This window comes from Clytia hemisphaerica, unplaced genomic scaffold (genome assembly GCF_902728285.1).
Source record: "Clytia hemisphaerica strain Z4C2 unplaced genomic scaffold, Clytia hemisphaerica genome assembly, whole genome shotgun sequence".
Lineage (NCBI taxonomy): Eukaryota > Metazoa > Cnidaria > Hydrozoa > Leptothecata > Clytiidae > Clytia > Clytia hemisphaerica.
Window position 1 is genome coordinate 574836 of NW_027104274.1, and position 69818 is coordinate 644653.

At 35.2% G+C, this 69818-nt stretch overlaps 8 protein-coding genes across 9 annotated transcripts in view; 4 read left to right on the forward strand and 4 right to left on the reverse strand.

The window, feature by feature from the left end:
- Nucleotides 1-2514: 2514 nt before the first annotated feature.
- On the reverse strand, nt 2515-21759 carry LOC136816753 (protein GPR107-like). Its single transcript, XM_067073069.1, has 20 exons — nt 21587-21759; nt 16951-17085; nt 16167-16217; nt 15891-16015; nt 14668-14890; nt 14373-14477; nt 13990-14037; nt 13714-13799; nt 13403-13478; nt 13172-13245; nt 11085-11202; nt 10742-10810; nt 10360-10421; nt 9989-10032; nt 9808-9857; nt 9589-9636; nt 8994-9029; nt 4375-4418; nt 3783-3872; nt 2515-3343 (listed from the first exon to the last, which is right to left on the reverse strand). The coding sequence occupies exons 1-20, from the start codon at nt 21665-21667 to the stop codon at nt 3280-3282; spliced, it is 1629 nt and encodes a 542-aa protein (XP_066929170.1). The 5' UTR covers nt 21668-21759; the 3' UTR covers nt 2515-3279.
- Nucleotides 21760-28707: 6948 nt separating this feature from the next.
- Nucleotides 28708-36432, forward strand: LOC136816756 (uncharacterized). The gene is made up of 4 exons (XM_067073073.1): nt 28708-29549; nt 30110-30341; nt 32374-32690; nt 35165-36432. The coding sequence occupies exons 2-4, from the start codon at nt 30139-30141 to the stop codon at nt 36430-36432; spliced, it is 1788 nt and encodes a 595-aa protein (XP_066929174.1). The 5' UTR covers nt 28708-29549; nt 30110-30138.
- Nucleotides 36430-40466, forward strand: LOC136816757 (dual specificity protein kinase TTK-like). The gene is made up of 6 exons (XM_067073074.1): nt 36430-36808; nt 37200-37354; nt 38106-38352; nt 38772-38877; nt 39218-39391; nt 39835-40466. The coding sequence occupies exons 1-4, from the start codon at nt 36650-36652 to the stop codon at nt 38796-38798; spliced, it is 588 nt and encodes a 195-aa protein (XP_066929175.1). The 5' UTR covers nt 36430-36649; the 3' UTR covers nt 38799-38877; nt 39218-39391; nt 39835-40466.
- Nucleotides 38806-39906, forward strand: LOC136816798 (dual specificity protein kinase Ttk-like). The gene is made up of 3 exons (XM_067073124.1): nt 38806-38877; nt 39218-39391; nt 39835-39906. Exons 1-3 carry the CDS (start codon nt 38806-38808, stop codon nt 39904-39906), a joined length of 318 nt encoding a protein of 105 aa, XP_066929225.1.
- A 2724-nt stretch (nt 40467-43190) lies between the features above and the next one.
- LOC136816755 (endoplasmic reticulum chaperone BiP-like) lies at nt 43191-46762 on the reverse strand. Its single transcript, XM_067073072.1, has 4 exons — nt 46554-46762; nt 45431-45770; nt 44531-45227; nt 43191-44120 (listed from the first exon to the last, which is right to left on the reverse strand). The coding sequence occupies exons 1-4, from the start codon at nt 46679-46681 to the stop codon at nt 43294-43296; spliced, it is 1992 nt and encodes a 663-aa protein (XP_066929173.1). The 5' UTR covers nt 46682-46762; the 3' UTR covers nt 43191-43293.
- Nucleotides 46763-53355: 6593 nt separating this feature from the next.
- LOC136816759 (endoplasmic reticulum chaperone BiP-like) lies at nt 53356-56649 on the reverse strand. Its single transcript, XM_067073075.1, has 4 exons — nt 56393-56649; nt 55565-55904; nt 54695-55391; nt 53356-54482 (listed from the first exon to the last, which is right to left on the reverse strand). The coding sequence occupies exons 1-4, from the start codon at nt 56527-56529 to the stop codon at nt 53653-53655; spliced, it is 2004 nt and encodes a 667-aa protein (XP_066929176.1). The 5' UTR covers nt 56530-56649; the 3' UTR covers nt 53356-53652.
- A 2449-nt stretch (nt 56650-59098) lies between these two features.
- LOC136816760 (methylmalonic aciduria type A homolog, mitochondrial-like) lies at nt 59099-60784 on the forward strand. The gene has a single exon (XM_067073076.1). It carries the CDS (start codon nt 59130-59132, stop codon nt 60231-60233), a length of 1104 nt encoding a protein of 367 aa, XP_066929177.1. The 5' UTR covers nt 59099-59129; the 3' UTR covers nt 60234-60784.
- A 2260-nt stretch (nt 60785-63044) lies between these two features.
- The window catches only part of LOC136816766 (dynamin-1-like), a 14742-nt gene continuing 7968 nt past the window's right edge, over nt 63045-69818 (reverse strand). Inside the window, exons 11-20 of one of the 2 annotated variants that reach the window (XM_067073081.1) lie at nt 69596-69666; nt 69084-69229; nt 68720-68751; nt 68193-68302; nt 67117-67249; nt 66532-66675; nt 66205-66261; nt 64828-64997; nt 64391-64507; nt 63045-64148 (exon numbers count right to left, since the gene is read on the reverse strand). In XM_067073081.1, the coding sequence (XP_066929182.1) occupies nt 64079-64148; nt 64391-64507; nt 64828-64997; nt 66205-66261; nt 66532-66675; nt 67117-67249; nt 68193-68302; nt 68720-68751; nt 69084-69229; nt 69596-69666 (1050 nt within the window). In that variant the 3' untranslated portion in view covers nt 63045-64078. Of the gene's footprint in view, nt 64149-64390; nt 64508-64827; nt 64998-66204; nt 66262-66531; nt 66676-67116; nt 67250-67746; nt 67857-68192; nt 68303-68719; nt 68752-69083; nt 69230-69595; nt 69667-69818 lie in introns of both variants that reach the window. The other variant, XM_067073082.1, reaches the window with a different exon arrangement.

Consider the following 69818-nt stretch of genomic DNA (forward strand, 5'->3'; position numbering starts at 1 on the left):
ACATATGAAGTATAAGTACTATTTTCAGTAAAATGTGAATGATGGGTCCAGAAAAATTTTAAGAACTTAGAATGTAAGACTGTTTAAATGAGTTTTTGACTTTTTGAACAAATTTTGTTTAATTTATATCAGAATTTGTTAAACGTCAAGAGAAAAAAAAACAGACTTAAAAAAAACCTTTAATTATTGAAAAAGATGCTCCGTGGGATATTCTTTTACATGAGATAGAAAGACTAACAAGATAATACTGTTTAAGTTCCAAAAAACCTAGAAAAAGACCCAACCAATTTCAGACGTTCTCCGCGCACCTTTACTGCGCAGGAGGCCTTTAATTTTACAAAGCAACTGATTTTTCCAATATTGAAAACTCTCCCCTTCAAAAAATTAATCTTTAGTCATTCAAATCAGGTTTTGTTAAAAAATCTTCTATAGAACGAATGAATCTACCATATACGGAATAACTGACCATTAAGCAGTCATTGTAAAGTTTTGGATGGTATACTTAAGCTTCTGACAGTAATTGGAAATTGAGAATATGGAGCAAGCATATTCCTTGCCTCTCAGCTGGGGAGTTTTCGATTATTTAAGTTTAATTCTTAGCGTACCTGTAATCATAATTCACCTCATTGGTATCTACCTCGTCAAGCGGATTCTTGATGAAACAGGCGTCAAATACTTTTTATACGCCAACTGTTCTGTGTGGTGTATTTTGTGGGCGTTGAGTAACATCATCCGATATCCGTTACAGAAATATTGCAATGAGAAAATGTTCATGTATTGGACACTACTGGTGGAACCAATGAGAATTCCATACGCTTTTAGCATCATATACATCTCTGTCAATCCAGTGTTAGCTCTCACACTTCGTTCCAAGCACCAAATATCTTTCTTCAGTAGATATCAATTCGCGCTTTGTATGTTACCGTGTTGCGTATATTCTTTATGGTTGATCTTTGCCTTACCGTGCTACGTCATGGATCTAGTAACGTACGCCGTCCTGTTGCGAGCTACGTCTTTTTACATGGCTATCTTTTTCAATGGTGTCATCGTTGCTATTTTCTTTCTAGTTTATCTCTACATAGGATTTAAATTTTGGAAAGATAGTGGAAAAGTTCGTAAAAATAGTCAGACTTGGACATGGAAACTTGGCGTACCTTGCATTGTAGTGTTAACATTCCTGGCATTTGAGACGTTGCCCGATTTTTTCATGTTGATGGGATGGGCAAAGTATGGGGATGGACAATCTTCTTGTTCCGTCTCGATACCATGTGCAATGCTTTCGCGTATTGGTTCTTGAAACCTAAAAAATATTTGTGTGGTCAAAATATGAAAAATAACCGGCGAGACTCGATTGATACTGGGTATCAGAGAGTCATTTTCAAAATGTAGGAAATTCAAGTCAAAAATCCTTTTTCTCGATTGAGGATCAAAGCCATGTACGAGCCTCAAAACTCTTCAAAAAGAAAATGCTGGCAAAACATTCAATACTGACCTTCGTGATTTCTTCTTATACGCACGTGACTTAAGTTGAGCAAACACAATATTTTTTAACAATTTCTTTCGAGCACTACCTTAATTCTTAACCCTATTAGCCCCAAGCTTTTTTGACTTTTGTATCCCCCGCAGGGGGGGGTAGAATCTACCACCCTCGATTATTTTCGATCTAGAAGAGCTATGGCCATGAAATTTGGTACAGATGTTCTCCATCACAATACAATTTTCCAGGAAGAAAAAAAAAATTGATGACGTCATGCAAAAACTGATGACGTCATCACAAAATTTCGACCTTTCGGAAAAAAGCCCAAATATGTGGTTTACAAAAATGTCTATTACAGTTGAACCAATAAAGATATTTCAATTCTGTTTGAACATTCTGAAAGGTAACAGACTGTTCTTTAACATAATTGCCGGTTTTGCAATTTCCATGAAGAGTTTTTCCTAAAATCTATGCTGAAGATGAGTAAATATTTCAAAATTTGATGACGTCATAAATGATGACGTCATCGTTTTCAAAAATTTTCTTTAGATTTTTTAAATTTGTATTATCAATGCCTATCACGTGTCAAAATTTGAAAATGATTGAATAAATAGTTTAGAAGTTATCAGCACTTTAAAATTTTGAGTTTTAAGTGATTTTAGCTGGGTTTTATGTCATGTTTCACAATAAAGTCATAAAACCTGATCTGGACAACCTATGACCCTAAAATTTTGCACAAGTACTCTTAATAAGATTTTATTAAAAGTCAGAAAGTTTCAAGTCGTTTGAAAAATTTTTCTTTGAGATATAAACAAAAGAACTCCAGCGTGGTAGATTCTACCCCCCCCTGGGGCTAATAGGGTTAATGTTTTTATAATCATTGTTAATGTTTTTATAATTTTTCTGAAAGAAAGGTAACAGAGAGATAAAATTATAAGTATCAAACTATACATTGAAAATAATAATGTACCTTGACTGTGTGGCGATTTAAAGTATGCATTCACAGATTTCTTGAAATCATAGAAGAACAATTAAGATCAATTGAAGTTAATTATTTTCTTAAATCACATTAATGCAAAATCTTTTTGTCTCTATATGACAACTAAATATTTATAACAAACTATAATAAAATATAAAATATTATTTAGAATACCTGAAACTGCTTTTATAGACTTTTAAATGAGTCAGTAAACGTGCTGATCCCAAGCCTTGATCTTTTAAAATTTTCAGGTTTTAGAGTTTCCATTGTTAATACGTATACTTTTTACCTATAGTGCCTAAAATGGACATTTTTTGAGTTGTTAACCTGTTATTAGTTTTGGCCTAATCTCGTACAGGTCTAATAAAATTGACGTTATGAAAGATAAAGAATATGAAAATACTGGATGTTCAATTTTATTTTCACAAATAGTACATCTGACCCGTCATGAACACATCTCAAAAGGTCTTGTAATTTTGTAAGTATTGTTGATTATGAAACATTAATAAATAGAATACCTCAAAATCAAAATCCGAACAACAAAAATAAAATATCAACAAAACTAATAGTCTGTATTAATAAAAATTTCTAACATCATTTATTTATTATTTGTATACTATTACAGTACCATAATGGCTTGTCTTGGCACAACAAACAATGATCTCTCCATTTAAAACCTTCCAATGTTAGGTTATTGTAAGTACCTTCTACTATTCCAAAGAACTGAACCACTCGGAACGCCGAGCTCTCCTTTGCATCTAATAACAAATGAAGAGGGATTTCAAATTGTATTTCTTGACCACAATGTTAATTATACAAGCGGTCACGTTTTGACATCAGCCCTGTTGACTCGCGTTAGACCTTCATTGAATCCAGAATAAGTTGATCTGGAAAAATAAAAACAAGAGTCACATGTGTCTTTTGATTAAAAGAAATAAGTTGAATTTTTTAACTTCAAAAATTGACTTTCCGAGGGTCACTAGGCCAAATTTACCTTACCCCCTTCAATGCTTTATAGAAAATTTTCTCAGCTTTGCAAGCTTGGCAAAAACTTTTAAAGTCCAGAGGGACCATATAATAAGAAAATAAAATAAAAACCCATACATTTTACTTTTTAGGGTCAACAAAAGCCACCTCCGGACTAAGAGGATTCATAGATAGACTACAGTAGGAGATGACGATCTGAACAACCCCTTTTATGTTGTACACCTTACCAATATAATTCGTGGAAAGACTGTTGGGAGAGACAATCTGAACTTTTGGAAAGAGTTCAACGTAAAAGCACCAAGCGAAATTCTTGCTAAATTAAGTTTTTAACATTCTTACATTTGGTTCATTTCAATATCTTCTTCTCCGTCGTCTTCTGCTTGTGGAAGATGAAGATATGGGTTGTCGTTCACTGGACGAAATTTCAACCTGTTAAGAGCAAACAACAAAAATTATCTATATCAAATTAGTATCCGGTGGTACATAGTTAATATGCCATTAAATGTTCGTGTGGAAAATGCACGAAATTTCAACCATTTAACGAACAAAGCATCATGTTCTGAAATCATTGTTCTCAGTACGTACGACGTAAGAAATGTAGCTCTTTTTGAAATTCTACACATTTTCGACGGCTTTCATATTTCTTAAATCGTATTCACGTTTATAGAATATTCATGATATGCACCACTGCAATGTCTTCTGACATTACGTCATGGAACCAATAGCTCATTGGTTGGAAGTGACGTAAAAGCAGTCAATACGTCACTTTCAACCAATCAGCTATTGGGTGGAACGGAAGACATTGCAATGGTGCATATCATGAATAGCTTCAATATTTCAAGTTGGCAAATAAAGTTGGTACAAAAAAGTAATGAAATAGTTAAAATAGCTTTTATATGGTCTCTGATGTCACTATTACATACATACTCACCCTGTCCACACGTAGAAGAAGTATGTAGCCAACTCTGTGAACAGCTAATGAAGTAAGAGGAACTTTATTAAGAAGAAGAAAGAAAAAAAACAGTCACGTTCAAAATCTTGAAGGGTTTATAGAATTAAAATATTAGATTGTCAATCAAATTATCGAACCATTTGAACCACACTAAATACTAAGCGGCCGTAACATGAAGATAGAGCATCCAGCTACGGTGCGCAAGGTTGTGGGTTCGATCCCCAGCCGGGTCATACCAAAGTTTCTAAAAATGGTACTTGATGATTCTCTGCTTGATGCTCAGTAATTAAAGAGACGGATCAGGGGTAAGTGGAGAAATCCAAAGGAGTGGCGCCCTCCCCTACCTTCGGATAGACAGCTAGAGAAAAGGGAGCCTTTGGGTCACCCTCGACTGCGGTAGCAAACTTACTTACTGCTAAATACTTAATTACTGTACATTAGAATCATTAAATTAGAAACAACAAGCTAGATGCTGAATGGACCTACCTGATGATGAAAGTTAGATAGCAATGCAAGGAGAAAAATGAAAAAAATCAGTCAGAAAACATAGCGTTTAGCGAAAATGCATAACGCAAGAAATTCATCATTGATTGATGGTAGGGGGAGAGGGAAGGGTTGTAGGGAAAAAATAAATAGAAAGTTCTGGTCGCAAAAATCAGTTTTATTGACAATTGAATCATGCTTGATGGTGAGCATTGTTATCAATAATGTTTTTGTGTGAAAAACATAGAAATATAAGGAAAAAATCCAATGAAAATCTGCAAAAACGGCGATGTTTCCGGAATTTTCAACCGGAAAAAATTTTTTCTCAAAAATCGGACTCGGCCATGTTTGGAGCATTTTCGGCCGGAAAAAAATGTATTTCGAAAATCGGGCTCCGTCACATTTTAGGTATTGTCATATTGCGTCAGTGTGCAAAATTTCATAAAAAAATATCAAGTACAGCTCGAGAAATTCAAGAAATACTGTCTTTCCGGCGAAAATAGGTTGTTCCGGCGACTTTTAAAATAGTTCCGGCTTCAAAAATCAATTTTATTGAAAATTGAAACATGCTTGATCGTGGACATTGCTATTAATAATGTTTTTGTGTGAAAAAACAACGAAATATAAGGAAAAAGTCCGATGAAAATCTGCAAAAATGGCGATTTCTGGCATATTAAAGGCATTTTCCGGAAAATTTTCTCAAAAAATCGGACTCGGCCAAGTTTTGGGCATTGCTAATACGCATCTTTGTGCAAAAAAATCAGAAAAAACTAATGATGAAATCTTGAGAAAATGCCAAAAAACCAGTTTTTCCGGCATATTTCCGGCATTTTCGGCCGGAAATGATTTTTTTTCGAAAATCGGGTTCCGTCACATTTTGGCCATTGCCATTTTGCATCTTTGTGCAAAAAATCAGAAAAAACTAATGAGCCAATCTCGAGAAAAGCTGGTAACAGACGAACGGACGAACAGACGAACGGACGAACAGACGAACAGACAGAGGTTAATTTATAGGATCTCCACCGGGGCACCCGGAGGTAGGTCCAAAAAATTATCGATATCAGAAAGGTTAACAAAGGTAACCTTATTCTTATCATAGACTTCGCAGAAAGAAAGATAATTGAGGAAATAAACATTTCTAAAATCGCAAAATTATGTTAAACACAATCTTCCAACTGGAAAGATAATCGCAAATTTATTGATGATAAAATGACGGATTTGTATGATATAGATTTAATTACTAGACGTGAATTAACGGCTGTCCCTGGAATCTTACCAGGTGGATCCAAAGGGAACTTGAAAAATCAGGATGGTACGAGAAAGGACACTCGCGCTATCGATTCAAATGAATGCTTCGTACAGCAATCAACACCATACGTTTACCCTTTGCTGAAAGCTCATAAATTGAACATTGACGATTTACGTAAGATTAAACCTGATGAGGTCAGTCTCAAAATTCCAGCTCGTCTTGTTGTTGGTATGTCGTCGTGCCAAATGTCCCGTGTTCAATCCTGGTTGGAAGCTTTCCTAACTCCACTTTCAAAACTTTATGGTAAATTTGAATATACAAAGGACTCGACTGATATCCTTATTGATTTTGATAAACTGAATGAACTAGCGACTAATGAATCATGGGATTTTTCAGATCTCATCTTGTTCGATATCGATGTTCAAGCCCTGTATCCTTCTGTAAAATTCGAGCATCTCCGAAAAGCTTTAATGAACTGTTTTGATAAATGCACTGATTGGTCTATTCAAATCAAATCTACTCTTCTAGACCTGATCATTTACACACTGTAAAATCAGCAAATAACTTGGGACAATAAGTTTTATATGCTGGACAAAGGTATCCCTACAGGAGGTAAACACTGTGTACCATTAGCGAATATCTTCCTGAGTTTTATTATGAGGGACTTATTGGAAAATAACCCAGGATTTCGTCGTATATTTGAAACTAATTTGAAACTTTGGAAGAGATTTATAGATGACTGTGGAGGGGTCTTTCGCGACAAAAGCAAATTCAATGACTTTTTCGAGACATTAAATACACAGTTCAATAAATTCGACCTTCTTCTTACAAACGAAATTTCAGAAGAAAAACTCCACTTGCTTGACATTGAAATTTTCATCGTAGATGGTCAATTCCACACTAGGGAATACCGCAAGCAAACTGCTTCTACCTCATATGTTAAGTTTGGATCAGCCCATCCCCGTCATTCCTTCAAGGGAGTAGTTAAAAGTCAACTCGTTAGACTTCGTCGTCTTTGCTCTAGAGATTCGGACTTCCTTGACGCTGTAGCTCTTCTGCGACAACGCTGTATCAATTCTGGTTATCCTATCGAAATGGTAGATAATATTCTCTCACAAGCTCATTCTCTTCAACGCAATCTTGTTCAAGTCCCGAAAACAAATGAATCTGAAATCAACTCTGTCCGGTGGGTAGTCCTCTCAGGCACCTCATATGAAAAGGATATTGATCATTTTGCCACCCAAATCAACAGAACTCTAAACCATCATAAAGTAAAATTAGACATTGTTAAATCAACAGGGTCTTCAATTGGTAATCTTCTTTTTCACAACAATGTACAAAGTCATTTTCCTAAGCCATGTTCTCGTCGTTGTGATATCTGTTCTAATGAAATTCGAAATGAAAACACTCACGTTGAGTCCCCAACTAATGGCAGGAGCTACCCCATTAACGCACGTCTAACTTGTACTGATTGTGGTATCTACTGTATCTCATGTTCGTGTTTATCTATGTACATTGGGAAAACCACCACCCATTTCAACCAGCGTTTTAAAGAACATTTTCAACAATCGAGAACTTCAGCAGTGTTAGAACACTCAAAAGTATGTAGTGTTGGAAAAGAAAAAACTGACTTTGCTGTCCAATATCTGGAAAGCATTCACTCAAGGGGGAAATATACATTGTCTGAAAGGGAATATCTATGGAACGAACGTTTGAGGGGGGTTTTAAATATTCAAAAAAAATTTGAAAAGCTGATTTTTATACTTGTGGTGACTGATTCTGTATATACACTATTTATTTGTGACACATGATATAATTTTTATTTATCTATTTTTAGAACTAAAAACACTGATGATGATTATTAAATCGAAACATGTATGAAAAATAAAAATTAACATGCTTGGTCAAGTTTACCGACTATGCCTTCACCAGTCAGGAACTATTGCAAATTAGGCTAGAATTTATATCCTAGTTAGGATATTAATGGCTTAATTTGGATATATGAAATATTCAAACTTAAATATCTTGAGAACAACTAAAATCCGCGTCAATCTTACTACATGGACTTGTTACTTGTACTAAGAAGAGTATTTAAAGCGAAAAGCTTTTCTCTTTTTAGAGCGGAGTGAAAAGATGTGATTATATTATTAAAATTTAGCTTAATTTGGCCATGATAGCCAAATTAAGCCGATTTAAGTTCTACATGCAGCGCGCCATTTTTTGTCTGAAAAATGGAAAAAAACTGTAGTATCATAATATATTGTTGTTATCGTGGGCTTAAAAGTATAGTTTTTTGGTTTTGCTGATCTTAAAGATATGTTATTAAGATATTAAATTTACACTTGATAGATTGATTAAATATTTAAATTGAGGAAGGTCTTTTTTACGTTTTTTTATATATTATAGCTGACAAGGTTGTTCATAAAATCTAAAAGTGTACAAAACAAGTTTATTATGAAGATAAAAAAAAGATGCATAAAACATGTTTCTAAAGCAAAGTTCGGATTACGTTTGTTTACATTAATCTTGAAATAATTTCGACTGTACTGCTGTATATATGTAAACATAATTTTGCTGAAACAGCATAATATTTAAAAACTGAATATTTTCTCAGTCCGCTCAAATTTTACCCAAAAAACATTCGGAACTTATTCAAATAAATAAGAATTTGACATTTTATGCTAAATATTGACGCGGATTTTGAAATCCAAGTCAAAAATTGGAATTTTGTTCCTTCCAGCCTAATTAGGCTACAATTTCTGGCTTAATTAAGCCATCGTATCCAAGTTAGGCCAGAATCGGCGAACATAGCCTAATTTGCAATAGTTCCTGACTGTTCACTACTCATTTAGAATCATTTATTTACCTCTGACACCCAGACCAGTTGAAACGGTATCGTCAACTGAAAGGAAAGGAACAGATCATTCTAAGTGAGATATTGGAGGAGAAGCACTTCGTAGAAGTACGCCCAAGTCTTTGATACATTATTCTTGAAATACATAGAATCATTGAGAGCCTAGCTTTCAAAGTAGTGTTCCAAGACACTTGAACGTCATGAGCGTTTGGGCTTTTATATCAAAATCAATTAATGTTTTTTGGGAATACAAATGTCGCTTGGAGTGCTAATTACTAAGACCGAGGCCCAAAATGATTTTAAAAAAGGAGTGTATTTGGAAAATGATCAAAATACATATAACCAACTGATAATTTAGACCAATAAAGAATAAAAAAAATATAATTAAATAAAATTTTTACTACCAACGTTAAATAAAGAACAAATAAAATAAAAATAAAGCAAGTCCGAGAAAATTCATCAAGCCAAGATATTCAAAGCAAAAGATCAATAAATCAAAAAATTTCATCTTTTGGTTTGAATATCTTGGCTTGATGAATTTTCCCGGACTTGCTTTTATTCGTAAATGATCAAGGTCTAACGGAAAATCCAACTGGTTTATATATACCTTAATCAGTCTCACTATGATTCTTGTGGTATAGATGTAACAAACGATCTAAAGAAAATTTGGAAGAAAATACAAGGAAAGAGAAATTTCTGTTTTGAAGTGTATAGAAAATCAACCAATCCTGAGAAGGCATACGTCAACAGCGAATTGTTTGATTGGAGAACATCCACTTTTGGAGAGAAAAAGGGCTAAGGAATCAATTTCTAAATGCATTCATACCATGATGTAAAACTGTCTGAAAAGTTTCAACTTCTGTAAACTGATCGCCGCTATAAGAGAAAAGAAAATATTTTTCATTGTCTTTGGCTAGAGCGTTAGTTAAAGTATTAATAAAGCTATTGGTCTACAAGTTTCTGAAAAGTATAATAACGTAATAATTAGCTCATGTTATTGTTTTTACCTTTCCCGTCAGTCTTTGCAGCTTCAGATAAATGTTTTATTGACCTGCAAAATAGAAAGCACATTGACACAACAGTTCTAATATTTAACGGGGATAAGTCACTTGAGAGTGTAGATCCTCTGGTAAAACTGTTCTTCGGTTGTTGTCACTCTGATATAATCATTTATTATTCAGTTGTCAAAGCAAGTTTTTTCGTATGCGACGAAAAAGGGATTTTGCAAATCAAATTAGCACGCGTTCTTGGAATTTTGGTGAATTATGCATAATTTCGAAATGGAAAAGTGCCTTCAATTCAAGACGGAAATCTATGAGACAGAAGTACTTTTAAAACTGAAATTGCTTTGAAAAAAAAGTAATGAGAAAGTTCTTACCAAATGACTGGCAATAGTATTGCTCCACAACAAAGTAAATCGACAGCTAACACAATTTTGAAGTATATTTTGTCCGTCAAGGAAAAAAACATTGATCGTAAAAAGGTTTGCTGCCTACTTGAGATTTCGAACAAATTCGCCCTCACTGGCATTCCCCTCTAGTCAGTTTTTAAAAATGCCCACCTCCCCTTTTTGGATATTTTACAAAGCTTGATAGATTTTACAAAGCTTGATAGATTTTACAGAGCTTAATAGATTTTTCACCGTATTAAAAGTTCCTTTGATACAAAGCATTGCGATATAACCGAAACACAATCCAAAGTTTTAGAAAACGTTTATTTCACGGCACCAGAGAAAACAGTTAGGCAGTTGAAAAGGATATATAGTAATTATACATGGCACTTCCTTCTTCGGTGGAGTCCATGATCGTTTGTGTCACGTTCAAGATGATCTGACAAAGACAGGAATCTCGTTATTTCTTATTATCATTTATTATTATCATATTTCAGTAGGATAAGAACATGAATTCATTTATTGACTTCACACATATAATGAAGATCACAAAAATTGATCTGAAAACATTCCTGAATTGTGAGAAAAAGTTCGGCGTCGGCTTTTTGTAAAATCTCGCGTGAATTCATTTGTGTGTGTGTGGGTGAGTGTAAATGTACCTTCACTTAAGAAATTGTTTCGATTTTCAATTTGAAAAAAATCTAACAACGTACTTGCAATGGAATGACAATAAGAAAGATTTTCTTCTCTTTGCTGGATAAAACATGTTTAATGAAGAAGTAACCAGTTCCAATCAAAACAATGGTCGAAAATAAAAGTGCTCCCTTGAACCTGCAAAAAGAAATAAAAACTAAAAATACTCATTGAGCCTGCAGATTAGTTCAATGAGGTTGTTATCCCTGTAATTCACTATGAATTGAAGAAATAACAACGATAGATATGAAAATACTCCAACTTCAATATTTCAACACAATTAACATTTACTACTTTAACCGGATTAATTTTCGCGAGATTAAATTTCGCGGTTTCGCGAATTTTCGCAATTTTCGGGAAAATAAAACTCGCGAAATCGTTTGGGATAGCTCGTTCGCGAAATTAAATCCGCGCGAAATTTTTCAAAGGGGTCATTCGCGAAAATAAATCCACCTAAAGTCTGTCCAGATATAATTGGCAGTGGAAACAAGAATGCCTGTAACTTTTGATAGTCAAATATAATTATGGAATTTTTTTTGCTTGTTTCAGAGAATCAAAAGCGCTATATTTGAATGTATTTTTGGTTGAAAGATTCGCGATTTTTAGCGGTTAAATTTGCGATTACAAAAATTGAGCTTTTTTTCTACTTATGCTATAACGTTCATTTTTACACCAGTAGTAGTTCAACCTTAGTTTAAGAAGTTTGTTAAATTTCAAGGCAAACAGAAAAGTCCTTCGGAAGATATGGGACCCGAAATACCCCTTGGTAGCACTTTTCTGTGAAATATCAAATCTCCAACTTATTACTAAAAACGGGGGTAGTGATATGATAAAGAAGTTTTTCGATCATAACACATTTTACGATCTCTTTAATGACCTCATAGCCAAACTGTGTTTAGCAGTGTTTTGGGAATAAGCAAAGTTCTTTAATGACTTAAAAATAACAAAGGCAATATAAGTTCATACTTATATTTTCAATAAAAACAATTATACTGTAATTTCACTTCGTTTCGAAATAATCAACGATACCAATAATACCAATGCAGCAACACTTAACACTTTCCAACTTTTAATTGCACTGTTCAAAAAAGATAACATAACCCCCGTTTTTAGTAATAAGTTGCAGATTTGATATTTCACAGAAAAGTGCTACCAAGGAGTATTTCGGGTCCCATATCTTCCGAAGGACTTTTCTGTTCGCCTTGAAATTTAACAAACTTCTTAACCTAAGGTTGAACTACCACTGGTGTAAAAATGAACGTTATAGCATAAGTAGAAGAAAAGCATAATTTTTACAATCGCAAATTTAACCGCTAAAAATCGCGAATTTTTCAACCAAAAATACATTCAAATATAGCGCTTTTGATTTTCTGAAACAAGCAAAACAAAATTCCATAATTATATTTGACTATCAAAAGTTACAGACATTCTTGTTTCCACTGCCAATTATATCTGGACAGACTTTAGGTATTTTTTTAATTTTACTTTTCTTAGTTCACTTTTTTTTTCCTTTTATGACACAATGATATGAATAATACATCTTTAAAATTGACAATATCTAATCTATTGTGACTACATCACTTTCCTCATTTTCCACATTTTGGGACTTTTTCTCTTGAGAAGATAACGGCGAAGATGACGACGAGGACGCGTGGGTTTTGCCAGAGAAACAACGCTCTGCATTTGACATTTTTGAAAATTTTGATGATGAGAAAGAATTGTAATTTTTGTACCATAGTTGTTTTTAGCAAAATTGTCAAGTTTCAAGAAAATCGTAAAGATGACCGAAGTATTTTTTTTTTAATTTCTTCCCTTCGCAAAATTAAATCCACGCGAAATTTTTGAAAAGGTTCATTCGCGAAATTAAATCCACGCGAAATTTTTCAAAGGGCTCATTCGCGAAAATAAATCCAAAAAATTTCGCGAATTTTTGAGCTCGCGAAATTTAATCTCGCGAAAATTAATCCGGTTAAAGTAACAATCTCTAACGGAAAATCTACTTTAATTTCTTAAATTGCAAAGAAATTCGAATTAAAAAAGATGAACAAAATGTAGACCGCGCCAACTGTAGTTGAGAACCAACTAAATATTTTGCTGGGTCACTTACAAGTGAATAACATAATATAAGATGACCCATGTTCCAATATGAATGCCTTTCGTTCCAGTGAAATGGTAATTGAGCTGAAAAATGATAACTGGTTATTACAAAATGAAGAACATCTTTAGAGTGGTTTGATATATCAATTAAGTTATAGATACTCTGGCAATCCTTACTCAATAATAAAGTTCTAAGTTTTGGTTTTTTAAATATAAAAATGCTAAAAATTCGAAATCATACCCCATGTGTTAATAAAGATAAGGCTTTCAAATAAACAACAACTGCCATCAACCAATGAATCTTGTAAACCCATTCTCTGAAAATGGTAAAAAATGAAGGCTCAGTTGTTGACCAAGGAGATAATCTAAATTTAGAAAAAAATGATTACCTAAGCCTTAGGAGCTTCAGGTTAGCTCTCTGGTTGGTTTGAGTCATAGTAGGCCAAATCATATGAATTGCTCATATCATCATATGAATTGTTTAGAAAGTGTTTCGTCAATTAAACTAAATGAGAAATGAGGATTTGGTAAAAAGATTAACAGTAATAATACCTTCTCTTTCTAAGGTAGACAGTCCAACAAACTGCAGCAATGAAAAATGCAAAACTCAACCAGAAGTATAACGTTGGCAATGGAATCTAAAAACATAACAATTCATATTGAAAGAATAACTAATATCGTAAACAAACTTTAACTATCCTAAATAACACTAATGGGTATATTCACACTGCTGAAATTTCAAGACTTGATTACTAAATTTAATAAAACAAACAAATGAATGAAATAAAAAATATATATTATAAATTGTATATGAAATACCAATTTTACCTGGCCAGCAGATAAATAAGTGCCCTGATTTCTCTCTGTGATTTTCAACTAAAAAGAAAATTTACCTTACATTATTTGAAAATATAGAAAATACAAGTTCTTTAAAATACAGAATTGACTTCGGTCGCATCTGCTTTCGTAATGAAGCAAATCACAGTGCAATTTGATTGTTTTGTCTTAGCAACCAGGTCAGATAATCACATTAATTCGCCATATCTCTTTATCTCTTTATAGTAGAATTAGAGCAGAATAGAATAGAATATATTATCTATTACGAGATATCCATTGCGTTCTAAATGTAGATTTTTTGATTAGTGTATTAAATCTATCATTTGGTGTGTCAGAAAGTTGATTTTTCACAAACTATTTAACCATAAACCTACATTCAAATCTATCTTGATTGCTTCTGCAACATCGTAATTCATGCAGTTGTGGAAATATAAGTTGTACAAGCCAGCTTGATTCGGGCAATTGATTGTGATGTCAAACTATAAGGCAAAAAAAGTAATTCTACGCATTGGAAAAAAACTTTACAATGTAATTATAGTGCGAAGGAAATGAAGATATTCTCAGTTTAAAATATGGGTTTAGTTTTCGAAGTGGAAGAAATTCTCGCATTCATCTTTCTCCTAAATTCAAAGCAGATTGAAGCTTGAAAGGCAAATTCTGTTTCCTTACCATTGCAAAGAAAGAAACATTGTCATGGTTGAGAGCTATTTGAGATTCATTCGATTCCTTTCCATGGCATTTCTTTGAGACGAAAGGCAATTGTAATAACCTTGAAGATAATTTAAGATATTTCAACAACTCCATTGAAGAATTATCTGTCGGTAATATGTCATCACTGACTCTGATCCTCCGAAAGTCTTCATCTTCTTTTGAGTAAAACTTTACATTGATACTGAAAAAAAAAATAAACAGAAAGTAAGTAGATGAAGATGATCAAACTCTAAACTTGGCTTAATTGTGAAGACTACTTTAATGGGATTAACTTTCACAAGATTAAATTTTGCGATTTCCTGAATTTTTGCCATTTTCGCGAAATTAAAACTCGTGAAAACGCGTGAGATTACTGAATCAAGAAACTAAATCCACCACAAATTTTTTTAAATTGCATTTTTGGCGGAGAAACCAGTCTAATGTCTCCATTTGTGGCAAAAAATGGCTATTTTTCAGCTCTTTCCAGTCTTATTCGCAAATTAAATCCACGCAAGGTTTTTCAAAACTCTGACCTGCGAAATTAAATCCAGAATTTTAATCTGATTAAAGTATCCATCACCTAGACAATTCTAGACAGACTATGAACCTGATGACAAAGTTACAGATTGTAGACCTAGATGTTGAGTCCATAGTTCGGAAGGGGGTCACTACCTCCCCTACCCTAGAGCTACCCCCCTACCCTAGGTTCTTCCCCCTTTTAAAATTTGATGCTACCCCCCTCAAAATTTTAAAATCCTACAAAAGAAAATAGAACACACTGCATTGCGAAAAAAATAGAATCATTTTGAATCGAATGTTTCAAACATACTAAACAATTAATAAAGAAGACGTTGCATTGTAAATTAAAAATAAAACTTCTAATTTGGGAAAACACAAAAAAAAACATACCACTGACATCTTACCCCCCCTTTCTAGATGAACCCCCCCCTTTCTAAAAACTTCCCCCTTTCTAGAAAAAATTCTCTTACCCCCCCCCTTTCTGAGATTTTCTGAACATCGCTACCCCCCCTTTATAAAGGGGGGGGGGTGCGAACTATGTGAGATCTTCGAAATTATGAAAACAATAATGATAATGCCACGGTGTAATCTTATTCTCAATTTATTCAAAAGAAAATTACACTTACTACCAACTACAAGACATTATGCATGTTATCTAATCTTAAATCAACAATATCTTTTACCTAGGATGTTCTTTGGATTCTCTTTTCCTTGCAGCACTCAAGTTGAAGTGAAATCCTATCATTGTTAGGTCATGCATATTCAAAATTTCTGGATCTGTCAGTACACACTTGGTTGATTTCTTCTCCTGAAGTAAAAATGAAATATAACTGAAAAATACCGGCAACAGTTTTCAAGAAATGTCATCCAAAATCAAACTACACTCTCTACACTCATCCATATTTTTATTGGAATTGTGAAGGGATTTTCTTTAAAATTAATTTAAAAAATTGGTTTACCATGTAAGAAGATAATCCATCAGACTTTGTCTTTTGCAAAGTAAATCCAAACTAAAAGTGGAAAATTCAAAAAATAATAATTAAAGTTTTAACATTATCATTATCAAACATATGATTGTCTAAAGATATATACATTATTTTGAACCAGCAAAACTGAGCTGTTGCTATCTGCATATAGGGCCAAAAAAAAAGTAGTTTTGTTTCCGGAAATGCGGGTGATGAAAAAAAATCTCACCAGGGCGGCCGGAAAATATTTTTTTTTTTCAATTTTCCTAGAAAAACTCTAATTGACGTGTACGAAAAAATAATCCAGGTTCGATGTCTCTTTACTTGAAAAAACGAAATTTTAAGAAGAAGCCGTACTCTAAGGTAATTCTATTCACAACAACATAAAACAGGAAAGTAGAAAACATTTGTGACAGAAGATTTTCTTTTTCAAAACACAAGTTACATACGTAAATCTCTGAATACAATCGTTAAATGGATCGTAAAATCATAAAATGGAAAATAAACTCTTTATAAATCTTTGAATAAAATCGTTAAATGGATCGTAACATCGTAAAATGGAAAATAAACTCTTTATGTATCTTTTTTATTGCGACGAGCTCGCTGTTTTTTTCTATTTGCGGCCGGGTGAGATATATTTTTTCCAAAAAAAAGTTCACCCGGCCGATTTCCGGAAACAAGACTACTTTTTTTTGGCCTAGAAGCATGAACTTGGTTCCATGTAATGTTTATGATAAAAAAACACAAGAAAATGATAAGATTATAAAAAATTACTTACATTGGAAGCCCAGGCATTGTCATCAAACTTGACCTGCTTTGGAACTTTAAACTTAAAGCTGACCAGATCAACCAAGAGCCTGCCATTCTCAAAAAATCCAAATGTTGATAATGGAATATTCTTCCGTCCATCATCCTTCAAAAATCAGAAGAACATTTTTATAAGAAGGTAATCGGAAAACTCGTCAGAATCCAATGTTTTTAATTTTAGTTTTTGTAAGGAAATATGACAATTCAATACCAGTGCAAATACGGTGCAAATTTTAAGAAAATGACAAATGACGTATGTAACAAAAATTACTTCAAAATATTTCAAACATCTAAGAGTGTGTGCTAATAAATAGAAATTGGTTTTGACTATTACCTGTACTGTTTTACTATGAAAAGTCTTATTATCTTATCTTACCCAAATTACTTTGTTGAGTGAGATTATCAATCTTTCAATTTTTTTAACCAACCAGCTACAGTATATATTTTTGGCAATTTAAAAAGAATTAGGTCCTTTTAACTGCCTTTTCGACCACATATGATTCATTCTACTGGATATGATTTCATGAAGTTTTTCCTTCTCCAAAGTATTCCACTTATACTATTAGGAAGAAATGAATTTTTATTCTCTTCTGCAAGTTTATTAACTCAAGACACTTTACGATCAACTCTTAAAGATCATAAATTGATACAGAGTAATGAAAGACTAGTGTTATGCAAATGTAATAAACTTTGATAAAGGACTTTCAATGTTTTACAAATTCGTTCAGATCTTTACATTATTGCCCCAGAGACTTGAGGATTCCCTGAATTTTAAGATTCCAGCTCTCTGAGATTTAGCTCCTTTCTTTAAACAGATATTGGTAAAGGAATTAAGAAGGAAAAGCCAAAAATTAATCATTTTACATGACATGATGATGATTGCAGAGGTTCAATTTTGTGAATATTGTATTATGTATAAAGGCAGAGTCCAGAGCCAATAAAAACATTCTAAATTTTTTCTATGACCCCTGTTTTCAAGTATGGAATTTGTTTACTGTAAGCAACACCAAAGATATTTGGCTGAAGAAAAAATGATGCAATTTATTTTAATTTTCCTTGAATTTATTTTCTTTTTCTCTAAACAACCATTCCAGAGGAAAGGGTAAATTACTAACTTCTTGACTAGATACAATATAAAAGAAAGTCCTAAAATGTTCATTTTGACTTTTCAATACATGAAAAACAACAAAGTGAGTTTTTTTTAAATATATTTCATACTCAAAACTAGTACATCATTCAGGTAAAAGTTAACATTTTAGGACTTTCTTTTATATTGTATTATTTGAAATTGTCAGCTGGATCTGGATTCTTGACTAGATACTGTGCATCATTTGATAGAATCCATATAGGCAGTAGTTCAATAGGTCAAATCTTGCAACGCTACATTCTTATCATTACAATCATGGTCCTAATATTTGAGAAAAAGGGAAATTCACCGGAAAGTTTTGAAACCATAATCGATTTGTAAGTGCTTTAAAGTAGGTTGGAAGGGTAGAGTTATAACTCTGAGTTTTAACTTACTTAAGAGATCTGAGGATCCAAAAGTTCAAAAATGGTCCAATAAAGGCTCATAATATAGCCTGGAAGTCTATTTAAACCGAGCCAAATTGAAATATGCGATTAAAGTTAAGAGATGGCCCAAACTCTACTTTCTCGCCTTAACTCCAAATTTGAAAAACGAGGAAATAAGCTTAATTCTCAATAGATTTCGACCATGATTGTAGATACTTAGTTTAAGGCTGAAAAGAAGTGCACCATTTTATTTCATAAACGATGGTTATGTTAAAACCTTTGTACATACTTTTGTTCTTTTAGTTTAACATTTTATTGAAAAAAGATGAAAAAAGTTCTGTCTTTGAAAGTAAAAAAAAAACAGTTCCGTTTTAGATTTTGGCAGACTGTAAGAATTATACAGTGCAGCTGGAACCTTGATATTCCAGGATTAGAAAAAGCTATACCTGTTATCTTTTTTCTTTAAAGAATCAATAAGCCATCAACTTCAATAAATTAGACGCATTTCAGACTCATAAACTTTTAAAATTATCTACCATCATGACTTTCTTGAAGCCGTTCCGAAATTAACCAATCGGGATTGTGTATTGGAATTCCTATGGGAGTTCTTTTCCGAGAGTTGGTAAAAAACTTTTTCCGGGGGTTTGAGGAAAAAACAGAACTGCTATCATTTGCTTTTTATTTAACCATAATATTTAAATTTGCGCTCAAAAATACTTAAATAAATAAGTTAATAATATTCAATATACTATTTATTGTATCTCTCAGAAAATAAACACTTGCAAAACAACATATTGTTTATCATTTGTAATAGTCCGTATTTGGACCATTCTATCGTGGGCGCAAAAAAGGGTGGAAACTAAGTAGCACCCTCAGTGAAAGATTGCCGCCTCATCTTTATTCCCCTGCGTGAGAACGCAAGCAAATCATTTTTTTTTTTGCTCGCGAGCAAATCATTTTTTTTTGCGAGCTAATCTTTTTTTTTTTTCGAGCTCAAGGGGAAAAGGAAAGTGATTGATATTCTTCTAAGGAAAAACGTCAGAAACAAACCCAAAGACCAAAACAGTATAGACCTAACTCTTCATACAAAAATTACGGGAAACGCATATTTGGACTTTGTACCCTATGCTGCACTCAAGCACTCGGGCCAAAATCCCGCAAAGGCGGGACAAAAATCAGTTTTTTGAAGTTTGCAAAAAAACGCCACATAGAAGATCTTTCAAACAGTTACATCAAAATGCCTCGAAAATGTTGATATGAAAATTGCGTAATCAGAGAACGTATGTCTCGCTCATTATAAAAAGGCCGAGACAAACTTTCAATAATTGGATTGTAACATCGAGTTAAGTCTCTTTTGTTAAGTCACCAGGGGGTAAATAAAACAAACCTTGATACATTTATCGTTCGTTTCAACTTGACCATTCGTTTAAAACTCAGCGTCCCAAATATTTGGGGTAGGTAAAATATGTACAAAGAAATTCATACTTTTCCAACTTGGCAAATCTTTAAAAAAGAAGCGAACAATAAAATATAATTACCCTTTCCAAATAAACCTCTTCGGTGGCGAGCGTAGTCTACTCTGACGTAATTGTAAAATTTATGTGATGGGAGTTTGACATAGTAATGTAATGTTGTTTGGGGAATTATGAAGTTCTCTGGAATTTCGATTGCATTTATTCAGGTTGATTTTTTATGACTTCTAATGGTACTTTTTCTAACGAGTTTGATTACTCTGTTCTCACACTTATGTCTTTTTTTTTTGCGTCCTTTTCCGTGATTACTTTTATTTATATTTTTAAAGACAGGTAAGAAAGCATATTGATGTAACTGTCAAATTCAGTATGTGAATAGAGCAGTAAAAAATACAACTTTTCTATTTTTCCTTTTTTTTGCAAAAGTTCTAGGAATGAAAATAAAGGGATAATGATAATTGAATACTATCCATTGATGATCCGCGGCACTATCGTAAAGCTAGAATCGCTTCGCGTACTTTTCGCTTGAGAAAATGATTGACAGATTGAAGTTTTTCATCCCCGCGGTGCGTGCCGCGCGGGAGCTCAGGCGCTCTGCGAGAGTTCTCGGCTCAATCCTCGGACCACGCTAAAATGGTAGACTGAGCTGTGATAGATCATTTCGATGGAAGTTGTTGGAATGTTTACAAGGCTCCTGACAGAATATTGTTTGTTTTATTGTCAATGATGACAGTGCCGTGATAAATTTTGTTAGATCTGACAAATTGATGTTTGTAAGTGCACTTTATAGTTTTGATTCCCATTGAAGAATCATATTCTGGTTTTCATGTTATTAGATGCTGTTTTAAAGCTTTAGAGCTACACTGCAAAAGATGTATTTTGTTGTTGAGAATCAATCATAGGTCAAAAAACATTGATTAGGCCCATGTTCAATGTTTTTCATTGACTGGTTACAGGTTAGCAATTGACTGTTGAATGCAAATTATTGACAAAAAATATCTTACATTGACTGTCAATCAATTTTCTTGAAAACTAATAGAATATATATTGATGGTCAATATTAACAGTGAATTTTTTGCATTGACTGTTCATTACTTATATTGACAGTCAATACAAAACATTGACTTTAAAAAAGGGAAATATTGACAGTCGATGTAAAATATATTTTTTTTATAGAAAGATTTTTTATAGAATTTGCTCTTGACAGTCAATAAAACTTGCTGAAAGTCAATTTTACTGTCGGACTACTGACGACCTAGACAGGAGATCCGTCGTGTGTTTTTTTATAATTTGATGACGGGTTCGAGCTGTGAGTCCAATATTGGACTCACATTTTTTCCGACACCGGGTCACCCTTGTCCGAAACGCACCGGACTGTCCGGTGTATTTGTCCGGTGGCAAAAAGTATCCTTTCGCTACACCACCCCGGACGTAAATTCAGTTCGTTCAGGGTGATTTGTTCTATTGTTCTCTCTCAGATAGTGGTTTTAGATCTCCCATCTGGATCGTTAAGTAATCCATCGATCATATATCGATTCGTCATCGAGCCGTCCCGATGATCGATCCTATCGAGCGCGGACGTCTGGTGTGGAGGACACAGAAAACACTAGAAAAAAATCTTACCATAATTGTGATATTATGTATGCTTGAAGTGCCATAATGAAGAAAGAAAATAATGACTAATAGAACAAGATACTTGATCATCTTGTACCCTTTTAATTGCCTTCCTTGAGCTCTTTGTAATTGTTGAAGGAAGGCTCGTACTGGCGAGTGTTGTGTTCTGTCTGTCCATATGTCTTGATTGCAAATTATGGGCTAGTTCTCCATGTATCTTGCCTATTAGATTAAGGAGATAATGCTTTTTATGTATTTTCTTAGGGCCCAGAGGCCCGCCTCCCCCATAGTCCTGGCTCCCCATATCCTTCCCATATTCCCATGGTGTCCCTAGGCCTTTTCCCAGATTCCCGCTCTCCCCATATTCCCTTTCTCCCCATATTCCCATATTCCCTCTCTTCCCATATTCCCTCTATACCCATATTCCCTCTCTCCCCATATTCCCATATTCCCTTTCTTCCCATATTCCCTCTTCCCATATTCCCTCTCTCCCCATATTCCCTTTCTCCCCATATTCCCATATTCCCTCTCTTCCCATATTCCCTCTATACCCATATTCCCTCTCTCCCCATATTCCCTGTCTCCCCATATTCCCTTTCTCCCCATATTCCCCTATTCCCTCGCCCTATTCCCCTCTATCCCCATATTCCCTCCTCTCCCCATATTCCCTAGTCGTCCCATATTCCCTGTTCCCATATTCCCAGATTCCCTTGGATTCCCCGGTTCCCAGAGTCCCTCGTCCCCATATTCCCATAGGACCCATATCCCTTCTCTTCCCATTCCCGTATCCCCGATTCACGCTCTCCCCCAATTCCCAGTACGTCCCTCCCTACCTCTTCGGCCCATATCCATTCCCTTCTGTCTACCCATATTCCCCTCATATTCCCTCTCTCTCCCATATCCCATATCTCCCCATATTCCTCCTCCCCGCCCCAGATTCCCGTGATAGGGCCCTCCCCAATATTCCCATACCCTACCCAGCCCATACCCCCTCCCATATCTCATATTCCCGCCCATACCCTATTCCATATTCCCCTCTCCCATATTCCCTTTTCCCCTATTCCCCATATTATTCCTGTCCCCCTATTCTACCCCATATCCCTTCTCTCCCCATATTCCCTGTCTCCCCATATTCCCATCTCTTCCCATATTCCCTCTCTCCCAATATTCCCTTTCTTCCCATATTCCCTGTCTCCCCATATTCCCTGTCTCCCCATATCCCCATTTTTCCCATATTCCCTTTCTCCCCATATTCCCATAATCCCGTATTCCCTGTCTCCCCATATCCCCCATATTATATTCCCTTGTTCCCCGTATTCCCTAATTCCCTCTCTCCTCCTCCGCCCTTGCATTTCTAACCGATGGAGAGTGCTATATTGCGCATGCGTGGTTGAGTTTATTTTCATACGACGCATGCGCCCAAACCCCACGTTCCTGGTGCACGTTTTATCGACCGTGTCTCGAAAGCCCAAAGCCATCGAATGTGGAGAGGGAATTTGATCTGGTCTGGTTGCGGTTATGAATAAAAATGAGTGAGAAAAAAAGGTTTTCACAATTATGCACATCAATTATCAAGAAATTATCTCTGGAATGTAGTAGTTATTCTTACTATACCGATCTTCAAAAATAGGGAGGGAATATGGGAATATTGGGAGAGAGGGAATGTGGGAAGAGAGGGAATATGGGAATATGGGGAGAGAGGGAATGTGGGAAGAGAGGGAATATGGGAATGTGGGGAGAGAGGGAATATGGGAATATGGGGAGAAAGGGAATATGGGCAATAAGAAAAATATATTAAAATGATTATCTCCTTAATCTAATAGGCGAGATACATTAAGAAGAAGCCAAATTATGCAGATTGTTTTAATTTCGAAAAATTGCTGATGATTGCTAAAATTCGTGTCAATTCTCCCGACACGTCGGACCGTCGAAACGACTTTGTCCTCTGTCAAAATTCCGACGTCGAATTTTGCCCAGTCGACTCTTTGATGAAAAACGGTATCTGTGGTCAGTCGTCCACCCTGATAGCGTGATATAAGCCGCCTTAGTAAGTGAGATCACGATAAAATTTAGTTTTTCAAATTTTGGCGGCTCCCGAAAAAAAAAAGAAAAAGAGTGTGCTGTTGTCTGGCAGTCTGGTTGTGAAAACTTTGCTATTTTTTGAGGTTTTTGTAATATTTTGGTGCACATACTACTTATTGTTTTAATGCATAGTAACAATAAGTAATTTGGATAATGTATGGCTTCTTTTTCAAAATCAAGGGAGGCATAGTGATTATCTGAATAATTATTTTTTCATCCATCCGATTATGTTTTACGGTCCATTTCTGGATTGCTTACGGTGTCCAAATAAAAGATCTGAATCCATTCAGTAGCTTTCTATCATCTTTGAAACAAAAAATTATTTCATAGTTATCTTATAACCATTTCTTATTATTTAGTAGTAATCATATGTATATATTCTCCATTTTCGCGCCAAACCCACGCCATTCTTGTAGCTAAACATATAGCTATTTTTAAATGTACATAACGTTCCTTTATTTACCACAGTACTTTAACTGCCTGATGGCTTTGTAAACCTATTAAAGGTTGTTTCATCAGGTTGATTTTGTAAATTTTTCTAGTTAAAGTTTAGAGAAAAGAAATCTCATTCATTCATTCAATCAGTGATTCAAGCTTTCATATCATTCCTTTCTCTAAATAAAGAAGGGTGTCGGTAATTAGACGAGGGATGTCAATATTAGACCAACTTACGGTTGTAGAGGTCGTGCCAGTATCCAGTGCCAGTGCCAATCGAATGATTGATTTTGGATTAGCCGAATTGATCGAACGCCAATCGAATTTCACATCCTTTTTTTTATTGGATTCAATTACTGTTTGATTGGTGTTCGATTGACGTTCGATTAGTTTCGATTAGCTGCGATTGTATATACTTTGCGATTGATTCGATTAGTTCGATTAATGTTCGATCAATTCGATTTATGTTCGATTGGCATTCGATTATAAATAGACCTTTTTTAAAGAGGCAGTCATATTATTGAATAATTATGTACTCCAGCATAAAAACAAGCCGAAAAGGCTTTTTAGACAAGTGCGGAGGCGTGCGCGTGCGATCGCATGCCTCATATGCCGAAGCCTGATGGAAATTTGCTAAATAGCTTCGAAGGAGCGCTGGATGGAAGCAATCAGTAGAAGAAACCACTTTCGTTTTTGTTGCAGATTTATTATAAACTCCTCTCACAGGGATTACTTGTCAATGTGTTTTGTCAACTTATCAGCTTTGTATTGATTGTAAAGGGAAAGATATAAAAGAGGTAAAACTAGCCTAGTTTCTAATCCTGATAAGAGTTTAAGCTTAGACTGGGTGCCAAGCTTGGTGCACGTGCACGAACGGCAAACTTATTTTTCTCTTTTCTCACTTACTTTTGGTTTTTACATAAATCCTTTTTGACCATCTCGTAAACAAGCTTGAAGTCCTTCTTTCAGTTTGTTTTCACTCTATTTGAAGGCTTCTTCTTGAAATGATAAGTCGTTAAAGCGAGCTCTTTTCGGACCCAGTCCGCGAACGAGGAACCAGTGCGCGAACAATCTTTTGAAAGAAAAATTAGAGCTCTTACTCGCAGGTAATACTTTAACTCTCTTCCGAAATGATACAGGGATATTTGAACTTTTCAAACAGTTAGTCACACTAGGAAATTAAGCTTTCAGAAAAAACAACATCAGTCATCTACAGGATACATTTCAACAACAAGGATGAGAGTTACCTGAATCAAGTTTGCAAGACAATATTAATTAAAACTTGAAAGTTGGAAACAAAATAAACCGTGCAACAGCCAAAATCAACCAACCAAAATTTGTCATTCAATTCCCGAGACAGCGCTTCGATTTTTAAGGCCTTGTTTATACGCTAAAGTAAAAACAATTCCGCACATGTAAATGGGTCATTGCTGAGGTCCGGCAAAATTTCCGGGAGATAGCCTATCCGGCGGTGCGCGGATCTAGGTGGGTTCCGCCTCCCCCGTAGATCTTTTTCTTGGGAAGTTGATCTTCAAATTAGTTTTCAAGGTTGGCTTGGCTCAAATTTTTTCATCTATGGCTCAAATTTTAGGCAATTTCTCAAAGTTTTTGAAAATGTTAATTTCATTAAAAAGCGCCGGGTTATTTTTTCACGAACCCCTTTAGAAGTTTTGCGGCGCATTTTTTTGCTTGAGAGTCAGGTAAACGATATAGCGCTTTCGCAGCATTAATCATTGATACGCATTTTGGCGGGACGCTAGTGTGACTAACTGTCAAAACCACGCGCTTTTTCACCAAAAAAGCGTCTCTTTTATAAGAACTTTAGCGTTTTACTAACCTGTTTATTTTTGTAAATATTTTCTTGTTGTCCATTTTTTTCTTTTCTTTTTCTAGTTTTGCTCATTGAAAAGCGTGGCAATGTAGTGTCTTCTTTTTTAATTGAGATTGCCAGCACTTTCGAATGTTTTGACATTGCAATGTCTTCATTTTGAATATGGTGTTTGGATCGTTCGCGGACTGGAACCTTTTTCGCATCAACTACTGGTGATATGTTTCTATTGATTTTGAATTAATGAGCTAACATGTTTCAATGAAATTTTGTGTGATGGAAGATAACAGGTTTTTAAAAGAGGAAAGTCATTTTCAGAACTCTTCTTGCGCAAATCTTCTTATAAAAAACATTTCCTCTCGCGGTCAGCCATGTTTACAAAAATCCTGAATCTCGTGATTTTTTTACTTTATTTTTTTATCTTAATTTTTAGAGAGATTGCAAGGGATAGTTTGAGGATTCTGCTGCACAAAGGAAATTCTATAAAAGTTTGTTTTTGGTTGTTTTTTTTCAAGTTCAAAGGCGCTCGTTCATGCACTGGGGCTGTTCGCGCACTGGTAACTTGACTCTAGGAGCAGTTAAAAAACAAAATTTTACTCTCGGGAAAGTTCCTGAGCTCTTCCGGTGCTTCCGGAGCAAGTGATCTTTATCATGTTATAAAAAAACGTTTAAACATGGTTACAAAAAAATATTTGTCTCCAGGTGATGGAAACTTTGGTAGCCATTCCAGAGTAGAATATCAAATTAAGTTGGAGGATTTGAAACCTAATCCATCTTAAAGAGCTTCAAAAAACAAAAAAAAGGGGGGTCATACATCTCTCCGAAAAAAGCAGTTCCGCCAGGTTCCGCGCCGGAGATATGGCAATTTTTGTACCCCGGAAAAAGGGGTTGTTTTGACAATAAAGGTTGTAAACTTTAGTGGAAAATTCAACAACCCGCGGCACCAAAATATGCTGCAAAAATTGAAAATTCAAGCTTTTGTATTGAGTCAAGATATTCCAGATATCTTCATTTTGACTGCAGACTTTTATCAAATTATTTATGTAATGGCTTGCTAACACTTCAAGGAAGAAACGAAAAATTTTTTTGAAAAAGAAGACATTTCATCGCAAAAAAAATTAAAACGTTATAAAGCGGAAGTTAAAATTGCTGAACCTACCTATCTTTGCAATCAAAGCACTGCGGAGGAAAAATTCCCCATGGCATATAAATTACTCTTTTAGTCTAAAAAATGGTCAAAATTTTCTGTGGTACCCACTCTAAAATTCTAGTCCTCATTTTCAGGCTGAAAATGCTTGCCAAAGTATGAAAAGTCAAAAATAATAACTTAAATGAAAGAATTAATTTCAGAGAGTAGCACCATTGGATTTCTCAGGTATTCTCTGATAAATATGGAAAGTTTCACTGTCTGAACATTTTTTCCTCTGCAGCGCTTTGAAATAAAAGATGAGTTGTGAAATTTTTTGTGTCCACGCAGATCTAATTTTTCTGAAAACGGCCTTAGTTGGAACGAATTTCTAGACAAAAGTGTAGAATATTACACCTGCATATTATATATGGTTGGAAAGCTAAGGCCAACCCTAAAAGAAAAAAAGTTTCCGGTCCACCGGCCCGGGTGAAATTTTTTTTCGTTGTCATCCGTCCGCTTCCGGCAGCATTTTCTTTTCATAAGAACCAAATAGATAACAGATGAAACTTTCTTCTTAAAAAGCTTTACTCATGACTCATTCAAACTGTTACATCGTTCCTATAACACTCTTCAAAAAGTTTGTTTATTTAGCATGCTTTCTGGACGTTAAAGATCAAATAAATAGTGTTATGCATATTAAATCAATTTATTAGAATGAAAAGTTAGTTGATTCTTAGAAAAAAAAATCACAAAGTACAGCTTTTTGCAATTAATAGCAACACATTTCTTTCAGTGAAAGAAAGAAAAAATATAAAGACAGAATGTGGAGCAACACTAACAACCAGAGAGATGATTTTTTTCTTCCTAATTTTTTTTATTAGAAATCATGAAAAGGACCAAAAAAGATTTTTCCCGGCCGCCCGCATGACTTTTTTTTTCGTCACCTGGTGGACCGGAGACAAAAATTTTTTTAGGGTTAGCCTATTAAAGAAAGCTCTAAATTACTGAAAAAGAATTAATTTTATAGCTCAGGCAAATACTTTTTTATTTATTGGTTTACAGATCCGTCAACGTTATTTTTGCCAAAATAAAAAATAAAAAAAATAAAGATTTCAAAAACTTTTACTTTAAAACAGGAAAACAAATAAAAAGAAGAGAAAGGGAGAGGGGGTTAAATAATCTAACACAGCTGTGCCCTATTCTGCCAATGTAAAGATACTTTGATCCTCCCCTTATTAATGCCAGGGAACTTCCCCATGGAATTTCCCTATCCACAAAAAAAAAACTAAATTATATAACTTTGTGTACACAGTCGATTTTCTTCATTTTTTTTCTTTTTTTGTAATCGCTTTTATTTAAAGTCCTTTATGTGATTGTTAAAATTCAAGAGTAAATATAAAAATAGGCATACCAGAAAAGTGGGATGGGGAAACCTAAATGGGAACCTAAGGATGAACCCTAAATGGGAATCTATCTCAGTCTTATATATACACATATCAGTCTTTATGTGTACATTTTTTATGTTTCAGTTTATTTTTAGTGTTTTTTATCCATAGACTCTATCTAAACTTTGGTCAAATAAAATACTTATACAGCTTTTGAGGATGATGGTTCAGCCATTGGTGAAATCAAATTTGTCACATTAGTTATATTTGAAAGCATCACTGGTCGAAATATTGAAACTACCATGAGTCGGCTGATTTTTTAAAAATATGCACATGCAGAGCGGAAGTGCAACTGGAACGTTCCGGAGCACCAAAAAAACGGCACTTTTTGCTCCGGACGTTTCCGGAGCGCCAGGAGGGTCCTCTTTAGTATAAATAGTAGATAGAGTCTACCTCTTCGATTACTGTTTCTACCTCTTCTACCTCAGACACATCAGTTGATTTTGAAACAAATTCCTTACCTTTTATCAGCCATACAACCAAAGATTGTATTGTTCCAACACCTCTGTTGCATAGTTTTAAACTGGAGTCTTTTGAGATGACATCAGCACACCAGCACCTAATCTATGGCTTTTATGCACTATGATGGTTGAAAGTTTGAATAGCTCAGTGTTAGTGAAGACATTGATGCTGGTTGAAGGGACAAGGGACTACCTAGGGACAAAGTAATTTTGTATCAAAAAAGATTCGACTCCGACAGGAGTTAAACCCCAACCAAATGACAACCTTTATCAGTCATGGTATGGCTTTGAAAGATGGTGTTGAGAAATAATTAAGCTTAAAATTGCATGGCAACAAAGTCAACAAAGTGCAAAGTCAACATTAGAGGCAAGAAAGTCTTTGTTGACTTTGCAAAAAAACGGTGAAAAAGTGGTCAAGAAGAAAAATTCCCTCTATCATCTTACTAGTGATGAATCCAAGAAAGTATTAGAGTAGGAATATTTAGCTAAGATGGAAAAAGAAGAAGAAAAACTGGCAAAAGCTTTGACCCGTGAAATGAAAGCAAATCGGCCAAAGCCAAAAGAAAGTCTAAAGAGGGAGAAACCCTCAAAGGTACGAACTTTTTTTCGAAATGCACAAACTTTTTTTCGAAAGACACAAACTTTTTTTTCAAAGGCACAAACTTTTGATATGCATTTTGGCGGGACGCTAGTGTGACTAACTGATTGAGGAACCTTTCTTATTAATATTTCTTGGGTAGCTAAATGTTGTTCTAAACTTTCAATGTTGTAGATTTTTGGCTATACAAGGTTTTCTAAGTGGTTGTAACTGGTTGTAAATGACCAAAGTGAAATATGGTGTTGAGTAATTATCTGATTATAATTTATCTTTCAGTATACCATGCTGAGAATCTCTTAAAAATTCAGTTGATAGGACTCATTTAAATTGAACTTAACATTGAACGAATTGTAATTCCTTACAAAGAGGGAAGATAAGTCATTCTTGTTAATGTGTGACTTACTCTTCGAAAAAAGGCTCTTTTGTTGTGAAGCATTTTCGAAATAAATAATGTTTGTGTACAGTAGAAAAAAATTCTAGAAATGAACCCCTATTTATTATTTATTCTTATTGCTGATATGTTTATATATTTATTCATTTTTTCTCTCTTTAAGCCTTCATATGGTAAGTAAAAGAAAGAAAAATGGATATAAAATTTCATGTGAATAAGATTATAGACAATGGTGGTAAGATTGGAGACTGGACCCTTTTTGTTGACCAATTAAAAGAGAAGAAATATGACAGAGATCTGCTGGTTCAAGTCTTGACAATCGCTTTGAATAATTCCACGGAGAAAACAAGCAAACAATATAAACGTCTTTTTATTGGACTGGCTAATCTCCAAAGGTATATTTGTTTTATCGACTTTCGTTTTCAAATTCTTTGTAATATTTAGGCGTTACCTCTTCATCTCCGCACTTTTTGGTATCTGAGAATGTTTTAACGTAAAGAGCAATTGACTTTTGATTGATTTTAGATTGTAATCAGCCCATTTTAACGATGAAATGTATCTTTTATAATTGTTCAAGTTCAGAGATGTTTTCCGGATGGAATTTCGGATCCAAAAGTGCTCTTCATCATTGTTTCATAAAATATGGAGATCGTGTGACATGTTGAGACCATCAGAATAAATCAAAGAGCCACGTAACTCTCATAATTCCAAAGTTCATAAAATCTAATATTTTGGAATATTGAATCCTTCTTCGCTCCTGGGACCGAAACCAAAGCTCTAAGCTCGTGTGCTCCACCTTTTTGGAAGATTTCATCCCAAAATCCTTGTTGAAACTTATATTATTCAAGAAAAACCGTTTTTTAGAAAATTTAATGTCACGTTTTCGCCAAAAGTGTAAAAAACACCGACATAGAAAAATAAACAGTGGAGCCCAATCAAAAATGGTGCGACATTTAGTGTGACATTTTGAAAAATGCCCAAAAACAACTTTGTAATCGATAAGTCTTGAAATTTTACAATGTTGTAGGAAATACTAAGACATAATGAATAAAAATTCTTTTTTCGTTTAATTGGGTTAAAAATGTGGCTTCAACTCAAAATTCGGCTTCAACTCAAAATTCGTATCTTTTTTAGAAATGTAAGCCACACAAATTAGATAAGAGATCTTAGAATGGGACTTTCTTAACTTGACAGAGGAAAGGTTGAATTAAAAAAAAAACAAGTTAAATGTGTATACTTTCTAGCTGTTAGATATACTTTTTTGTGGCTTACTTTTCGATAATTTTCAATCTAACTTTGTAAGGCACAAAATTGTACTTACAACAAAATCTTTGTAATTTTTTACACGTACCAGCACCTACTGGTGTTATACTTTAATAATGGAGTGCCAAAAAACAAAAATTGCGTGACATAAAATTTCACCTATATTTAACCTATATTTCACCTATTCACCTATATTTCCCTTGTGTAAGCCACATTTTTGCCCACTTACTTAACAAACTGTAAGCCAAAAATCAGTGCAACCAATGAAAAATTTAGCCCTTTGCTGGCAATGCTGAAAAGAAAGTATATTTCTGACTGTTTCCATTATTGAGAACTCAGCCTTCAAAATTTCTTGGTCGGGCAAAAAAAAAAAAAATGCAGTGTTTCAGGAAACCGGCCGGCCGGGTGAAAAAAGAAAATTTTGACCCGGCCGCAGACTATTGGTTCAAATAATCACTATATGGTTCATCATAAAGAAGATCAAGTTGACCGTTCAAGCTATCAAACGTCATTTGGTTAAGATATTCCCGCTTGTAAATCAAGTTTCGTTTGTTTGTAGTTGATACATTAGTATTCAGGGCTTACTCCATACTGTTTGTACTAAACCAGCGTCCGAGATTCAGAAAAGGCAAATTTTTGATATTATGCTCATAATAGGGTGTAGAATTGACAAAAAAAATTTGCCCTTCGAATCTCATGTAGTTTTCGAGTGAATCGATTTTTGGTTAACTGATAGAACTTATCAACGGTTTTTTCGAAGCCTGAAAATCAAATATCTGAGGTTACCAAAGGATTCAGCGTGAAAATTAGGTAAAGAAAATGGGGTTATTTGTTAATTTTCGACCACCTGGTGCCAAGAAATGGCGTTTTCCGATGACGTCAGCATTTTCCTAGCAGCATTTTCAGAAAAAGGTTTTTCCTCACAGCTGGATAGTCCTGAATTAGTAGTATACAAAAATGGTATGGTTTGTTAACTTTCGATGTCTAGATCTCGAGATATTTTGGTTTAAATATTGAAAATTATCGATATTTTTTGCTGAATCAGCAGTTTTTCAGCATATTTACCAACCTTAAAAATGAAATATACACCCTATTAGAGACTGACGTGTTTTATTTTCCTTTTTTACTCAAAAATTTCGCAATATTTTTTTCTATTATATTCAGTGAAAGTTCAATCGATTTTGCGCGCAAAACATTCAAAGATGCAAATAATCTAGACATTGATTGTGCTGTGGTCTGCGTCTTTTACGCTCAATTCGAAGTGCGTCAAAATAGAAAGAGTGAAGCTACAAGTATCATTCGGAATGGGAAAATGGACGGACGAACGCCACGTTTCTTGCTCAAAAATGCTTATCACAACTTGAGAGATAATAAGAGTAACTTATTTGATGGGATAACCGACCCTTGGGATGACTCATTGCACGATATCACCGCAACCGCTACAATCAAGAGCAACCCGGAAAGATCACCAATTAATAAACGTAAGTTGTTTTAGCTACCAAGTCTTTTTTATTCGAGTTAATCTTAGTTCATCTTCTTGATTTCGACATCTGAGATACAAAAAAGTGGAGATGGAGAAATTTTTGACTTATCGAGTTCATGTTAAAAGTAATGGTACTACAAAATCATTATTTAATAAATATTAGTAAAAATATTCAAAAACAGGCGAGTAGACATCAATTTGAAAAACCATTGTTAAGAGAAGACTTTCAGACCTTATTTTTTTTGCTGATTATGATGATCGATTTTAATATAAAAGGTTTCGTGAAACACTAATTGCGACCACCAAGTCCTATTAGTTCCATCGGTGTTCTGTCGAATAGAAATCCTAATGTAACATGCAAAAGAATATCAGTCCCTTTTTTCATCATAAAGTTAACATAGCGTCAACCCCCTTGACATGGGGGGGGTTACACCCAAAAAATTGCAAACGAAAACTGGGAGCTAAAATACAGCCAAATATTTGGGAGGATCTGATATTGGGGGGAGGGGGCTGGATTTTCAATGGCAAGGCTGGAGGCTGGCTGTTTCTTCTGTTATTTTTCTTTATATCACCACATTTTTATCCCAAAACCTTTCATTTTACAGTCTATTGAATATGTATGTTTTCACTTGTGTCTACCATCACGAATTAACAATTATAGTCATTATTAGTCAATTAAGCCCGTTAAGATTTCGAGAATGGCTATTAGAAAAAAGGAATTTTTTGCTGGAAAAAGACGTTACTAAAGTCAGGGAACCGTTTTTAGATTCTAAGCTTTGTTGAAAACACTATATTATTTCCAGTAGCGGCCTGGCTTAATTTTCTTGGTGGTGCAAACTATGAAATTGGCGCCCCTAGTATTTTTGTCCTTATTTGCGCCCTATACCAGTAAGTGAAACTATTAAACTGGTAAGAGCAGTGACTGGTTGAAAGTAACGCCCGGAATCTCTGAGTTAACAAAGTTTTATTTATACGAAGGTGGTGGTAATGATAATTTGATATCTATTTCCTTGTTATTTCCTGGTCTTGGACTGTACTCTCCATTAAAGCAGGGCCGGCGAATCGGTTTTAAAAGTGAGGGGGCTAAATGATATAGTGACTAAGGAGGCCCCATCATGGTTGGGGCCGACGGACCGGAAATTTTTGAAATTATGGTACTCTACATTGGCTTAGAATTGGCCTAAATTTAATTTTTATGAAGTTATTGGAATGAAAAAATCAAAGAAGTTAGGTGTCTTTTTATACTGATAATCACCAAAGAATATACTACCATATAATAACAAAATGAAACCCGAGGGGTAAATCACTCGAAAAATTATCGTACACCTCTACAAAAAGTAAAAAAAAAAGTCAAAAAAGTCAAAAAAAAGTCAAAAAAGTCAAAAGAAAGTCAAAAAGTCAAAGAAAAAGTCAAAAAGTCAAAGAAAAAGTCAAAAATTCTTAGAAAAAAGTCAAAAAGACAAATAAAAGTCAATAAAAAGTCTTGTAAAAGTCTAAAAATTTCTTGAATGGACGGATGGGTGGAGAAAATTTATGGGCAGTTGGCGTTTGTGGACAGATTTGGGCGGAAAATCTTAGGCGCCCGAAGGCGGTGGGCGTTTTTGTCGGGAAAAAGTCAAAATGGAAGTTTGAAAAAAGTCAAAAAAAAGTCAAAAAGTCAAATAAAAGTAAAAAAAAAGTCAAAAAGTCAAATGAAAATTTAAATAGTCAGAAAGTATCATACACCTTTTTTCAAGTGATTTACCCCTCGATGAAACCTATAAGATGGGATAAGGGTCTTTGTAATTTGGTAAGTAAATAGTAAAGTTACCACGTTTCTTATTTTCTTTTTTTCTATCACCCTCTCTTTTACTTTCTCTCTCTCTCTCTCTTTTTTTATTTTTTTGCAAAAAAGTGGGGGGGGGCTATAGCCCCCCTAGCCCCCCCGGTTTCGCCGGCCCTGTAAAGATCAATGGCTGAAAGAGGCCCCAAAAATTCGAAAGTTGGCAAGAATAAGGGTTCTTTGTAATTCTAGCGCCGCAGGCAAAAAAATTTGGTGCAAGAAAGGTCAAACAGCTTATAAGATATTCTAAAAAGGAGAAAGTTAACCCGCATAAGACCACAAAAACCACAGCGAGCAGTTTCGATCAATCTCTCATTTTGGGGGTGAGCATCCTCTTTAACCCCTGGTAACACTTCTCTTGCTTTGACTTTTCGCAATTCAATGTTGATAGTAGTTTTGAAAAAATTCGTAAAATAAAATGAAGCGCCGCAGGCGAAACAAAAATTACATTGAACTTATAGAAGGCGCTAAAAACGTGTCAAAGGGCGCAAAATCGCCCAACCAAACATCAAAAAATTTTTGCGCCCCCTTGAAAAGCTTTTTTGGCGCCCCTCTCAGGTCTTTCTGGGTGGTGCACTGCACACCCTGCACCCCCTGCCAGGCCGCCACTGATTATTTCATTCAAAATAAATCAAAACGTTTCATTTTAGCCATCCCACTGAACGGGTATTCAAACAGTACACGTAAAATGTTACATCTCGGTAAACCAACACGATCAGGGTCCAGCCTTCTAAAAGAATCAACGCCAAAAAGCCCTACGGAAGAAGTGAAAGCTAAGTTAGGATTAATCGGATGCTCAGCATCAAAACCGCCCAATGTTTCGTTGGAACCGGTACGACCGCCCAGCTCTGAGAAAGAGGATTCGGATGAAAAACAATACCGCCCTACCTTATCACCCTTCAGTCTTACCGCTAACACACCCAAAGTTAGTAAAGAAAAGAAAAAGTTATTCGAAACACCACAAGGGTTTAATTTCAATATTTTTGAGAGTTTATCTAAACAGCAAACGGAAAAGAAACGTGCTCAAGATGAGGCCGACAAAGACATTGTTACCAGTTTAGATTTCCAGAATTCATCCTTAGACGAAGGAACTGTTCCAATAACAAATGAAACTCTCGACGACGAACAACGCTCTGTTTTCCTTGAAAACGAAGGTACGTGCTGTATTGGGGACCAAATTGCAGATGTCAGCAATCAGCCTAACTACCCACAAGAAGTCAAACAGAAGAAATCCTCAAACTTTGACAAGATATTAGCACAAGTCGATGATGATATTAAGAAATCAAGAAGCTTTCTTAACCAGACCGAACACAAAACCAATCATGCTTTGTTTCAAACTCCTATCAACAAAAATAGAAATGCGAAGTTCCAAACACCAATTGATAAGATGAGTATCAAATCTGATATCAACCATGGAAGATATCCAACACCGATCAACGTTGTCGATTCAAGAAAACCACCGTTCGAAACACCAAGAGATAAATTAGAGATGCGAAAAGCCGAAGATCTTGTTCAAGGCACTTGCCCTAAGAGAGCTAAAGGGCCACCATCAAGTAGAAAGCCACTCTCAGCAATCAAAGGACCGAGAAATCCAGACATCGCTAAAGAAAATGCTTTTAATTTTCATCTCAAGAAACGTATACCATTCAAAAATCTGTCAACGCCTGGGAATAAGCCTAGGGAAATTCCCCATGACCAAAAACAGTCTCACGGTCAGCCACTAGCCAAGACAGGTTTAACTGAACTTATCCAATCTATAGATTTACTCAAGGAGAATAGTCCGCCAAGTCAAGGAGACGTTGTAAATGATCACGTTTCTAAATTATCACAACCTTCTCAGAATAGCAATACGATCATAAACACTATGCACAATACCGGTAGTTCACAACCCACTCAGACTATTATAAATAAAGACTGAACCAATAAGTGAACGACAACAAAATCGAACTCTATTGTTGAAAAACAGCGAATCTAAAATTGCGGACAATACAAATAATAACGATAAAACTTATTGTGTATCACAACAACAGCAAAAAACCAAATCCACCAACACAAATCAACCTCGTCACCAACCTTCTTCACAAAACAGAGATATACCAGTTATTCCTACACCAAAAGAGACTTCACCTCCCAATATGAACAACCAATTACAAAACGCAATAGAAACACTTGGTATGAACGGCTTCAATATGGGTCAAATTCTTGATCCAGTTCCTTCAGACTCTAGATTCATAAAAATCAATGGGAGACCGTACACACGCGTTAAAAAGATTGCCAGAGGAGGCTTTTGTAAGGTAAGCAATTTGTGGTTCTTTTATAATAAGTTTAAAAGGCTACAACTTTGAGGCAGCCTGATCACTTCACAAATTGTCGAATTTAGCAGAAATTTGGTACATCTTTCATCAAGCAACTTCAATGGTTTCTTATAGCCAGAAAAAATACTGAAAATTACGGTGCGTACGTTTTCTTCTTTTTGTGTTTTTTTTTTTTTCATATTTTTATCAAGACTTTTTGAACGAGCCCACCGTACCGGGTCCGCTAGAGTTCTTTGGTGATTTCGACTGTGCTACAATACATATTGTATGTTACTTACTGGCACCTCTTCGCAGCCTATAGAAGTAATTTTCATTATTTTGATCAACTTCAACAGTTATGGTAGTGATGTTCTTTTTTCTTTCATTTCAGGTATACGAAGTCGCGAACGGAGAAGGTGTATTGTTCGCATTGAAGAAAGTGAATTTAGATGAGTTAGATTCCTTCATGATTGATTGTCATTTGAATGAAATCAAATTGTTGACCAAATTGAGGGGAAATCCGTTCATCATTACACTTTATGATTGGTAGGTCGGATTATTTTTTTCTATTCCAATAAACCCTCGCAAAAACTTATGCTGGGCAACTCGTAACGTAGCTTATATAGCACAAGGAGTGTCCCTGTCTAACTACATAAGAGCAATAGCATAGTATGAACCCCCCCCTTTTTTTAAGGGGGGGGGATCCGAGTTGTCACGGAAGGCTTTATAGGGGGGGATGGGCAATTTTCCAGTTAAAATGGGGGGTTTGAGCTTATAGGGGGGGGATCAAATAAAAATGGGGGGGATAGTAACTTTTTGGTTAAAAAATTATTAGTTTACTGTTTATTTGCTAGTGTTTTCAAGTTCATTGACTATTGGTACGAATTCACACTGAATAATATATTTCATTCATCAAAATTCTTCCCCAATACTGGGAGTACAAATTATATGCTGGGGGCTCGGACCCCTGTAAATGGTGCGGGATCAAAAAATTTTAAAAATAGGGGGGATACCTTTATAGGGGGGGATGAAATATTAATGGGGGGGTTCAGACCCCTCTGCACACTATGAATAAGATTCAACTCGGGCGCTTCTATAAAGATTGGTATTGCATTCAAGTCATTAAGTGACAAGTTATGATTTGTTCTTTCCTATGTATCAGCAATCAAATTGAGATTAGTAACATCTGAGACTGTAGACTTTTTATTCCGTTAGCTGATTTTACCTTAGTCAAAGGAGGAAATTTTGGCGGTCAAAACTTCTTCCTCTAGCTCTAATGTCATTCTATTTGTCACAGGGAGAAAACGAACGAGAGTCTTTTGCTGTTGATGGAGGAAGGTGACCAAGACCTCGCCAAAACATTACGGAAATATACCGGTAAAGTGCCAATGGATAAAGTCCAACAATATTGGGAACAAATGTTGCAAGCAGTGAAAGTTGTTCATGACCAGGGCATTGTCCATGCTGATTTGAAGCCGGCCAATTTCTTGTTTGTTGGAACAGCCCTCAAATTGATCGACTTTGGAATATCCAACAGTTTACAGGTTTGTAAGGAGCTTGTGTCTCGTTTGTAAAGTTTTTTTCCCATTTTTGTAAATGTATAACCTATATTGAAATTCGTAAAACAAAAAGACCTAAAATTGGTGACTCAAGTTTTGCAATAACTCGTTGTTTAGTTTGTTTACAATCACATTTTAAATTGCTTTGCACATGAGCCGATCGTTCTAATGGCGATTCCATAGATACCATCACAATTGGACTGTCACTATTTCATATTGCCTATTCTTGCCAATTTAAGCAGATTTAAGCAAAAAAACTCTAACAGCAAAATTACCTCCTTCAAAATATTTCACTCGTTTTGCCTCACGAGTACTAAGTTTCTCTTCACAAAGCTTTATTACAATATATCGCTTGTTAATTTTCATGTAGTTCGATTAGTTCTTGTATTTTTCTCATCTTACAGTCGGACAAGACGAGCATTAACACGTGAATGTGTGATGGGCACGTTGAATTACATGCCCCCTGAAGCATTGTCGCCTGATGCATCTCATGAAAATGGAGCCTCAAGGGTAATCATTCGCTTTTTTTACGAGATACTGCTACATCATTAGAATGTTTACTCAAAGATCTGCGCCCTTGCTCATCTCTGGTCTAGAGAAAATGGAGATTAAAATAGTCTTTAGAATTTTTTCCTTAATTGTCTCAATTTAACATTCATTAGAAAGGAATGGATCAAGCTTAATGCCCAGTTTCCCAACATTTCCTTCCCTAGACGAAAATCCCGCTTGTTGAAATTTCTAGCAAGGATTCTCGCAAAAGTAATAAACCTTGAAAGAAGAAATAAAGTCTCAGTCAACTTTAATTCCGAACCTTATCTGATTACAGTATTGAATATTTTTAAATCTTTAGATTTCGCGGGCATCGGATGTGTGGAGTCTTGGTTGTATGTTGTATTTGATGATTTTCAGACGAACACCTTACCAACACTTGACCAATCGTGTTAAGATTCATCAAGCCATTCGTGTCGGTCAAAATATCAACTATGAAGGAATCGAGGATCCGGTATTGTTGGACTGTCTGCAGGTAAGTTATTAGTTAGAAAGCCGGGGGTTATTCAGATAAAAGATTTCGAAAATTGTATCTAACTTATGATGGTTTGGCTTTTCGATTTTTTTTTTGCTGGAAAATTTATTGAGTTCGGACAGAGCTCTTTTTTCGAACTCGAACAGCATTGTCGACCGGCAAGGTCCGTACCCTTATATATCAGTTTTTTTCTAAGAGTCCGTTTGAAAGCAGGAAAGGACCGGGCGCCGAAGATTAATCCTACGCTGCTTCATTGAAAACTTGCCCAAGCATTTCGAGCTCGGCAAAAACCGGTTTTGAAGTCCCAAGAGTGCAATGAAAAATTGAATGAAAGCCCATGTACTACTTGTAAAGATTGAAGCAATAAAGGACATTTCATATTCGGAAAGAAAGAGCGTTGATTTTCTTCAAATTGTCTAATATCCTATCTGTTTTTTCCCCAGGGTTGCTTAAATTTCAACAAGCGACAGCGATACACGATCGAACAACTCTTGCAACACCCGTTCCTCAAGTAAGAAATACCTTTTATCGTTGCAGTTTCATTTTAAAAGAAAACACATAACAAACGGAATTTTTAGATCAGATTAAAGTTACTTTATTTTAATACATACATTTTTGTTGGCAACATAACTTTTAGTTTTAATTTTAAGTATTTTGGTAAAAAAAGTATATAATCAATTGACATCAATACCCAGTGCGCTAGTAAGCTTGATGGAGCGTCTTTATACTTCTAGTTTTGTTTAAAGGCCTCGAATTCAATTAAAATTAAGGGCCAAGTTTTCAATGACCAATTTTTCTACTCTCGTCTAGTGTTTTGACTCTTTGCACTTAATGATTAGATCTCCCTTTCAACTTGCTAGGAATTATTGACAACCTCGTTAGATACAGCGTTATGTTTTATTTTAACCAAATTGGCTTGTATACATCATCATGAAATTTTACTCCATTTTTCTTTCCCGTAGAATTCTTCTTTTTTTTGTATTCATGTTTTTATAGACAAAATGTAGTTATAATTGTAAATTTACAAGTAAATTGATTTTGATTTCGACAAAAAATACCACTAATTTCTTTTCAAGTAGATGACTTTTCCTTTCTCTTTTGTTTTCGATTTGAATCTAATTGTAAATTTTTGGACCCTGTTTTCTATTCACTCATTATCTAGCTCTTCTTGTTATTTACCCTTCCTATTTCAGGGTGTCTACGGGACCTTGAAAACCTTGAAAACCTTGAAAACCTTGAAAATGAACCACCCAACCTTGAAAACCTTGAAAACTATCAATTTTCTGGGAAAAACCTTGAAAACCTTGAAAAATCGTTAAAAACCTTGAAAAGCACTATCCAGTCATTCGAAAAGTAAGAATAAGTAAAAAACCGCCTGCGGCGCTAAACCTTTATAACATTTAAAGAGAATTCCATATTTCCCTGTTTCTGTTGCGATTCTGTCGCAACGAATGCAACATATTCTTTTATCGTTAGCTGAGTTTTTGTCACTAATTTCCGTTTGCATGAGCCGTAAGAAATAGAATGTTCCCCAATTTTCAAATCGCTTCAAGGCGTCTTGGAATAATGGCCGTTCATCAATAAAATTTTGAGGATTCCTTAAAACAACTCCTTTGGCAATCAAAATCAAAAACAAGGCGTTTTTTAGCAATTTGAAAGAGTCAAAATCAAAATTTTCTCTCGTCGGCGCAAACCATGGTTGCGCCTCTTCGGTCAGTGTAAACAATTGGTTTTGCTTCTAATTCTTTATTTCTACAACTACAGCTGGAAGACTAGGGAGCTGGAGTTTTTCTTTTTCTGGCATTGTTCTCGAGAGGGAGATAGGAATTTAACTGTAGAAGTAATTCCCCGGGCACCAAAAGCGAATAAATTTTATTTGCTGTCCTCTATTTTTCTTTCACCTACCACTGTGAAAAAAAAAAGAAAAATTCCTGTAAAGAGCCATATCAACTGAGTATCAAAAAAACTTGAAAAGTGCCAAAGTTTTTGCCAAAAAACCTTGAAAAAGCACTTAAAAATGACCAAAAAAACCTTGAAAATCCCGAAAAAAAATCCGTAGACACCCTGTATTTACATTTTTCTCGTTTCATGCAAATTATTTGTCGATAACCGAAAGGCTGTGTAATGAAAGGCTGTAAATTGAATTAAGTGCTGCATGAAAACTCTAGATTTACCCCCTCTTCCTCCGCCCTGAAAGTTTTCTATTTGATTTTACAAGTTTTCTTTCCAGTTTTCTAGGTGCAAAAATATTAGTAGGGGGAATTTTGTTCGATTTTTTGGAATCGCTTGACTGTTTGAGCTTCAAAAAGCGCAAAAACTGGACAAAATAGCTGTTTCTGGCTGAAAACACGGTTAGGTACAGAAATCACCTATACTTGCAATATATCACTAATCTTAATTTTTTGAGAGCTTTCCAAAAATATACAACAGGTCTCCGTTTTCTCGAGCTAAAATTTTCATTAATTTTTAACCCTATGATTTTTGCCTGAGACCGTCATATTTGTCCAAAAATCACACCAAAGTGTCCGAAAAAAAATTGGAAACATAGTAATTTCGATTCCCCTACCCCTTAGCTTTCCAGAAATGTATAACAAGTGCTTCTAACAAAACAGTCGAGCGATTTTACAAAATGTCCTCTACTATATAAGGTTAGTACAATAAGTATAGTAATCGTCAGCCGTGCAAAATTACTCGAATCTGATTGGTTTAGAGGAGTGCGATTAATCGTTAATTGCACTATTACCACTTTTTGCACTCTTTGGCGGGGGGACACTTTTGTCCCCTTATTCTTTTCTCTCCCAAGTCCTGTGTCAGAGACTTTTTTTAACTATTCATGATATGCACCACTGCAATGTCTTCTGACATTACATCCATCACGGACCCAATAGCTCATTGGTTGTAAGTGATGTAAAATCAGTCAATACGTCATTTTCAACAAATCAGCTGTTGGGTGGAATGGAGGACATTGCAATGGTGCATATCATGAATATAATAAAAAACAAAGAAATTTTACGTTACAATAGCTTCTTTTAATTGAAAAAAAAGAAAAATTACACTGCAATGTTTTCTTTTTAAACAAAAGAAAAAAAGGAGGTTTTCGAATGTTTACAAAAATATAAAAGTTAGAAAAAGATTCTTTTTCAAAACTATTTACTGACGATTACCTCGGAATCGTATGTTTTAGGACGAGTGCAAATTACGGTATTTTCTCCTTTGTTACGAGTGATTAATCGTTAATTGCACTCCAAACCATACGATTACTAGTACTAATGATTATTTAAAAAAAATCTTGTTTGACAATGTGATTAGGGCCCGGGGGGGGGATACTTAGGCAAAAATGGGTGCTGGGTATGTGCGTGCCTTAAGGGTAGGGTTTTTCACCCTCCCTAAGTCTCTCTAAGGGTTACCAAAACAACAAAAGTCAAAATCAGTCTCTCTAAGGGTCGGTTTTTTCACAAACTCGGGTCAAAGAAAAGTGAAAAGTCAAAAAAGTGAGAACATTTTTAAAAAAAGTGAGAAAATTTTTGAAAAATTAGAGAAAATTTTTGAAAAATTAGAGAAATTTTTCGAAAATTGGAGAAATTCTTTTAAAAATCGAATTTCTTTGGCCCGTTATAGAAATTTTTTGTGAAAAAGTCTCTCTAAGGGTTGGGTTTTTCTACACTGAGTCTCTCTAAGGGTCACCTTTTCACCAAAATTCAGTCTCTCTAAGGGTAAGGGTCCAGAGGTCTGGCACGCACATACCCGACACCCATCAATCCTAGTACCCCCCCCCCCCCCGGGGGATTAGGGTATTACGTAAAATTCTAAAATTTATCTTGAAAAAATGTTATACAAAAAAATTAAAATAAATATTGACAATCATTATCTATCTATCAACGATGAGACGACTTTTGTTTGTCTCAAAGTTCATCTTTGTCTTCTTTCTCTTCAGATCCTGGGTTTGGAGCCTCACCCTCTCCTCCTGGTTGTCCACCTTGTTGTTGGTAGATTTTACTAACAATTGGAGTGGCTACATCCTCCAATTTCTTCTTTTCTTCTTTAAGTTCTTCAGTTGAAGCATCAGCATGGCTTTCCAACCATGAGACAGCTTCGTCGGTAGCTTTTTCTAAAGCAGCTTTGTCTTCTTCGCTCAATTTGCTACCTAATTTGTCCTTATCTCCAATTTGGTTTTTCAATGAGTAAGCATAGCTTTCAAATTCGTTCTTAGCTTCGACCTTTTCTTTGACTTTCTTGTCTTCGTCAGCAAATTGTTCAGCTTCGTTGACCATACGTTCGATATCTTCAGGAGACAATCTGTTTTGATCGTTGGTAATGGTGATCTTTTCTTTCTTGCCGGTTCCTTTGTCTTCAGCACCGACTCTCAAGATACCGTTGACGTCGATTTCGAAGGTGACTTCAATTTGTGGAACACCTCTTGGTGCTGGTGGGATTCCGTTCAAATCGAATTTTCCCAAAAGATGGTTATCCTTGGTCATTGGACGTTCTCCTTCGAAGACTTTGATGGTGACAGTCGGTTGTTTATCTGCCGACGTTGAGAAAACTTGTGACTTTTTAGTAGGAACTACAGTATTTCGATCGATCAATTTCGTCATCACTCCACCAACAGTCTCGATTCCCAATGTGAGTGGGTTGATATCGATCACAGCAATATCTAGCTTTTCCTCACCACTTAATATACCACCTTGAATGGCTGCACCATATGCCACTGCTTCGTCGGGGTTGATCCCTAAAAATGAAAACTTTTGGTCATATTTTTTTACCCTTAAATGAATATCAAAATCGAAGTTTTGAAGTTTTGAATCGAACCATTGTGGTTAGGGCTGAACTTTTTTTTGGCACCCCTGTATCACAGACCCACTGGGACCCGAGTCCCACTGGAGAATTTGGCAAAAATTTCGTCCCTAGTGGGAAAAGCCTTGTAATTTCAGCCCCACTGGGATTGACATCTCGTCTCCAATCAAAATTCCATGTTTAAAAATTGCATTCTAAAACTATCCCCACTCGATTTTTTAACCTTTGAACATCGATGCTTTGAACAATAGAATATTTATCCCCGCTGAGGAAAAAAGTTCCACCGGGGCTTTGAGACAGGGGTGTTTTTCAAATTCAAATCTTCCGTTTAAAAAAGTTCTTTACCTTTACTTGGTTCTTTTCCTCCGAAGAATTCTTTGACTAAACTTTGAATCTTTGGAATGCGTGTAGAACCACCAACGAGGACGACTTCATCGATTTGAGATTTCTTGAGACCAGAGTCATTTAAGACTTGTTTAACTGGTTTGAGAGTTGATTTGAAAAGATCCATGTTCAATTCTTCGAATTTAGCTCTGGTTAAAGTTTCGGAGAAGTCTTCGCCATTAAAAAACGAATCAATCTCGATATTCACTTGGTGTTGTGTACTCAAAGTGCGTTTAGCTTTTTCAACTTCACGTCGTAATTTCTGCATTGCTTTATTGTCTCGTCTTATATCCTTTCCAGTCTTCTTTTTATAAACCTTGATGAAATATTCCATGATTCGTTGATCAAAGTCTTCTCCACCTAAATGGTTATTCCCACTTGTTGCCATGACTTCAAAAACACCTCCATCCAAAGCCAACAAAGATACATCAAAGGTACCACCTCCTAAGTCGAAAACCAGGATGTTCTTTTCTCCGTCTTTCTTGTCCAAACCGTAAGCGATAGCAGCAGCAGTTGGTTCGTTGATTATTCTCATAATGTTTAAACCAGAGATTTTGCCAGCATCTTTGGTAGCTTGTCTTTGTGCATTATTAAAGTAAGCAGGGACGGTGACTACAGCGTTACTAATGTTTTGTCCTGTGTATGCCTCCGCAATATCCTAGTAGTAGAGGAAAGGAATGACATAGATTTTATGCTACACTTTTTGTCTGTAGATTTTGAGTGGTGTTTACAGAATAAAAAATATTCTTTAATCGAGACTTTTGTTGACTACAAATATACCTACAAGTTTTGTTAAAAAGAGAATAAGCAAGGGGATGTACGTGGAACGATTTAATTCAAAGCTTGCAGTGGAATCTTTACCTTCATTTTCCCAAGAATCATGGCGCTGATTTCTTCAGGGGTAAAATTCTTTTCTTCACCATTTTTGACATGAACTTTCAAACTTGGTTTACCGGTGCTCTCAACTACTTTGAAAGGATATAGTTTCCGATCTTTCTGAACATTCTGGTCACTCCATTCTCGACCAATCAAACGTTTGGCATCAAAGACAGTGTTTTCAGGGTTGGATGTCAACTGATTCTTGGCAGCGTCACCGATCAATCTTTCACCTTCACTGGTGAAAGCAACATATGATGGAGTAATGCGGTTACCTTGGTCATTTGGAATAATTTCAACACGTCCGTTTTTGAAGATTCCGACACTAAAAATACAAAATTCGTTATAAAAAGAACTATTTGTCAATGGTAGTTTTATGTATATGTTTTACGCATGATGTAGAAGAAAGTACTGTAAAAGTTAAGAGCTTAACAGCGACCGGTATTGGACAAAAAGACCAGTCAGTTGCCCAGGTTGCCTTAAATGTAATACACATCCATGTCATAGACTGAGAGGAACCCTCTATCCATTTGAATAATCAAATCGAACAATATCATCCCTAGCTAGAAAAACAACCTGCAATTTCATCCTAAATTAAAAACGCGATTTCTATACTCGTCGCGGAATTAGTTAGCCCTAAGTTTATATTTTCACGATTTCACTGTCTCAAGAGTTCTCACCATGTCACTGAGACAGGGATGTAATGATAACAAGAAAATATTTTATGTTCAAGTAGGGGGGGGTTTCAGGGGGTACCCGATTCCGTAATTCCGCCAATTTTTTCTCCAATTTCCGTCACACCGTCTTAAATTGAACCAAAATTCCGTCACCGAAAATTCCTTTGAAATTCAATATTTTTGTCGAAAATTCCGCAAATTTTGAAAATCTTTTACCAATTCCGAAATTCCGCAAATTTTTTGCTAAATTCCGTTTTTCCGCACTAAAATTGTCTAATTTTCCGTCTCCGTCAGAGAACCCAATTTCCGTAATTCCGTCTAAATTTTCGCCAAGTTCCGCCACTCCGTCCGAAAAAAGGGCCGATTCCGCTCCTCCGCCAACCATGAACCCCCCCCCAAGTAGTTGTTGTTAATTTTGCAATGATTCTTACCATGAATAAGTAGTTCCCAGGTCGATACCAATTACTGGCCCTACATCCTCTTCTTTACCTTGACAACAGGCCAAAATGGTGGCCGTTGCTAACAACAAACATACAAACTTCATCTTTCTCATGGACATAGACTTCGTTAATACTGCTATTAGAATACTCTTTCACAGCTGTTAGTGATATCTTCTAAGTGAAAATCAATTCAAATTTATTTTTACTTTCAAAATTTATCCTATTTTTGATACTTCTATTTTCCACCAGTTTTACTTGAATTTTTGTTCCGATGTCTGTTGTCTTCTTTTAAAAATCTGGTCATGTTTTCTGTACGATCTTAAGATCCTATTTATATTATGCTTAAGCTACGTAGACATGCATTTACATTTGCATACGTAATCGTCCTTTGCTCTAGCTACGTATGATAAGAATAATTAGTTATTGAAATAATAGCAAATCTTGCGTCAGATTGTTAGGGTAAGTTAACTTTTTTTTGTAAGCATATCTTTCGAATTCTTAAAAAACGAAGAGCTAAATTTATTGGTTTCGAGATTTAATTCTATTATATTAATTTTCTCCTCAAGTTACATCTTAAAGGAAACTTATAAGATTGCTTATAATAAAAATACTACTGGCTTTTTAAATGAATAAAAAAATTAATCTGTAACCTAATCTCCAATGACACGTATGTTTATTTAATGACATCATTTTCACAAAACCATACGTACTTTTTAAAATTCTATTTGGTAAAGAATTATGTCAACACTTTATACACCCCTGTATCTAATCTGAAGGCCCAATGGGAAACAAATTAAAAAGCCACTGGCCTTAAGGTGGCCATCCACTGAGTTTGAAAATAGTGATACTTTTTTGGTGGTTTTTTATTTTTTTGGCTTAAAGTCAAGTATAACTTCTCTGGAACAACCTCTGAAAATTTCAATTCATAAAAGTAAAGAATAAGCAGAAAATTTTAGGTTTTAAAATACCTACCTCTAAGCTTTTAATGCTCGCCCATGGACGCCCTGTGTTTCCCGCCCGTTAGTGAAACAGCAATTCTACCTTCTCTAGCTGCTCAAACGGCTTGAAAATCTTTACGGGTCGTCTTCAAGTCGCTAGAAACATTTCTAGAAGGTTTGAAGTCGCTTGGTGTACCCATATTCAGTTTTTAAACTTTGTAAACAATGACCGCCCTCGAATTTTAAAGATGGTTTTTGGACAGTTTTGGAGGATGAAGCTCACTGACTTTTGCTGAGTGTTTCATCCACATTTGTTGCTGTAAATGATGTTTTATGGTTCTCTTATTATACAAGGAGGTTTGTAAAACTCTAAGGAATATTTAATCATGATGTAACTTGTGATTTCTTTTGATTAAGAGCACGGTCGGTTGTTGTGTAGTGCGCCCCAAAAAGGTATGTTGAACTTTTGTTTGCTTGTTTATTCTTTTTTGGGTGCTATTTTAATGTTTTTTTGCCAGGAATCTCTAAGAAAACAACATAATCATCTTCAAATTACTTTTTCAACTGTGTGGGATTAGATTTTGGCGGTTTCATTATGCTTTCAGCGATGGCATGAAAGTGAAAGTGAAAGTGCCATGTAACACGATAATGAGTCTTCAGTTCCAGAGCTTTTTGAATGAATATTTTAACTTAATTGATTTAGTTTTTAATCCCTGCTGATAGGAATAGTCCAAAATAGTCTTACAATGAATGTGGGCATTGTTATTTACATTTCGGGGTGTTTTCGTGGTGAAAATGAGTTTTGCGGTCTTTTTTCAAAGTTTTGCGGTTTTCTCGAAATGATCAAAATGTCACTCAAATTGGCCAAAATTTTCACTGTAAATAGTTTTAAATCCTTATTTCCTTTGAAATAATGTAGAAAACTCCCTTATAGGCTCAAATCATAAAAAAGTCCCTATTGAAAACTATAATCTTTTCATTTAACCGCAATTTATGTTTTAAAAGCACGATTTCTCAAAACGCAAATCCGGGGGTTTCCAATCACTGTGGCGGAAAAATCTCAGGATCTAGTTGTCCGATTGGTCTGATTTTTTCAGGGTATTTGCACATCTATGAGGCCTGTGGAATGAGCGAAGGATTTTTCAGATTTCACTAATTCCAGATCTCATATTTTGAAAAAACTGTTTTTTTGGCTTTTACCCCCGGATTTTGGATTTTTCAAAAAAATTTTTCGCTCATTCCATTCTTTGTCCTAAAGTGCCTCTACATACCAAAAATCATTAACCAAGTATTTGTAGTTTTCTCTAAAACGTTGACACAAGATTATTTTGATTTTTCTGAAAAGTCGTACCAAACCCCCGTCTTCCAATTTTTTTTTTTTTATTTTTTTTCAATATTAACTTTAGGTCATAAATAATAATACCTGGAAGTTTCAAGCCCATATCATTTTTAGTTATTGAGTAATCAACATTTAAAGTTCAAAGGTCGATTTTTCAATTTCCAGTGGATGGCCACCTTAAGGTGGTAGTCTACCGCCAGATTTCAAAAGTCAAAAAATCACATTTTTTGCAATAACTCAAGAACTTCTTTACATTTCGTAATGAAATTTTCAGGAAATGTATATCAACTATTAACATTTCTAAAAATAAAAAAAATTCTAAAAATAACCAAAGACGGGGGTAAAATCAGCCAGGGGGTAAAATACTTTATTTTGCTTGTGTCAGGTTTTCTGAGTAGTCGGCTTGACCTATGAAGTTAGTTTTTTTTTTAAATGACTAATATTTAGAAAAGGTCTAGAATGAGTGAAAAAAAAAATTAAAACGCTTTTTTGAGATTAAAAATCAGGAAACCAATTTTAAAACTTTTTAATCCATTCATTCAATGCACAATCATGTAAGGAAACTTCACTGAAAATTTCAAGTCTGTAGCTGATCTCAATCCTAAGATATTTTTGACAAGGTGTTTGCGAACCCCCGGAAACGCGTTTTTGAGAAAATCAAAGAAAAAGACAAAAATGGGTATCATTTTAAGCTGGAAAGCTCTTTTCAAAAAATTTCTTCACTGAATACTCATCAAACCAGTCAGGTTTCATAAGTTAAAGTAAAACATTTCACAAAAATTGATAAATTATCCAAAAATCAACAAAAACATGTTGCGCTAAAGTTACGTAATTACGCAAACTTTGCGGTAATCATTGCGATAACATCAAATTTGGGTGGTGAAAACAGCCATCCACATAAGTAAGTGTGACAAAATGTTCATTGAAATTCCAGCATGACTCTCTGTAGACATGGAAACTTTTCTAGTGCATATTTTTATTCACATAGACTTGAATTGACAATGAGCTGGCTTGATCGAAGGCGGCGCCTTCGCTTGCGGTTAACCGCCTAGGCGGTTATGAATGGCTGGTGTCAGATGAGAATGTGTGTCTCCAGAAGTTAGGTCCAGTTCATTATAATGCACATTTCTATCTCAGTTACATCATGTTGTGCTTGGAAATATCTCAGTTACATTGAAATCCACTACAAAACATTATGTGAGCCACCAAAAGCACACTGTCAGTCTGAGAAATCCTTCTAATTGCACGCTTAACTTCCGCAGGCGTAAACTTGTAAATGTGCGCTTATCATAGTGCGCCCGAGTCCACCCATGTGTAATTGCACGCTTAATTTTCCGCCCTGCTTGAAGAAGCTTGAGTAATATAGTGGGGCTTACTTTTTTAAAAAACGGATGGAACCATGGTCAAACGGACAAAAACTGATTTTTGAATTGGAATCTTCGTAAAATTTTGCGTAAAATTGACCAAGCATTCCAGATTTTTTTCCGAGAAAACTCGAGGAAAATCGTCTATTTTGAACTCGCACAAACAAAAAGTGTTTTCATTTCTTTTCTAATAACTTGTAAATGATGTATCTCAATGTAAGCAATGATTATAATACTGATTTAGATTATTTGGAACATGAAATTGATAGGTAAAAACACTTTTAAAAACCTTACAATTTGATAGCCGTGCAATTACGCGTTTAAGGGGTCACTCACATATCGATTCTTCCCACGACTAACGTCAAATTGACGCTAATTTGAAAACCCCCCCACCCCCACCTCTTAACGTCAAAGTTCAAAAATTATCAAAAATCGATGAAAATTTTCTCTTTAACTTTCATCGTTGTTTCGTCAGCCATCTTTAATTTCGCTACTGCTTGCTCAGGCAGTTTACATTTAAAAAATAATGGAGATAATTTCTAAACTTTATTCAGAAAGTTGCCGGAGTTAATTATCTCCATAATCATAATCAACAGTAAAGCCGCATTTCACAAAAAAAAGACCGACCGTCGGCGAAATTCAAGGGCCGTGCGGACCGTCTGAACAAAAGGAACTCAAGACGTTAACATCGGGCCGTTTGTTTTGGTTAAGATTTCTGTAAAATAGCGAAGCGAACGAATATTTAGGTATGTGAAAGGAGGAAAAGAAATATGGATTTGTCACTGAATAAACGTATTAAAAATCGATATTTCTGGTGAAATTTCTTAGCGTCAAAGACTCTAACCCACCCACCCCTTCGCGTCAATTTGACGTTAGTCGTGGGAAGAATCGATATGTGAGTGACCCCTAAATCTCGGAATTTTAAGCGTGCAATTAGAAGGATTTCTCAGACTGACTGTCTATGCTCAAAAAAAAATGCCGACAACTTAAATGTTTTTCGCAGAAATCCAGCAACACAACCAATGTAGAGCAACTTTATAGATTCTGTAGAGTCCATTCTTCATTTAAATAAATCATTTCAATCAAAGAGATTAAGTTTTGATCTAAAACTTGCCAAGAAATCTGCAGAATCATGCTTACAGCTTGCTTTTCAGCTGGTTTTGATGTGTTACACTACTGCAGCTACCATCTTTAATTTCAAGGATTACGTAATGCCACGGAAAATATTATTTTGACGCTCGAAAAGGGCGTAAAAAGAGCTTTCTTTTGGCGTATCACATTGCTATGTTTCTGCCGAGATTGAAGAAATAAGTCCTTAGCAACGGGATTTTTTCTGTTGCTAGGGCGATTTTTCAAGCACCCAACAGGGTAAAAATGCTCACTGCGGCCTGAATGATAAAGATATAGCTTTGAAATTTTCAGGAGATGTTCAGAAAGACCTAAGGATCTCAAAACACCCAAAAACCAGAATTCGACAATTTTTTCGATGATTTTTTATTTTTGGGTAGACTACCACCTTAAAAGTCTCCTTAAATATTGCTACTTTTTGATGACTCTAAAGCTTTAGAACTTTTCGAAAACTTTTATAACAAGGATAAACGTGTCAAGCTTTCTCAATGACACGTATGTTGTGACGCTATACCAGATACCTTTTGCATCATCCCTTCGTCAAAATGTCACCCCGAAAAATGGATAGAATTTGAATGAGAACAATCACTTGGCAATGTTGTGTAGTGTGTATGGCCTAAGTGAACTATCTTGAGTGGATTAAGGATTATAATCGCAGTTTTTCCGAAAATTCACGAAATTTAATGCTCGCAAAAAAAATTCAGAATTCTTCAAATGTCCAGGAATTTTGCCCATATAGTCCGGAAGCCAAACCTGAAAAATGGCATTTTGCTTAACCCAAGATTCTACAGGATAAACTATACATTTTTGGAATCCTCAACTATCCTAGTTTAAGAAATGGTCGGTCCCAAAAGCTAACTCCTGGTCAATTTTTCATATTGGGCCCAAATTTAGGGGGTACTTTTTTACCCTTTGTAAGGATAAAAACCAGCCCTAACAAACTTTAAATTACCATTCAATCATTTCTTAGTCCTTTTAAAGGCTCTAAAGACAACTACACAACATTTCGATGCTTTTAACTGAAGTTACAGCTGCATAGTTACAGTGGTTTAGCTTAAGACAAAATTGTAATTTTCCAGAGTATATTACACCAAGATCAAGTTAAAACTATTTTCGAAGATATTTTAGGCGAGATAAGCAGTGAAAATTGCTCAAATTATGTAAAAATTCAATAAAATGGACATTTTTACCCCCCTGAAGCGTCAAAAATGAAACTAAATAAAGACATTTTTCTGGTGTATCGCATCAAATTTTATCATAACACAAAGCTTGTGCCTCATTAAAAGTTGTTTTGGTAGGTCCCAGTCTTATAAGTGTCAAAATTCAGTGAAAATACCTAAATTTTCCCTATTTTGCCCCAGGTAAACCCCCAAAAATAATTTTTCGCAAAAATCTTTTGCCAATGATGATCAACAATCTATCTGAAAACTTTTGGCAAAGTTTTAAAGCAATTGGTCAATTCATTCATGAGATATAGCAAATTATATCATACATGGAAAGATATTTTCCTTAACAAATCCTTACAAAGGGTAAAAAGTACCCCCTAAACTCGGGCCCAATATGAAAAATTGACCAGGAGTTAGCTTTGGGGACCGACCATTTCTTAAACTAGGATAGTTGAGTTTATCCTGTAGAATTTTGGGTTAAGCAAAAGTGCTTATTTAAGGAGATATAGGATTTGGCTCCCGGACTAATATCCCCAGGAAAATTAAAGAATAGTTTAAAAAGGGCCGATTCCCGAAAATAAGTTAATTTGTTCCCTTTAGGTAGGGAGATATTAAGAAGTTGAAAATAATGGAGCCTTAATAATAAGGAAGTAACTTCTATTTCATACCGAATGGATTGCTTACTGTAGGTTAAAATAAAAGAGCTAAGATCATTTCTGTCGAAAAAGTGCAATTTTGCTGTCCTTTCTTTCCTGTCTCTCACAAAAGCCTCTAAAATATTTAAAACCGCTCGTAACCCACTCCTAGCATTTCGGAAAAGTATCGCAGAAGGGCAAAAAATGACAGTGAAACAAACTCTTTATTTTAACAATATAGAAATTTGTTTTTTGCTTTTGTGTACCTGTAGGAACAAAATCCATTATATATACAATATCATGAATTAATTATACGTCTCCTCAAAAACAGATAATAAAATCAATAAATAAATTTGAAGAACTTTCAACGTATAATTTAACCACTTTTCTTAAAAATTCAAGTATAAAAACCTTTTTGTGTCAGTAGTAATTTGTGGGTGCAAAATCCATCCAAGAAATATCCGCAGATTAAACTAAAGAATTTTGTAAAAAATTTATAAACCTAGCTATATAAAAAGATCTAAAGTTCATCTTTGTCTTCTTTCTCTTCAGATCCTGGGTTTGGAGCCTCACCCTCTCCTCCTGGTTGTCCACCTTGTTGTTGGTAGATTTTACTAACAATTGGAGTGGCTACATCCTCCAATTTCTTCTTTTCTTCTTTAAGTTCTTCAGTTGAAGCATCAGCATGGCTTTCCAACCATGAGACAGCTTCGTCGGTAGCTTTTTCTAAAGCAGCTTTGTCTTCTTCACTCAATTTGCTACCTAATTTGTCCTTATCTCCAATTTGGTTTTTCAATGAGTAAGCATAGCTTTCAAATTCGTTCTTAGCTTCGACCTTTTCTTTGACTTTCTTGTCTTCGTCAGCAAATTGTTCAGCTTCGTTGACCATACGTTCAATATCTTCAGGAGACAATCTGTTTTGATCGTTGGTAATAGTGATCTTTTCTTTCTTGCCGGTTCCTTTGTCTTCAGCACTGACTCTCAAGATACCGTTGACGTCGATTTCGAAAGTGACTTCGATTTGTGGAACACCTCTTGGAGCTGGTGGGATTCCGTTCAAATCGAATTTTCCCAAAAGATGGTTATCCTTGGTCATTGGTCGTTCTCCTTCAAAGACTTGGATAGTGACAGTTTGTTGGTTATCAGCAGCAGTAGAGAAGACTTGGGATTTCTTGGTTGGGACAACAGTGTTACGGCCAATCAATTTTGTCATGACTCCACCAACAGTTTCGATACCGAGGGTAAGTGGGTTGACATCCAAAAGAACGATTTCTCCAGTATCTTCTTCACCACTCAAAACACCACCTTGGACAGCAGCACCATAGGCAACAGCTTCATCAGGGTTAATTCCTGTAGAGTAAAGAGGAGATAGAGTTTAGACAAAGGAAACAATTTTCTTAGTTTAAGTTTTTAGTGTAATAATCTAACAGTGCACATTTATAGGAGCGAAGTACCTTAAATTTTAGAGAGAACTAAGCAGTGTAAGTGCTGTTTTGCTTCAAAACGTGTGTTTTGGCAAAAAGTAGGGTATAAACCATATCTTTAATCAAAATGTTATTTACCTCTACTTGGTTCTTTTCCACCGAAGAAATCTTTGACCAAAGATTGGACTTTGGGGATACGAGTGGAACCACCAACAAGGACAATTTCGTCAATTTCCGATTTTTTAAGACCAGAGTCATCCAAGACTTGCTTAACTGGTTTGAGGGTTGATTTGAAAAGATCCATGTTCAATTCTTCGAATTTAGCTCTGGTTAAGGTTTCAGAGAAGTCTTCACCATCAAACAAAGATTCAACTTCAACTCTGGCTTGATGGGCAGTACTGAGGGCACGTTTGGTTTTTTCAACTTCACGTCGGAGTTTTTGGAGGGCACGGTTGTCCTTTCTGATGTCTTTTCCCTTCTTCTTTTTGTAGATTTTGACAAAATATTCCATGACACGTTGATCGAAATCTTCACCTCCAAGATGAGTATCTCCACTGGTGGAAACAACTTCAAAGACCCCATTGTCAATGGTCAAAAGGGAAACATCGAAGGTACCACCTCCCAAATCGAAGACAAGGATGTTCTTTTCTCCTTCTTTCTTGTCCAAACCGTAAGCAATGGCAGCAGCAGTTGGTTCGTTAATGATTCTCATAACATTTAATCCAGAGATGGTTCCAGCATCCTTGGTGGCTTGACGTTGGGCATCATTGAAGTAGGCTGGGACAGTGACAACGGCATGGGTTACTTTCTTTCCCAAGTAAGCTTCAGCAATGTCCTATGGAATATAACAAAAATTATTGCTGAATGTTTTACAAGGTGAGGCAGAGACAGACCTTTTTGTGAATCACTATGAGATTTCATAAAACTTGAGCATCAAAACGAAGACAGGAAAACATTAATTTAAAAATTAACTTAACACAAATTGATATCTCATTTTTTTCTATTTACCTTCATTTTGTTCAAGACCATAGCACTGATTTCTTCAGCAGCAAAAGTTTTTGCTTCTCCTTCTTTGACATCGACTGTAATGTGTGGTTTGCCTCCCTTCTGCACGACTTTAAATGGGAAATATTTGATGTCAGATTGAACTGATTTTTCACTCCATTCACGTCCAATCAAACGTTTGGCATCAAAGACAGTGTTTTCAGGGTTGGATGTCAACTGATTTTTGGCAGCATCACCGATCAATCTTTCACCTTCACTGGTGAAAGCAACATATGATGGAGTGATACGGTTACCTTGGTCATTTGGGATGATTTCAACACGTCCGTTTTTGAAGACTCCAACACTGAAAAAATAATTAAACCACTTGAAACGTTAGGATTTAGATTTCACCAAATATTCCTATATAACTCTTAAAGAAATAATCAGATGGTTTGAATTTTTTTGCCTGAAGAAACCCTCAGTGGTTTTGAATAAAATTGCCAAGTATTTTTGTCAAAAACTTGTAGTTTATAACATATCTCAACTTTGGAAAATATTTAGGCAAAAATATTTTGAGGTTTAGCTCAGGACAATAGATAGACTCCACGCGACAAATATCTCAAACCATCTGATTATCCCTTTAAGTCAAGACAGATTTCACTACTCGATTAGAGCAGACCAAATGTCAGATCTGATTGTATTATACCCAAGAAAAAAACCAATTATGAACTTCCCAGAAATTAGATACAAAATTTTTGTTTTTCCTTGTTTTACTTTTGTGTCAGAGAATTCGATAGCTGGGCTTAATTTAATTGAAACTTGTCTTGTCTTGCTGAGAAGTGAAAATCTTACCAAGAATAAGTTGTTCCAAGATCAATACCAACAACTGTTCCGATACTTTCTTTTTTATCTTTTTCCTCTTTCTTTTCTTCTTCACAATAAACAGAACATGCTACAACAAGTAGCGCAATGAAATAGATACACTTCATCTTTGAAAACGTTTCAGTGTTGGACAACCACAACACCAGTCGACCTTCCAGTTAGATTTGGACGAGATTTTGTAGATCAACGTGTGTTCTTTCGAGCTATATGACCAGAAAAATTGAATCAGTTTTCGTGTTTTGACCCGATTGGCCAAATTGGTATAAGTGGACCAATTTGATTGGTTAAAAGCTCGTAAGTTGACGTATTTGCATCGTCAGCATTTTTAATTTTTTGAATTCATAATGGTGTACGTAGTTGCGGCATGTAAACAACACGTATCCTTGCGTTCTGACTGAAAGTGAAAGCGAAATACGATTGCACAACATCAAGGAAGTATCTTTAGAGCTGTTCTTTGTTAAGTCTCTCTCTACTTTTGAGAAGCGATTTTTGCTTTTCATGATAGACCTTTCCTTGTTCATCTAATTTGAAACAGTGCACAAATCAATTTAGTGAATGGATATACCGTAAGTTGGTCTAATAACTAATATCGACCGACACATCCCTCCTCTAACTTGTCGGGGTGAGCATTTGCATGGGGTATTCGTCACCCAGTGTAAATGAGATAGGACATCTCAGGCTAAAAGCGTGAAAATGAAGAAAACTGGGAACTTTATTTTTTCGTTAAAAGTTTCTTCAATCTTCGAAGACAAAATTGACCCATGAAAAAAAAAATAGACCTTTTTTTAAAGAGGCAGCCATGTTGAATAATTATGTACTCCAGCATAAAAACAATGATACAGCCATGCATAATTATTGTATCATGCATATTTTAAAAATTATACATGGCTGTATCATTGTTTTTATGCTGGAGTACATAATTATTCAACATGGCTGCCTCTTTAAAAAAAGGTCTATTCATCTATGCAGTTCTTCAAAATGAAGCAAAATATTTCAAACCCGGTTCAATTGCGTGGGGTATTCAGCACTATTACATCACTTTTGTTTTCGACCCCTTGCATTTCACATTTTGCCACCAATCACAAGTGAAAAATACCCCGTTCATTTGCCAGGATGTGGTGCCTGACTGTAATATGAAAGCTTAAACAGTTTCAACCTTTCTATAAATTTCAGCTGATAAAAAGGGTGTCGGAATTAGAGAAGAGGGGTGTCAGTGGGTGTTGGACATTAGGAAAAATATGCCTCTGTTGATATTTTGAAAAGAAAACTTTCAGGATCTGAAAAAATCTCTGATCAAAGTGTTTCTAGTGGAAAATACTAGGGGAAAGTTTATGGTGTACCGTCAAAAGTGCTATAAACTTGGGACTATCTGAAAAAACATGAAACAGCAATTCGGCCACCATTTCACCAAACCTCCAAAGTCATTTGATTTGAGTTAATGAAAAGCGTATTAAAAAATACGCAATTTCTCTTTCGTACTGAGTACTAGGCTTTTAAAAAGGGCACATTATCGGTGAAAGTTATCGTGACATGTTATGACAGAAAGTATGATTGATAAACTTGGTGGAGTTATCAAAACAAATTAGTTGTCAAAGAGATTTGACAGTAATTGAAAATACAGGTCAGATAACATTCCCATGTTTCGACCAATCTTCCCAAGTTAGAGCAGTTGACGGTAGTGGTGACCCCCGTATACAGCTCGCACAACAAAACAGCTACATAAACAGTCTAAGCTTAAACTCCTATATCAGGATTAGAAACTAGGCTAGTCTTACCTCTTTTATCCTTCCCTTAACAACAATACAATAATGCTGACAAGTTGACACAACACATTGACAAGTAATCCCTGAGAGAAGCTTATATTGAAATCTGCAACAAAAACGAAAGTGGTCTCTTCTACTGATTGCTTCCCGGCGCTCCTTCGCAGTTGTTTATCAAATTTCCACCAATGAGGTTGCCACATTTCAAACGGCCCTTCTTTTTGGCACTCGTGGCCGTAAAATCTCAACTTTCATATATTTGTTTCAATCTGTGATCCTAAGGCTTAGGTTGTTTCTCATATAGGAGTTTTGGTCTATACTGATAAACTTTCACTGTAAACTTCCCATGCAGGTTTTTTGCAAAAAACTTTTGATTTCTTCAGTGATGTGGAGATATTATACAAGATGGCAGGAGGTTTTTGTACAGAAATCTTCAAAAAATTGGCTTTTCATTGAACTAAGTTTGACATGACAGTCAGGAGTAACTGCCTAGATAGAAACAAATTTTTGAATTTCACAAATACTCCTATCTAAGATAAGATATAAGTACTTATCTAGGCATAAAATTTGTTCTTAGGTTAGAACAAATAAAGTTATCACGATCAGGTCTGCACATTGATCACGAGAAAGCTAAACACTCGGTAATTTTCAGGAACTTGTGATTTTGACTTGAAGTAAGCAAAATTATTACTTTTATTGGGTGAAACATTGATCTTCCCTGTTATTTTTTACAACAAAAAAATTTGGTAAATTACTTTCTTTTTCAATATTGTGAAATCAAGTGCGTATTACTTATGGGTAATGAATCAACGGATCCTGCACTAATGTACTTCCCAGTTTTCTCAAAGGTAACGAATTGAGAAAACTGGGAAGTACATTAGTGCAGGATCCGTTGATTCATTTTTCAATATTGCTCCCCTTCAAATTTTGTACTATTTTTTTCCAGGATGATGAGATTATTACAAATATTGAGGAAAGGAAAAAGCAAAATACCAGGAACTTTTCTTTTCACCAGTTCGATTCGATGGAAATCTTATCAAGCTCTTCGAAATGCATTATCTGCTGAAGAAATTTATTCAGAGCTGATTAAAGGTAACAGAGGAGCTTTAGCTAAAGGTATTACTTTAACAGAATCGACAAGACAGGATCACATTGATGAAGCCCATAAACTTTTACATCTAACTTTGGAGTATTTAAAGAATAAACAAACTGAGAAACCAACTTTTCGCATTGGACTAACCGGTTCGCCTGGTGCTGGGAAAAGTACCTTAATTGAAACTCTTGGAAAACAATTAACTTCGTTGGGTCATAAAGTTGCTGTTTTGGCTGTCGATCCTTCTTCTGCCAAAACAGGTGGATCGCTGCTTGGTGATCGAACTCGAATGGTCGAACTTTCTCATGACCCAAATGCTTTTATACGACCTTCCCCCTCGTCAGGGACTCTAGGTGGTGTCACAAGGAGAACAAATGAAGCTATTGTTTTATGTGAAGGCGCCGGTTATGACATTATTCTTGTCGAGACAGTTGGCATCGGACAATCTGAATTTGCTGTTTCGAACATGACGGATATGTTTGTTTTGATTATACCTCCTGGTTCAGGGGACGAGTTACAAGGGATTAAGAAAGGTGTTGTTGAGATGGCTGACTTAGTTCTTATAAACAAAGCAGATGGAGATTTATTACCAGCCGCTAGAAAAGTTCAAACTGAATATATGAGTGCTTTGAAACTATTACAAAGACCAGGTGCTAAATGGACTCCTAAGGTTTATCCAGTTTCAGCTCTTCATAATGAGGGTCTTGATAAAGCTTGGTGGAAAATAGAACAGTATAAAAGCAAAATGTTAGAAGATGAAACTTTTCTTCAAAGAAGAAAACACCAATATAAATCATGGATGTGGAATTATGTTCAAGACAATATCATGGAACGATTTCTATCCAATGAGAAAGTTAAAAATCGTATCAAGCATTTTGAGATACTGGTTGAAAATGAACAGGTTCATCCCGCATTTGCTGCTGATGAACTGTTGAAGATTTTTACAAATGAAAATTAATTATTTTATTTTTAGATTTCAAATAGCAAAGATTATCGAGAGTGTGATTGCCGAGGGTTTTGTTCAAACTTCTTTTCCGTAAATAGTTTCAATGACATCTAACTTCCTAGTTTGTATTTCAACATAACGTAATTATTTCCTTCCCAATTGGTTAAAAACGCATTTTTGACGAGGAACCTTCCTTGTCTGTATCACTCAGATGAGATGTGTTTTTATAAGATACTTTAATAATTGGTCATTTGAAGTAATAAAAATGACGCGTTCTTTAGAAAAAGTAACAAAATTGTTTTATTACTGGTTAACGACCAAACAAGTCAAATAAGAGCTTGTAAAAACTACGTCTCGTCCCGTATCACTCGACCCTACACATCATTTTATTCGTGGTAACATAAAGCACAACTTATTGTAACTAAAAATTTTAAATGTTAATTTTCTTGTATAGTTTTATAAAAAGCTTTTTAATTTTGATATTGTTTTCATATCTTTAGAATATTTTACCTAGAGTTTTCTTTGAGAGTTAAAAACGAAATATTTCTTTTCAATTTACAGTATGTTTAACGAAGTTATTACATCAAATTTGATTTATCCTTTTCGTTTTCGATTTTTTCTATATACCTGTCTTAGTGAGCTAGTCTTTGGTGACGGGATGAGAGTTCATCGCACTGTGGGGATTAAATTATTAACGAGCAATTTCTTGAGATAATTTGAGGTAGAGATATATGATATCGTCCATAATTTAGAATTGTATCATTGCGTATCAATGGATAGAATTTACGTTTACAATACCCTTGATTGTTAGAATGGAGTAATCCAGTAAGAAATTCCTTCTGTCCAGAAGGTCCCTTCAAAACACCTGGAAAATCTATTGGAGGGGGTCGGTGAAATATCATATTGAAAAATTAGGTACTCTCTTACAAAGGGTCACAAATACAAGAATGGTACCAGTGGGTACCTGAAATATCAGCAAAATTCAGGGGGTTGACCTTCCAAAGACGACCCTTCTCTACACGAGGGTAATTTTTTTGTGGTGGCCTAAAACGAAACGGTTTATAATTCTTAACGATATTGAAAAGTTTTAATCTTGCAATGAAAGTCAGTGTAATTAATTTAATTGGATTCACCACCATCAAGGTAAATTAATTTTTCGTTTAAATGAATTCCCTCGTTAATGTAAAAATAATTTATTGATAAAACCTAATTTTTGAGCGTAAATCAGGCATTTTCGAAATCTCTTGTACAAGAATCCTCATTCAATTCATTAATTTTTGAGCAGTCGTCAAATTTTTTGACACGAAAAAAATCAGCATTGATTTCTGGGAGAATATTCATACAACTGCATGCATTCTTCTATCGATTAACGGTGAAATTCTGAATCAATTCACCCAAAAAGTCACGTTGGTCTTTCCATTTAATGTATAGGGCCCACGCAATGATCTGCGGTAAAAAACTGACCCCTATTATGCATGAAAATGGCTCTATTTGTATTTCAGACTGATTTGTCAAGAAATGAGGCTTTTGAAAAATATATTAATCAGAATACTTTGATTTGAAAACAATAGAATTATTGTTGAACAAATTATACAAATTTATGTGCATTTACAAATACGTGCCCGGGAAAATTTGAAGTTTCGTTTTTGTCAGTTGATAAGAAACCGAGTTTACTTGTACTAAGCCAGATATTCAGTCACAGGTTACCATCAGATTTTACTAAGTGACTGAATCAATCTGGCTTAGATTTCTAGGCTAACCTTTAAACAGGTTTTTTGCTTACTGTATTTTATAACGATTTTGGCCAAAATCATCCTGGAACCGCCAAATTAAATTCCCTTCAAATTTAATTTTTCCAGCCATCCACCAAATTAAATTCCCTCTGAAAAAACTTTTTCGGCGATCCGCCAAATTAAATTCCCGCCAAAATTTCTTTCTTTAAGGTAATTGTGTCAATTGCGTTTAAAGTTTTCTGTTCCTTTTAATCCCCTTTTCACTACCAACAATGTTACGAATTGGATATATTCGTTGCCAAATTAATATTTTTTTAACCCTTCGTGCATCTTCCTATTTGTTTACAAGGGGAAGCATCTTGGGGAAGGGGGTTGCTTGAGACCCCCTTAAAATCTCAAGATTGATAAGTGCTATGACCTTGAAAACATTGGTAGATATGGATAATTGAAGATGATATAAAAAATTTTGGTTCGGCTTGTTTGGTATTTTACAGACCAGAATGCAAAGTTGGCCAAAATCATGTATTGACTGAATGACTCGTTCGATTTGACTGAAATTTGTTCCTGAAGGCTGATTTGTCAAATAAAAGAGACTAGACTGAAACTTGGGCTGCAAGCTTGTATCATCAATACCAATACCTAACACTTGTAAAAATAATAATAGTCAATAACATTTTCCGATCCCTAGATACGGTATCATAGGGCTGATTTAGACAAAAAGGACAATTTTAGGCCTGTCTATAAAATGCACGATACCAACAGGTAGCAAAAAATTGATCCTCTGCCCCAAAAAATACATGTCACGTGAGGTTGAGTCACAAAATCTGAGCAAAAAAGTTAGAGTAAGAAAAAGTTAAGAGTGGGTCATGACGTCATCGATTATGCCAAGATTTTTACCAAAGATACCAATTCATACTCGGTGCATACTTACCAAATTTCAACTCAATCGGATAAATATTTCAAAAGTTATCAAGGGTTAATAGTAGCTGTCGGCGTTAGGATATGGCTAAGTTTGGTTTCTCAGCGCATGTGTGAACGCTAGTGTGAGTGCGGACGTATGTTTAGAAAAAGCAAAAGACAATTTCTTGAATAACGAAAAAAATGTATTTTGATTTTTTTTTTCACAATTGCGAATTTATAGAAAATAATTACAGTATTTTGTCTACGAAAGTATTAATACTATAGGGAAAGAATTCCCCTCCAAAAATCAAGATTCAATAAAAAATAAATTAATTTTTCAAAAAACAAACAAAACTCATAGCAGGTCATATACCATTGAATTAGCAAAGTCTAAAATTCCCAATTATGCCAAAACAACTGAGAAATCAATAGTCCAAGTAGAGAGGGGAAAAAGAAACTAAACATAAAAAAAAACCCATCAATAAAATAAAAACAAAAATTATGAAATAATATATTAATAATACTGCTTGGTATCACAAAAGTATAATCATCAAAAAATAATTTTGGTTGAATCCTCCTCCCATAATCCATTTCAAAGCCTTTTTCAGTTAACCTTAAAAACCCGTCAAGAATGGATTAAGGAAAAACAATTATTATTTTGGGAAGTAAAACACTCTTTAGGGACTCCCCTGGTGGCTAGCAATATACTGAAAACACGGCACACAACCTTTTTGCAACGTTCATCTAAAGTTGTATGGAGGTTATTGAAAATCATATAATTGAGGGAGAATGGGCTCAAGTTTTCTGATAGAAATACATTTTATGGGTAGAAGATTCACTATCAACCATTGGAACGAGATGGAGTTTTCACAAGCTCTTATTTGATTTGGTTGGTCAACCGGTAATAAAACAATTTTGTTACTTTTTCTAAAGAACGCGTCATTTTTATTACTTCAAAATGACCAATTATTAAAGTATCTTATAAAAACTCCATCTCATCTGTAACCATTCCTTCATTTACAGAAGTTTTCATTTAGCATCACGGCTCCTGAACAACCATTCATTCGCACCACGGCTCCTTCCAGCTACATTCCAAAATTCTGCATAATTTATAGTGTCATTGTGCATGAAAACTATTTTGTATTTCAAAATTACAAAGAAACAATATGAATATCTTACAAGCCGACTGAAAAATTCTAAAAATTGAACCTGATTAATATGTCTTTAAGGGCGGCTTGGAACTGGTGGAGGGCGATTTGGAAGACTTGGGGCGGGTCGCCCTGGTGCAGGTCGCCTGGAAAAGAAAAAAATATAGTAACAAAATCTCATTTGGATTGTTCCTGTACAACTATAAATAAATATAGATCCAAGGCTCAGACTATTCATAATCTGTTCGAAATTGAACACGTTCTGCCATAGCTTTATTCTCAGTAAAAAGCTCTTTGACAAATTTATGCTGTTGACGGAAAAACAACACCACCAAAATAATTCTTTGAAAAATGCTGCAAAGGACAAAGAAGAAACTAGCTCACGTACCTTGGAATTGAGGGATTCTCAGGTCGATTAGAAGGAGGTGGAGGATTGGGCCGAGACGGCATGCCTGGTCTACTTGCTGCCGGTGGGGGAGCTGGTCGCGATGAAGTTGCCGGTCGACTGAAGTAAACATTATTAGTTATTGATCAAAGTATCTTGCCCGATTTTCCAGGAAAAAGATTTTGAAACATATAGTTAACTTCATGGAGTTGGAAACACTTTCCAAATCTCAGATAAAAGCATCAGTGTATGCTAAAGTTAAGTTCATTCAACTTTTGCTAATAATAGATTCTATTCGAACCTTTTCTCAGCCGTCATACTCATTAAACATCTAGCAGTAGTCCAGACAAATCAAATTTCCCTTTCAAACTAAATTAGCGAGAGTCAATTGAGAATCAAATGCAGGTTCTAGTGAAAAAGAAAAATGTTTTTGAGCTCACCTCGGGATGACTTCAAATCCATCATCGGCGACAGGTGGCGGCAATGACGTCGTAGTTGTCGTCGCATTGATATCACCAATGATTTTCAATGCTTCTTTCGATGCTTGATAGATACGTAACATCTCATTTCGACGTTGGACTTCTGCGTCGCTCTCATGCATCAATTCGTTCTAAATAAGTGATAATTATCATAATTTTCAACATTGTGTTGCAATTACAAGACATCTTTTGGGCTCAATAACGACAAAAAAACAACAATATACTTTTAATCAAATGAGGTGAAATCATATTCAAAGAGTGCTCGATAAAACCAACCAGGATTAGAGCTTCTTTAATCAAAAATATATTTCAAAACCAAAAAATTTAAAAATCCATAACTCGGAGTTTCATGCTCTAAGCAATCATCAGATGTAACTAAAAAATTATATACTTTTATACATATATACATATACATATACAATATACTTTTACATATTTTTGGGTGATAAAAAAAGTTTCATTAATATTGGAATGAAAACTATAAAACTATTCGAAAAATTAGTCGTTTGTTTCTTATAAAAAAAACGTTTAGAAACCTAAATTTCATCCTTTCGAAATATTCTTTCATATTCAAGACTTCGTGAGCAAAAAAAAACATCTATCTCATCAAAAAATTGAGTAATTTGTCTAAGAACATTGATGTATGCTTATTAATAGTGATTCTTATAGATAAACATGCGTTTTTTGAGCAAACAAATTTTTTATGAAAAATCTGCTTGAGCCATCTTTTACCTATGATGGTACCCTACTTTCATGCAAAAAAATCCGAAAAATTTTATGATCCAATTTTTCAAAAAGTCCAAAAAACCCGTTTTTTAGCCGTTTTTTGGCCCAAATTTGCCCAAAAAATTTTTTTCCCGAAAATCGGGCTCCGTCACATCCAAGGGGTTTATAGTTACACATCTTTGTGCAAAAAATCAGAAAAAACTAATGAGCCAATCACGAGGAAAGCTAATAACGAACGAACGAACGGACAAAGGTTAATTTATAGGACCTCCACCCCACCGGGGTAGGTCCAAAAACCAACATCGGGCCGCGCTAGCCGCGCAACTTTGGTAGGATTTGTTGGCTTCAAATCCTACCAAGGAGATTCGATTCTAGCCCTTCGGGCTTATACTTCATTGTTCTCAGTTTCAAGTCCTTGTCCTGCATAGCCTGAGGTTTATTTCCTCTTGATTTCGTGGCACCTTGTGAACCATTATTTTTCAGACTTTAAATTTTTCTACCTGAAGTGCTGGGACTTTGGTCATTGATTTTAGGTGGGAGTTTTAAGAAGTGGTGGGACCTCATTTTTTTGGTGGAACCTGGAACCCCCTTCTACACTATGATACAACTTACAGTATTGCCGGACGCATAAATATTTGCCAAAAGTTCTTGAGCAATGAATTCTTTAGCCTGGAAAAAAAAATTACAAGTGAATCTTTGACAAAAAAGTGACAACATAGAAGGGAGATGATCTGTATGAAAATATCTTTCCTTCGAGAATAAGCCTTGAAATGTGAGACTCCATCAGTTAATGTTTCACATTTAATTCCACAATGATCCTATTGTTAAAATTGGAAATGCACATAATATCATTTTGAGAAACAGGCCTAATCCATTCTTTAATAGAAATTGCTATAGACACTTCCGTTCCAGTCATTATTTCAGAGTTCATTAACTTACAGCATTGATGATCATGAACATGCATGTCTTTGGGACGATGTCTTGAACGTTCTTCGATACAATACGTAAATATGAATCCACCAAATTACGAATGGTTTCAATTTGTCGCTCCACAAGTGGATCAACATTCCCGAGTTCACCCATCTGAGGAAGAGATAGAAAGTGTATCGGTTTTTCTACGTGAAACTCCTGGACTTTTTAAGACAAATATAAATAGAAATAACATATCAGACTATTGAGACGACCATTAACAAAGTGGTTCATGCGCAAAACTTCAAGAATATCAAGAAAAGTAAGAACAGTTTCATGCCAGGCTCCTGTATTCTTGAAATTCTACACGAAAGAATTCTTTTACGAAATAGAAATCACAATGAGATGATAGCTTTTAAAAAGGATAAAGCTTACGAACGTACTGATCGCCATCAACATGGTGAAAACATCGAAGACTCCTTTTCAGCTCCGTCCACCACAAAAAAGTTGATACGAAAAATATGACAATTTATGCCAAGTAGCTGACCATAAATCAATAAAAAAGCTAAATTGATACACGAAATGTGAACATTAAATAACTGGAAATGATCTTACATTTTCATCGCCATCTTCGGAAGTGTCTCGTTCAGGGAAAACACCAGCTCTCAATAAGGAGGCTTTCCAGTTGTCTACAACTTCTGATGATTCTGCTGACAACTCCAATTGTTTGAAATCCTTCAACAAATTCCTTAGAGAACACAATTCATAATATGAAAAGATTATGTCAGTACTTTCTCTAAATAACTCTTAACTTTTGACAAGAAGTTAGTAATATTATACCACCAAAACTCACTTTTTCAATTATTTTGTGGAATTCAGACAACGGGAGTTCATTAAGAATATTAGGCAGAAGGAACGGAGGTAGAACGAAAAAGTCTAACTCAAAATTTCTGATTTTCCTTTTAAAGGTGAGTTATTCTAGATCCCAATCTGCTTCATATATAACTGAAATAATGGAATGCTGGGGTGCGTGGTTAACCCATAAAATGCCATCTGCTTCATAACTTCAAATTTTCAAATATCTTTGTTCAAATATTCTTTTCACACCCCAACTAGGAAAAAATGCGGGTGTTTTTTATTCGGACGGGCCTAAGTTAAGACTTGCAGGTAGAGGACCGAACTTAATGGATTAATAGTTAAAAAAGGTAGTCAGTTTTGGTCAGGCTTAGAAGGGTTTCAGGTTACCTTAGATCTGGATTAAAAATAGCAAAGGTTTTTTTCTTGGACAAGAAATTGGAATCCATATCTTTGACTTGACATCCATCCAAACGTAATTGATATTTCATATCATGCTCCTGTATAGTGTGTGTTAGTGAGTGGTGAAGGGTGGAAGGGTGAGAGAAAAACAAAATAAAATCAATATCTATAACCAATACGAGACACCTTTCAAACTACTTCTAAAGAACAAGATGTGCATGTATGGATCTTTTAAATCGCTTAGAAGAGCCTCAATTGTTATATTCAAGGAAAGAGATTAGTCTCTTTATAGAATACTTCTTTGAGAAAAGCTAAATTTCAAGATTGTTTGTAAGTTCAGATTTTTAGGTTTTTAACGTCAGGCACACTACAGGCAGTATCTCGTTCTTTTAAAAGCAGTTTGAAAAAGCGTTGAAAATGTAACAGCAATTTACCTCAGGTCTGGGTTAAAGATTGCGAAATAAGATCTTCGAGACATGAATCCAGACTCAAGATCTTTAAGTTTACATCCATCTAATCGAAGTGTGTATTTTAAGTCTTTCTCCTGCAACATTCAACATTTAACAAGTTTATCGGGTAGTTATGGTTAGTTGGAGTTTAGAAATGTTACTTAGTAGAATTCGAATAAAGCAACTGTGTCGCGTATTGAAAATATTTAGTCTGAAAATTTAAGTTAGTTAATCTTTAGGGACTGCTTGGAAGTTTATAAGATCAAAGTGCAAGCTGTAAATTAGTAGTTCAAATTAGTTATGGCATTAGAAAATTGAATATGAATAACAAAAAGTGCCCGAAAATTTTAACAATACAAACATTTAAACATGAATCTGAACACACGCCCCACTGAAAATTTCATTAATAACGCGGAAACAAATACAATATAGTTTTGGAAAAGGGTTATACAAAAGCACAACGAAGAACACTTGGAGAATGAAGACGATAAATGTTGAATGAATGTACAAACCGTTTCATCTTTGAACCATGATATACTTTCAGCTGAAAGCAGAAGGAACTTCATTTAAGGAATTTACAGGGAAAACATTCAACTGGTGAACCAGTACTTATAGATTCATATATACGAATAACGTCGTTAAACACAGTTATAATCCACATTGACATAATGCAAATTCCCCCAGACTGTTGTTTAACAATACTAAATTCACGAGTTTCCTCATCTGTTGGCTAGCGGCAAAACCAGGAAAAAGTTTGATCGAACTTCGAGATCGAGCACTTTTTCGTTGAGTTGGAGGCGAAAGAGAATAAGATCCACAACCTTTGAATTATCAAATTCCTTACCGACTGCATCAGGAGTGAAGAGTAAAACTTACCTGTGAGTACAAACCAGTAATCTTTGGAGCCTTTCAGTACACCTCCACCACCGAGTTGTAGCCATCCCTTTCTGATGACCTGATTGGTGACTTTTTGTCGGCGTCCTTGTTGTTGACCTGCAGTGCCCGAAGCACGGTTCTGTGCTCTGAAAAAGGATTGGGCCAAAATATGTCAAAATTTGTAACAGAAAACACGTGACAATTCCACCGACACGTTTTAATTATGAGATTTAGAAGAAAGGCGTGATCACAGGGAATAGTTGGGTGAAAAATCCGTTTTATAGTGAGCAGAGAGAGCAAAAGATTTAAGGCTTTTTTCCGTTAACGCCCATGCGCCCTTTTTTACGCAAACTCAATCACTATCTTGCGACAACGAAGCGACATTCCTACTTATCGAATAAATTCTACAGATTCTTACTCGATTACTGCTTAGAATTTAAAAGATTTTGTGTTAGCTGACAACGTGGGTGGGTATGGACAGAGTTTTATACAACCAACAAGCTTTGACTTACTCTGCAAACCCGATAAAGTCTGGATGCTGCGTGTTGATGTAAGCTAATTCGAAATCCAATAAACTCTTGACCTAAACGTAAAACGTTAGAGAGGTGGTTGGAAAATCTTTCACTGTTTCCTGATGTTTTCTGTTTACAGTTGACTCTCGCTAATTCTAACTCGAACGGTGAATCTTAATTGGTCAAATGACAGAGAGATTCGAATTATAGAAAGTATATTAAG

Bases quoted from the DNA above. Each gene is read 5' to 3' on its own strand.
- LOC136816753 (XM_067073069.1), bottom strand. From the start codon at position 21,667: ATGATCAAGTATCTTGTTCTATTAGTCATTATTTTCTTTCTTCATTAT. The intron at 17,086-21,586 runs GTAAGATTTTTT...TGATTTTTGAAG, and splicing joins TACATAATATCACAATTATG to GATGATGGACGGAAGAATAT. The intron at 10,422-10,741 runs ATATCCTTTTCA...GACAAAATATAC, and splicing joins GTGCCATGTATAATTACTAT to TTCAAAATTGTGTTAGCTGT.
- LOC136816756 (XM_067073073.1), top strand. From the start codon at position 30,139: ATGGATATAAAATTTCATGTGAATAAGATTATAGACAATGGTGGTAAG. The intron at 30,342-32,373 runs GTATATTTGTTT...TATTATATTCAG, and splicing joins GGACTGGCTAATCTCCAAAG to TGAAAGTTCAATCGATTTTG. The intron at 32,691-35,164 runs GTAAGTTGTTTT...GTTTCATTTTAG, and splicing joins AAGATCACCAATTAATAAAC to CCATCCCACTGAACGGGTAT.
- LOC136816757 (XM_067073074.1), top strand. From the start codon at position 36,650: ATGAACAACCAATTACAAAACGCAATAGAAACACTTGGTATGAACGGC. The intron at 37,355-38,105 runs GTAGGTCGGATT...TATTTGTCACAG, and splicing joins ATCATTACACTTTATGATTG to GGAGAAAACGAACGAGAGTC. The intron at 38,353-38,771 runs GTTTGTAAGGAG...CTCATCTTACAG, and splicing joins GAATATCCAACAGTTTACAG to TCGGACAAGACGAGCATTAA.
- LOC136816798 (XM_067073124.1), top strand. From the start codon at position 38,806: ATGGGCACGTTGAATTACATGCCCCCTGAAGCATTGTCGCCTGATGCA. The intron at 38,878-39,217 runs GTAATCATTCGC...TTAAATCTTTAG, and splicing joins ATGAAAATGGAGCCTCAAGG to ATTTCGCGGGCATCGGATGT. The intron at 39,392-39,834 runs GTAAGTTATTAG...TTTTTTCCCCAG, and splicing joins TATTGTTGGACTGTCTGCAG to GGTTGCTTAAATTTCAACAA.
- LOC136816755 (XM_067073072.1), bottom strand. From the start codon at position 46,681: ATGTCCATGAGAAAGATGAAGTTTGTATGTTTGTTGTTAGCAACGGCC. The intron at 45,228-45,430 runs GTAAAGATTCCA...CTCTACTACTAG, and splicing joins TGATTCTTGGGAAAATGAAG to GATATTGCGGAGGCATACAC. The intron at 44,121-44,530 runs GTAAAGAACTTT...TTTCATTTTTAG, and splicing joins AGGAAAAGAACCAAGTAAAG to GGATCAACCCCGACGAAGCA.
- LOC136816759 (XM_067073075.1), bottom strand. From the start codon at position 56,529: ATGAAGTGTATCTATTTCATTGCGCTACTTGTTGTAGCATGTTCTGTT. The intron at 55,905-56,392 runs GTAAGATTTTCA...TTATTTTTTCAG, and splicing joins CTTGGAACAACTTATTCTTG to TGTTGGAGTCTTCAAAAACG. The intron at 54,483-54,694 runs GTAAATAACATT...TTTACTCTACAG, and splicing joins TGGAAAAGAACCAAGTAGAG to GAATTAACCCTGATGAAGCT.
- LOC136816760 (XM_067073076.1), top strand. From the start codon at position 59,130: ATGATGAGATTATTACAAATATTGAGGAAAGGAAAAAGCAAAATACCA.